Source organism: Silurus aristotelis (assembly GCF_946808225.1).
Source record: "Silurus aristotelis genome assembly, chromosome: 24".
Classification (NCBI taxonomy): domain Eukaryota; kingdom Metazoa; phylum Chordata; class Actinopteri; order Siluriformes; family Siluridae; genus Silurus; species Silurus aristotelis.
Window position 1 is genome coordinate 2,476,538 of NC_139597.1, and position 72,089 is coordinate 2,548,626.

The window sequence follows — 72,089 nt, forward strand, 5'->3', positions numbered from 1 at the left end:
ATATTTTCTTTATAAGTGTAAGTTTGTTCCTAATGAAAAACTCCCTGAGATGGCATAAGGAAGAAACCTTGAGGAACCAGACTCAAGAGAGAAACCAGTCCTCATCTGGGTTGCACCGAATGTCCATTTATTACAGATTCACAATTTTGAGGTGTGCAGTGATAGTGATTAAATGCAAACTGTAGTCCTGAGTCAGTGTAGCAGACTGTTGACATTAACTACAGTCCAAATCCTTCCTCAAAGCTCCTGTAAGAACCGCCGTGACGTCATAACGCCGCGACGTTCCCTGATTACGCGACTTACTGCTGAAATAAAAACAGAAATCAATCAATAAATAAACGAAAACAACCACAAAAACAATAAATTAAATAAAAATGAACCCAAAAAAAACATCTCTTATACGTATTTTTTTTCTGTCCCTTTGAACTGTCACTCCCGTGATGCATTGCAGCACAGCGCCGTACACGTGGGGTCCTGGTCCGACCAGGAGGCTGCGAGCTGTCAGGAATCATGGAGAGCAGAACTGTAAATAGAGGAGAAGAAGAAGAAGAAGAGGAGGAGTATAGAGTGTTTCTGGATCTGCACACTGGTGCTCTGAAAGCGGCTCGAATTCCGCCTTTGTACTGGAAAAGTCTGCATTATAAACTCAAGCACGAGGTGAATAATGAAAAAGAAAAGTTATAAACACCTGATTCTGAATGTGCAGGTTACAGTGTGTGTGTGTGTGTGTGTGTGTGTGTGTGTGTGTGTGTGTGTGTGTGTGTGTGTGTGTGTGTGTGTGTGTGTGTGTTCGTGTTGAAGGTGTTCGATGCCGGAGATGCTTTCGGGATCATGCGCGTGGAACAGGAAGAGATTGTGGAGGATGAAGAAGTACGGAGAACCTCCAACCCTGGTCATGAGGAGTTGTATAAAGTGATTGTGACTCGAGAAAGTGGCCTGCAAGCCTCTGATCCGACCAGGTGAGGGCGCTAAAAGCTTGTGTCTACCACCATGATGTATGTAAAGTTCCATGGCAGGGAATTGATCAAGGCCAAGGTGGTGTCAGACAGCACCATGAGAACTGGAGCTACTGTGGTCACTCTGAAGCTGATCGCATAAAAAAAAAAAAAAAAACACAAGCCTTGGAGTGTTTCCTTCATTCTGGACCACAGTGGGCACCAACCTGGTCCATCAACCAACACCCCAGTTGTGGACCGGAATGAAGAACATACTTCAGGGCTTTTAGTTACTGGAAAGCGATCTGATTCGGAGGTGGGTCTGTATAATTTCCCTACACAGTAATGTGCATATCAGGTTGTTAAGAGATTGTCCTTTTGGTCAGAAGGTCATGAGATCAAATCCCAGCACTCTCCACTCCTTGAGCAATGAGATCATTATAAGTCGTGGTGTAGAACATCGTCTAATAAATGCCATCACTCTTTCTAATCCCGCATCCAGACTGACTTGTGGAGGCAGTAGCTAAGTGGTTATTGGACTTTGGATCCAAAGGTTGTGAGTTCAACCCCCAGACACACCAAGCTGTCACGTTTTTGGCCGCTGAGAAAGGCCCTTAATCCCATAGGTACTCAGCTGTATGGATAAAATAAATGTAAGATAAGAAAATAAATGTAGAAATACTTATGTAACCTAATCAATGAGACCTAAGTAAAAAAAAAAAAAAAAAAAAAGAGGAAGAACCACCCTGAACCCATAATCCCTCAGTTTTGAAGGAAGTACGTAGGTCTCTCGGGGTCTGCAAGTGCGACGCCAAAGTTTTGTAGGGAAGAAGGAGAACCGTAGTTCTCTCTGCATGTGATGGTGTTCCCTGTTCTGCTTGTGCACTCAGAACACTATTATAATATGAATAATTATTATTATTACTACTTTTATCCACACACTTGTCATATACAAATTTCAATCCAAAATGGGTTTGTTTGAAATAATTGTAATGATCATTATTAAAATTTACCTTCATAATTAATGGCATTGACCATAAGACAGGAGGCGGAGCTGGAGGTTGTTGATGGACGAGTTAAAGATGCTGGAGATGGATGTTCTGCTGTGCCCGTATTGGGAGCAGATGAGAGATTTACACTATATTTCCAAAAGTATTGGGACATCTCCTCTTTCCTGCTCTATGTGGTTCTTTTCCAAACTGTTACCACAAATCTGGAGGCACTCAATCGTACAGGACGGCTTTAGATGGCGCTATAATACAATTTAGCATTCAATTGAACTTGGAAACTCAAACTTGCTCCAGCATGGCGATGCCCCTGTGCACAAAGTGAGCACATTGAAGATCTGCTTTACATGCTTTGGAGAGGAAGATCTCCTGCTATAGAGCTCTGATCTCATCCCTACTGAACACCTTTGGGATGAATGTGAACGCTGACTGCACCCCAAATCTCCTTACCTACATCAGTACCTGCCTTTTGTAACACTCTTGTGGCTGATGAACACAAATATCTATTAGCACACAACAAAACCTAGTGGAACATCTTCCAAGAAGAGTGGAGGGAATTAGAAGAGCAAATTGGAAAAAATCACATACCGTACTGATGACCAGGTGACCCAATACTTTTGGCAACATAATGTGTGCGTGTATATATATATATATATATATGTATGTACTGATTGATGACAATAAAGACTTTCTATAGGGATTTATAAATATTGTGACTTAAAAAAAACACAAGTTATTATATAGTGTGCATGTGTGAATAAAATGTCTCTCTGTCTATTATGGTATTTTTTGTAGCACATTTATATTATCCTTAGCACATATCACATTATTTATAATTTTATTGTATTACTTATTGTATCACATTTCACAGTGTTTTTTCTACTTGTATTACTTTTTAATATTTCTACCACTCAGTATAACCAAAGAACAATGCACCCAGTATATCCACTCAAGGTCAGTAGTTTCTTTTCCAGCACCACTTCCAACACAGGGGAGTCCTGGATCGGGCCGGTACAGGGCTGATTATTAAAATAATAGAATAAAGATAAAAGATCTCTGCCACATTAGATCTTAGAAGGAGAAAGTAGCGTACGTTTTAGAGATAATGGTGGCAGATGGCGTACCTGTAGTCAAATAAAAAATTAGGGATGAGGTCATCATCGATAAGAGTTGTTAAGACTATAAGACTAAGAGTTGTTATGAAGACTGTAAAAAGAGTATTAAAAGGCTGTGTTTGTGCTGTAACTTTGGACTCTTTAATGGAATAGTATGACTTTGTTTCTGAAGCCTGAAGCTTTGACATCACAACCCTGGATTCTGTACTTTAGTCTTTGTCTTGTTACTGAATTTGTTTGTTCATGTCTCAGTTGGCCATGACTGTCTGTCTGTCTGTCTGTCTGTCTGTGCTTGTCTGTCTGTCTGTATGTCTCCCTGCATGTCTGTTTGTCTATCTATCTATCTATCTATCTATCTATCTATCTATCTATCTATCTATCTATCTATCTATCTATCTATCTATCTATCTATCTATCTATCTATCTCTTTTATTTGTATTTTTTTTTAACGGAAGTACTACTGCTGCATTGCTGTTTTTCTCATCCATGTCAGTCTCATCACCTGAGGAACAATTCCTGCATCACTTCACCCAATTCCTCATCTCTTTACTTCACAGTCACAGAACAGTCCACCGTTCGAACTTTGGCAGAGAAATACATATTCATATAATACATTTTTAATTAATGTAGTTATTTTTAAATCCACTTAGGACCAGACAGGTGATAAACATGTTTTTTTACTCCTTTTTATATTTTCTTGGCTGCAGTGTGTTTCTGGTGGATCATGCATGGACCTATCGGGTAGAAAGCGCCAGGCAGCAGCTAATCGAGGTTCCTGGACTGTTGATCCGAATGGCCAGTCTGATGGAAATACCTTTCCATGGTGAAGCTCCTGATCCTGTGATCGTGGATCTGGTCCTGGACAACATGTGGAAGTTTAATCAGACCTATCAGCTCTCTCAGGGGGTATGCCATGGACTGGATATGAGGAGGATCTAGAAAATATAACACCTTTTTACTTAAAAAGAACAGAACATATTTCCCAGACATGTTTAAGTCACAAAATCCGATGAGAGCAACAGAATATGAAACGGGTGGACAGATGTTATGTGATTGATCAGCTTAAAGCTATTAATATAAATACACAGTCATGGGGTTCAGTGCCACTTGATAGAGATTAGACAGTTAAATCAGACAGTCAGATGAATGAATATTATTTGGTGATATTGTTGGAGCATCACTAGTGTAAAAGTGACCCATGTCAATTTGATAAAAACAGATTTTTATTGTTGTGGCTCATTCACAAAACAAGCTGGTTGATGTTGTCACTTACCTTATGGCAGCTATAAACAGTCCTTCTCCTACAAGCATCTCATTTTCTTTCAGTCTGAGGGTTAATTAAAACTGGTACCATTTAAATGATTATATGATTTTAATCATCATTTATCCAATCAAAATCGAGTATGCCACGCCATTATATAGACGGCCTGTCAAATCTTTGGACATACCGAGTCCTTTATGGTTTTTAAGACGCATTCAAGTTCCTTTTATTTCTATGTAACAGTGTACAGAATTCCTTTGACCGAACAAATAAATGTACGGAACTTTTATTTTCATTTTCAACAGCTGTACACACTCTCTGCATCTGGACGGTTCGTTTCTCCAATCATTCAGCTGCAATACTTTGCCGTGCCTCTTGTAAAACTGATTTAGGTGCAGTGACAGGGCGGGCGATTCCATGATAGATATCACTCCAGACGACTGTTTGCTCTATAAATAACTCTAATAGAACTCGGACGTACGCTTCGGCTTGTCTTCTTCGTGTGAGAGTGAAGTCTGATCCGATGAGCCGCAGTCCAGACGGATTCACATGGTGTTGAAGTATGGAATGGGAGCCATGTTGGGTTTTTCCAGAATAAGTCTCCAACCTTTCCTGCTCTAAAACAACCCCAAACTGTTAAGCTTCCACCTCCAGGTTTAACTCTGGTCACATCTGATCACATCTTCTGTCACATTCCACTCATTTACTGTAGAACTCTTTTTGGCTTACTTAGTTTTGTAGAACAGACACAAAAGAAACATGCCAGTGTGTTTCAAAATCCATTAAAGACTCCAAATTTCCATCTGGTTCTGTGTATGTATGTATGTATGTATGTATGTGTATATATATGTATATATATATATATATATATATATATATATATATATATATATATATATATATATATATATATATATATATATACACACACACACACACATATATATATATATATATATATATATATATATATATATATATATATATATATAAAATAGTATATTATATATTATAGTGTAATAATCTGATTGTGTGTGTTGCAGTCTGCAGAGGAGAAGGTGCCTGTCTGGTATATAATGGATGAGTTTGGCTCCCGGGTGCAGCACTCTTCCCAGCCGTCCTGCTGCATGGCTCCTCTGTTTTACGCAGCTCAACAGATGGCGTATTCTATACTCTGGCCTCTTCAGGATCTGGAAAACGGAGGTATACACATACACACACATACACACAATCTTTTATTCTCATTTACGGAAGCTACTTTTCTTTCAATGGTGAATAATCTATGGGGGAAAAAAAGCATCTTATTGGTCACTCTTTGTCTTTATGGTCTCAGAGATTGTAATGAATTAATAGACAGACAGAAAGAGAATGTCTGGGAGTCTTTGTAGCGCTACACTAAAGCTGCATCGGATGGAACAATGCTCTTCGTTCTCATGAGAGTAAAAGTTTCAGGTTGTAAATTTTTTTAAAAAAAGGTCACATGATTTTGATCTTCTCAAGATGAGGTGACGAGGGATTACTGTTACGGAGAACCCGATCACCTGGTGAGGGAGTGTCGGCTGTTACCGTGGTTTCCCGCCAACTTGGACGGTGTGAGTGAGGAGACAGTAGAGCCTGCCGACATTTACTACGAGGTGCGTCTCATTGAGTAATCGCAAACAGACTATTTCTTTGGTTCAGACAGACAGCAAATCATCAATTTACTTATGTGCCTTCTGACTTCTAACCTATGGCCTTTTCACAAACACGCCTTTGTAGTGCAAAAAAAACCCCAAAACTTCCTTTTCCTGTTGTGTCTCCAGGAAGTTACAGCTCTACCTCTGCCATGTTAATCTGTATTCTTCGTGAATCTCAGGACACGCCTCGTCTCCGTAGTGCTGTGTATGGAATCGCATGATTGAAGCTACGTATAGATGAAGGAATATCATAATTTATCATTCACTTAGTATTTAATCAGAATGGCAGGGGTTGGACCATGAAAATCAGACAATGGTCTCGAAAGGGCGACCGATTAATCGGTTTTGTCGATCAGCACCAGTGGTTGATTGCTGGAACTATCTGCAAAAATCCACACAGATAGTTTTTCCGGGCTGCGTTATACAATACGGGAGCGGCTTCTAGAGGGGAATCACTGACACCACATGCCGCTGTTTTTTAAAATTTTTTTAAATTCATTTTAAATGTAACTATTTACAGTATTTGGCGTGTTACTTTTTGTTTGAGTTCAAGTCTTTTATTTTTCTCAGTATTTATTTAGTAATATATTTATTTCATTTAGCACATTTTCATGATTTTCTACTTTTTTATTGATTTATTTTTAATAAATATTTTTTAATAAAGTTCAGTACTATTTTACATGGAGTGCTATGTCTGGATTTTTTATTTTTTTCGGGAACACTACTGTTATTAAACTGGATAATGGGCACAATATTAATAATGTTATCTTCATTAGAGATTATCTGATTCATATTTTGCCAGTTCTAATGTCTTTATATTATGACATCTAATTCTTCTGATTTCTTATCTCTTAAGACCATTTTACAGGAGAACAAAGAGAAGCTCCCAGGAGAAACCCAAGCCTACAGCGTGCCTGATGGGAAAGTATTAAAGTAAGTCAGATTTCCACACTTGTGCCAGATACTGCTACAGGACCTTCTTACTAACATAATCTCCAGAAATTATGCAGGGATCGTTCAATGCAAGGAACCACAGATACCTTTTTAAATTCCTCTCATAGTGGTATGAGCTCTTCCTCCATTTTCTTGTGGGCTCCTATGCTGTTTGTTTGTTTTTGTTCGTAAAGAACTCTTTATTTTCTGGGTTTGGCATTAATAAGAGGGAACAACCTGAAAGATGGTCAACACCAGTGGATGTGTGAGGAGGCTTTTGGAGCTTTTGCTGTGGATATGTCAATGTTCCTACACAATAAGCCAGAGGTTGGGGGGTTATAAACAGCCTAGGAATTTGGTCCTGGTGTTCTGTACTAAGTCTTTTATATGTGATTTATTGATTGGCCATTCATGAACGATTCATTCAACTGAATCTCTTTGTCACTCAGAAGAACGAGTAGTCTCAAAGAATGATACTGCTGCTTCTCCATTTGCATCTGTATGCGTCTGGTGGAAAGAAATTCCGTCTAGAATTGTAATGAAAATCTTCACACCATGTATGAAACAGGAAACTTTTACATTTTCTGCCATTTTTGCATAGTTAATGCTACTTCATATGCAGAGTGTTAAAATATTTGAAGAAAAATTTGGTGGCTGTGTAATATTTGGGTATTTTAACGATCTTTGGCCTAGACCTAGAAGTATTTCTTTCTGTTATTATCCACCTGTTTCTCTACAAAATCCTGATTCAGCCACATAAAAAAAACAAAAACAAAACTATTACTTGAAATACTGACTTATTTCAAGCATGTCTGACTTTATTTTTCACAATTCCGACTTTTTTCTGCCAATTCCGACTTTATTTCTCGCAAATTCCGACTTTACTTCTCGCAATTCCGACTAGCGAATCTGCAGCATCACCCCCATCTGTAGTATCAGAAAGCTTTACACATTGAAAATGAAATAGACTACAAACAATATATCAATATGTAAAACAATGGATAATATATTGGATTAAATATTGGATAGAATTAGGACTATTTTAGGCGTGGTTTCACAAACTGATCCGTGCCGTACCGATTCTGCCAAATGCCGCAAATGTAAATGTACCTGGACAGAGCAAACGGAGCCATTGTAGCCTGAGCTCCATTCTGCTCTAACATATGTTACATTTTAACATTATAGCGAGAACAGAAGTGATAGCTCAAGGTACGTCTTAGTTGTTAGAAAAATGTCAGAATTGCGAAAGAAAAATGTCGGAATGGTGAGAAATAAGTTTGGAATTGAGAGCAAAAAGTTTAACAAGTAGTGACACTGCAGCGAGCGAATGTTTCCGTCATAATAGACGTTCCACCCATAAGTTGTGCAGAGCATCATGGGGCGTATGAAACTAAATGTGGAATGGGATACACAGAGCAGTCTTAAGGTCAGGTGTCCACATCCATTTGTTTGTTCTTATAGTGCTGATTGAATGCAATATTGTGTAGTTCGGGTTTTTTTTTTGTTTTTTTTTTTACTACTTACAGTTTGTGTGCGTGTGTGTGTGTGTGTGTGTGTGTTTGTGAAACAGGGTATACACAGAGATGAAGCAAGTTCTGGACCACCTGAGGCATCCACAATTCGATTTCACTGAGAGTGAGGATGAAGCTGACATACTCTGGATGTATTCTCACATCCGTGACTATAAGTATGTGTGTGTGTGTGTGTGTGTGTGTGTGTGTGTGTGTGTGTGTGTGTGTGTGTGTATATGTCTAATATATATATATATATATATATATATATATATATATATATATATATATATATATATATATATATATATATATTGTGTGTGTGTGTGTGTGTGTATATCGTGACAACTAGAAGACAAATGCTTGAAGTTTGACACGTTGGTGTGCTGATAGGAAGCTGAGCGAGGCGCGAGCTCATGTCCTGCTGAACCAGTTCCCCTGTGAGACGGTCTTAACCACTAAGGACTGCCTGGCATCGGTATCACGGAGAGCAAGGCGAGGAGGACACACACCATTGTGGCTTCCCATGACCTTCAATCTTCAGACAGAGCTCCCACAGTTTGTCAAATATTACCTACAGAGGCAGCAGAGGTCAGATATCTGAGTTTATTCAATACCATATTTATTATTCAATACTGTTCAGTTTTTTTGTGTATAGAAAGAAAGGACAAAGTCTGAGGTAAAACTATTCCTTATTTGGTAATAAAACATGAAAAACTAGAGCTGTATTAGCATAAATCCACAAACATTCAGGATCAGAATGACCGACTTACGTTTTAATATATTTATTGTCCATGAGTATGTAAATGATTCTCAGTAGCCCATTCTCTTACTTTCATAGCTGTTCTCTTATTTAGGCTTCTTCCAGCAGTATACGTTTATGTTAGAGTTCTAGCCAATCGGATTTTGGCAGTCACGTGTTGCCGGGGTCAAGAGATCTGCCTCCAGCCATTCAAAATCAACAGTAGGTTTAAATAAAATGAAGCTGTTGCTTTAACCTATCAGATTACGAGTTGGCGACAACGAGGCCATCTAGCAGGCATCCGATAACGTCTGCATTTTCACGCCCTTTGATTGGATGGCCAGAGAGCGCACTAGTCAGAGCTCGCAAACCTGCGTCTTTGGCACAAGCCTATCCACAAATATTTGTGTGGATTTGATAGCTGTTTTTTTTTTTATTGACTTTTCAAGAAAAGCTGGACATCGTGAGGAAAAGTCGGCCAAAACAGTTGTGAAGCTTTTTTGTTTTAAACTGTTGATTTGAACAAAAATGTACAATTTTGCCCTCATTTCAAATCCTCAGGAAAACAGTAATGTAGAGTGAAAATGCACAGAAATCCCAGTTTGTATTGTGTTTTTTGTGATTTTATGGTGTGAATGTCGACACTTCTGCTAGAGGTGATGTATGCGTGTGGTGCTGCTGTGGCTACAGTGAAAGGAGACGTGTTGAATTGTCTTCTTTGGGTTTCTTGCTTTGGTGATGACATTCATTCTCGCTTTATTAGATTCATGTCTTGATTCAGACGGGACACCACTGAAGGTCGCGGTGTGAAATGCATGTCCCTCCACTTGGATCCAGTGTCTTCATTCTTTACTGTATAAGGAAACAGGACCAATACTATAGAAGAGTTAACCCAGAGAGAAAAGTTCCAAGAGACTTTTGTTGTCTGATGAATTCATCTTGAACATCTACTCTCCTGTTTGCCATCTCAAATTCTTCTGTTCGAGACAAAAATCTCCACAGAACTTTCTTCCACCCATTCGCTGTCCAATTCTTGTGTATTTTTGCCTTTTTCCAAGTTTCTTTGCATATAAACAGGTGAAATATGCATGTGTTTTCCATGCATGATTTTGCAAGGCGCTGTAGCACCACATCTTTTAGTAAAATGCATGCAGCTGTTTGAGATGAGATCGTTTTAGCAGAAAACCGGAAGATTTGCTATAAAGTTGAAGTTTGTTCTAAGAAAATCAGAAGAGAAGCTTCTGCCAATTAGATTCCTTTGTACTTCCAGGTTAGGGTTGATAAAATTGTGTCGCTTTTTTTTAATTGTTTTTTTATATCATATTTGAAAAATAGAATGAATTACGACACTTTCTTTTGATTTCATTAAAGAGTATATGGATTTTTCCTTAATTAAATCAGAGCAAAAAAAGAAAGAAAATGGATTATTCACTTTCTACATTAAATGAATATAAGAATTAAAAGCTTACAAGCAGCCCCTTTAAGAAGGTAGTGGATGGAGGTAAGTCATGTGACCGAGGCATCATGACATGTATCAAGAGTGAGTCATAGACAGATGTGAATCCGGTCATTTTCCAAAATAAAACGTTCAGAATCAGATAATAAATAAAACGGAAATAATGTAAGTTATGTATTCTTTCTAGGCGGCCCGGTACCAATTAACATGGGGGCTGAGGACCAATGCGCTAAAGCATGATATTTTCAATTGAACGTCCAATCCTAACATTGTGAAGTAAATAGAAATCTGATTGGTGCTGTTTTCTGAGGAGGAAATGTCCATGTCCACTCTGGAGCCGTTTGTACAAATGAAATATAATATGATTTAAACTAGGACAACATACAAGGTGGTATCAAGAAATTTTAAAATTTGCTCTGTTTACAAGTAAGAATTTTTTTAATGCATATATTTATACTTTATTTATCACCCTCAAAATAGTCCCCTTTAATCCACCTACCGCCTCCGTTCTTTCCCCCAACCATTATTTTTCCTCCAATGAGTTCACCTTATTCTGACCCTAATTATTTTCTTATATCTTCTCCAACTGTCATGGCCTACAGGCTCTTTTATCCCAATAAACATGCCTAAATGTGCCTCCTACGTGGTTGCTTTATTTTACAGGCACTCTTATAGCCTCAGTCGAGCCCTATTCTACTCTGTGTTAGTATCATTTTGCCTGGAGTAAATACGCTAAATATGTTTGATTATGATATAAATAGATTTAATCAAGCGCTTTATATTACATTTATAGTGTATAATAAGTTCACACTAATTATTTAACTCAAAGACACAATCTAAGATGGCAAGAAACTCTAAATGAGGCGAATTTCTAATAGTGTACACAGACATTTTTAGGTTATTTTGCCTACAACAAGTAGTTGTCCCTTTTTTCTGCTTTCAATATCGAATCAAAGAAGGAACGATGCTACCAGAGATGATTGAACACAGTGAGTTAAAATCCCAGCCATACCAAGTTGCCATTCCTGGGCCCCTGAGAAAGGCCCTTTACCCCAAAGCTGCTCAATTTTTTTTAATGAGATAAATGCAAGTCGCTCTGGATAAGGGCATCTGCCAAATGTCATAAAGAATAAAAAATAGTGTAACAAAATATAATCGAAATATTAATCGAATAAAATCAAGTAGAATTGCAGTGAAATATTGTGTTTCATGTTTATGTTCTTGTCCAGTGTGTGAGAAATGTGTTCTCTTATAGAGGAGAAGATAATCACTGGATCTGTAAGCCCTGGAACCTGGCCAGAGGTTTGGATACACACATCACTAACAACCTCGACTACATCGTTCGGCAGAGGGAAAGCACTCCAAAGGTGTTTGTTTTTGTTTTTTAAGAGACACGTGCATGTTCCTTTGGTTTCTGTACAACAAATTAGGTCATGTAACGGCATGAAGATTTACTTTGACCAGATAAATGTATAAATGTCCAGATGCTACACTTAATTTTTATTCCAAAGACTCCTAGCGTGAATAACAGCTCGTTTCTCCAAACATTCAGCTGGACTACTTTCCTGTGCCTCTAGAAACCTGCCAAAGGTCCTCTTCACTCATTGGATATGTCCTCCTTATCCTTATGTCCCCGGCCAAGAAAGACACGCCACCGCCCTCCCTTTACTCTATACCGTACAAGTATTTTATCATGAAGCAAGATCAAAGTATCCAGTGACCTTGAAATTTGGGCGTCACTCATAGACAATCACATATGGACATAAAGCATTTAATGAATGAGACTACGTAAAACAGAACTAAACTACACAAGCATACAGTACAGACCAAAAGTTTGGACACACCTTCTCATTCAAATAGTTTTTTTTTTATTTTCATGACCATGAAAATTGTAGATTCACACTGAAGGCATCAAAACTATGAATGAACACATGTGGAATTATATATGGAATTATATACATAACAAAAAAAGTGTGAAACAACTGAAAAATGTCATATTCTAGGTTCTTCAAAGTAGCCACCTTTTGCTTTGATTACTGCTTTGCACACTCTTGGCATTCTCTTGATGAGCTTCAAGAGGTAGTCACCTGAAATGGTCTTCCAACAGTCTTGAAGGAGTTCCCCGAGAGATGCTTGGCACTTGTTGGCCCTTTTGCCTTCACTCTGCGGTCCAGCTCACCCCTAAACCATCTCGATTGGGTTCAGGTCCGGTGACTGTGGAGGCCAGATCATCTGGTGCAGCACCCCATCACTCTCCTTCTTGGTCAAATAGCCCTTGATGCCTTCAGTGTGACTCTACAATTTTCATAGTCATGAAAATAAAGAAAACTCTTTGAATGAGAAGGTGTGTCCAAACTTTTGGTCTGTACTGTACATAAAGAGAACTGGAAGTTATAAATATGTAGAGGGAGAAAGAGAAGAAAAAGAGAAGAAAGGAAGAAAAGGACAACCTAACTGAGAATCATCAAGGAATTTAAATTCACCTTAATAAAGAAACTTAAACTCAATTATGCATTTAAATAGTTGGTAAAACGGTTACTTGTATTGGCTTTGTTGCTAAACAAGAGTCCAAAAGATTGGACTACCTTATCATTTGAATGTTCTTTTGAAGTCAGCTAGATCTGTTTTGTGTCTTTTTGTGTGGGGGTATGACACTGTGGCATGAAACCCCCCAATATAAGTGTAAACTTTGGGGCCCATTCTGTGATTAATATGCAGATGTTTAAGGTTAAAAGGAATGCCAGGGACATTAAATCCAGCTGATACACAAATGATCCTACCCAGACGCTACATGAGCCGCAGTCCAGACGGAACTTCATGGTATTGAAGTTTGGAATGGGAGCCATGTTGGTTCAGGATTTCTTTCACTTTCTGGAACCTTCTCTGCTCCAAACCATTAAGCTTCCAACTGTTTGACTGTGGCGGTGAGGGAGTCTAATCACATCTTCTCTCCTGTTCTCCTTCTTACACTAAATCTTCTGTATAAAACAAAGAGCTCTTATAGGTGTTAATATTGGATTTGTCAAGATTCTATTATTGTTCCTTTTTAGAGGAGATATTTCATAAAATCTGAGGTAACGATTACTTCGTACGGAAAGCCAACATTCTATTCACAGACAAATGTTGGCTAAAGCTGTGCTCTCCCCAACCCCCGGCACGGGTCCGTGGGTTAATTGGTACCGGGCCGCACAGAAAGAATACATAACTTACAGTATTTCCGTTTTATTTATTATCTGATTGTTAAAATGATGTTTTATTTTGGAGAATGACCGGATTCTCTCCATCACATCTGTCTATGACTCACTCCTGATGCATGTGAAGATTCCTCCCTCGGTCACATGTCTTACCTCCATCCACTACCTTCTTAAAGGGGCTCCGGCCGCTAACACATAATACATTACCGCTAAATTCAAACCCCCAAGCGAGCAAAATGACCAAAAAAACACCACAGTGGATTCACGTTTAATATTATATTTAGAAAATACCAGTTTTTATCGTCGTATAATTTTATTGTGTTGTATTAATCAGTCACACTTTAAAGGCCGGGCCGGGAAAATATTGTCTGACATTAAACCAGTGCGTGGCTCAAAAAAGGTTGGGGACCGCTGAGCTAAAGTGTCTCTTGTATTCATTGCACTCAGACTTTTAGTGGTGCTTTTTCTGCTGTTTTCTTCCTTATGAAGTCTCACAGAGTTTTTTTTTTCCTCACCGAATAAACTTTTAGGGACAGATTTATGATGGTAAAAAAGTATGTAGGTGCTCAAGATCTCAATGTGTATTGTTATAATGTAAATGGTTTATACATCCTTGGTCTGAGAGTGTGAAAAGGGATTGTGTGTGTTTTTGTCAGGTGGTGTGTATGTACCTGGAGGACCCTGTATTGTTTGACAGAGAGGAGGTCGGCATGGTGAAGTTCGACATCCGTTACATGGTGCTGCTGCGCTCCGTGAAGCCTCTGAGACTTTACGCTTACAACGTCTTCTGGCTTCGTTTTGCCAACAGGTCACACACTCTGCCTTTCTCACACACACACACACACACACACACACACACACACACACACACACACACACACACACACACGATCTGGTGTATCCTGTTTAGCCAGCAAAGTGAAAATACAGAAGGGTCGTGCTGATTTACACCATAGGTGCAGTGTGATAATTCACTTAATCCCTCACTCCCACTATCCCTCCTCCTTTTCTCATTCTCCTCTGCAACATCACACATCAGCTTCACCTCCCCCACCACAGCAGTGTGAGGCCTCTGCACAGCCTCACACCAAAACAGTCCTGGAGAGAGACGTGGAGACCTGGAGAGTGTCTCTATGAGACACGACCTCTGATGGACCAGACTCTGTTCACAAATCAACCCTCTGAAGTTCTGTGCTGATCAGCTTTCTCCAGTCTTTAAAGACATCTTCAACACTTTCCTGGAGATATGCCAGATGCCAGGCTGCCTCAAAACCTCCATCTTCATCATCTCGTCTCCCAAAAAATCCAGAATTACAGGATTTCATGAAAACAGAACTATTGCTCTGAAGATTTTAAATAATACTTTGATCTCCATCCTTATTCTAATGTAAAGTTGAAAATTTATTTTCTTGACCCTAAAATATATTTATGATATTTTGGTTTGAATGAAATATATTTTAGATTATAAAAATATATTTTATTGAGCAATACAGCCTACAACATATATTTAAAATAATACCGTATTCATTCATTTAGTCATTTTTTTTATATTTTTATAGCACCAGCACGCCATGACTAATTCCTTGTAAGTGCAACCCATCATACTTAGCATTAAAAATTATTCTCTCTCTCTCTCTCTCTCTCTCTCTCTCTCTCTCTCTCTCTCTCTCTCTCTCCCTCTTCCTCTCCCTCTGCAGGCCGTTCTCTCTGGATCATTTCGACGATTATCAGAAGCACTACACGGTGATGAACTATGCCGAAGGTGTCCAGCTGAAACAGGTGAGAGCGTAGACCATCGGCACGAGGAACCTTCATCCTCAGCGATTATTGAAGCAACCTGCAGATCATTATGTTGTGTGTATTAGCGGGAGAATGTTGCCAGCACCACGTACGCCATCGTAGCATTGCGTTTAGGGTTCCAGTGTCACATGATTTATTCTGTTTCTTATAATTTCATCTCTCATATTGTGGAGATGATTTGTGCTCATTCAGCTATAAGGGTGTTAGTAAAGTCAGGTACTGATGTTAGTTGAGTCCTGGGGTGCAGTCAGTGTTCACATTCATCATGCTGAATAGGGTTGGAGCTCTATAGAATAAGAGCTTCCTCTCCAACCCATGTAAAGCAGATCTTCATGGAGCTGGCTTTGTGCACAGGGTATTGTCATGCTGGAACAGGTTTGGGTCTCCTAGTACTCACATGACGGGGACAAATCAATGCTACTACATCTACAGACGTCCTGTACAATTGTGTGCCTCAGAATTTGTGGTAACAGTTTGGGGAAGAAGCACATATGGGTGGAAAAGCCGGGGGTCCCAATACTTTTGGTCACCTAATGTTGCATGTTTCTCAGTTGCAAACTGCTGATTAGTTAATGGCAGTAATAATAATATTGTGATGCCGCCTATTTTTCTGTCTGTCTGGTTCTTAAAGCTCCACTATGACGAGTTCATTCCCATGTTCGAAAAGCAGTACGCGGATTATCCATGGAAAGAGGTGGAGGTAAGTCTCAGGAAAAATAATAATAATAATCCGGACCCACTTCACCTGTATGTGATGATCATACTGGTCAGGCCTGTGGTTTCACTTCGTCTGCACATTTCTTGAAGTATTAGAACTACTCTCAAGTCCAATCTGACCAGGAACATTCCACTCAGCTACTATGTGCTGGTCGATAAAAATCCAAAACCAAAGACTAATACATCTGTGTGTGTGTGTATGTTTGTGTGTGTGTGTGTGTGTGTGTGTGTGTTTACATACACCAGAGGGATATTTTCAAATCTTTTGCGGAGCTCTTTCAGGCAGCGTCTTCTCGCCCTGCACCATACGGAATCGGCGCCTATCCGTCCTCCAGAGCGATCTACGCCATCGACCTTATGCTGAAATGGGACCAAGCTGAAGGAGGTGTTACACACTGTTACACACCGTTACACTCATTGCACTTTGCTTTGTACACAAAACAAAGTAGCGCTTCTTTCTCGTTAAAATGTTTGCACTGTCTGTACAAGCGTATAATAATGTAATACAATAGAATATAATACATAAATCAGCATTCAGATATCAGATCTATAACACTGACTGCACAGTTCCATTCAATCCGAGTGTATTTCTATAGCGCTTTTTACAATGGACATTACAGAATGTAGGAATTATAATACGAAATATAAAATAAAATGTCCATCTGAATTTAATAATTTTACTAACAATTAAATTAGTCAAAAAAATGTTTAAATCTGTTTTAGTTTGCATGCGTCATCTTATGACCAAATTTAATATTTATATCTGTCTGTGATACAGTTTATATTAATTTTCCCCAAATTTCGAATGAATTCCCATAAATTCCCGGTAAGTGTTCAACTTGGAATATTTCCAAAATTCCCCAGATAAACTTCCCAGAAACTGTCCGGAAATTTTCCCGGGAATTTTCCTCCCCTGCAACTTTAGCTTTGACCCCAGCTTCCTAACAAGCTGGGAGATTTTACAATATATTTGATATTTTGTGCTTTCGCTTATTCACGATAAACGAATTCGTGGTTTTTCATCTTCTCCTTCTCTTCTTCTCAGGAAATCGAATCATGCAGCCTCAGATTCTAGAGGTGAATTTTAATCCGGACTGCGCCCGGGCCTGCCTGTACCACCCCAACTTCTACAACCACATGTTCCAGACACTGTTCCTGGATCAGGCTGATCAGTGTCCCGTCACCCAGATCATGTGACCCAACCGCCCCACCACAGCTTTTAGCACGTGCTCGACTATTAATGCAAATAAAAGTGATGGGATTCTTCACTATGATGTCTATTGAGTATTTACAGCTTCATTATTCGTAAATTCCAAACCAAGTCATGCGCATTTGTGATTATTTAATGCCATAGTTCTGGTTTTAAAAAACACAAATCAATTATCATTATCATTTTGAGAAGTAAAATAGTTTTACTGAATTTGAACTTATTCAGAAATATATCAAGAATAAAATCATATACAGTATACATTTTTTTCGGTCTCTTGTGGAGAGCACCATATCCCAAAAACTTATAGGGAATTGTTTTTATGGAGTTTAATGTTAAAGTAATGAAATTAATTAATAAAAATAGAATAGTTATTAAATGTTACAGTACAGTACTGTATACGTGAAATAGCATTTTTGTGGTGGCGTTCGTTTATTACGGTTTTTCGTTTATCGCGGGCGGTTTTGGAGCGTAACCACCACGGTAAACGGGATTACTGTAATATGAAAAATATATTTTCGCTATTTATACAGTACATCAAGAAAGTTTTCACAGAGCTTCACTTTCTCCACATTTTGTTATGTTGCAGCTTTATTCCAAAATAGATTATTTTTTCTCAAAATTCTACAATCAAATACCCCACAATGACAACATGAAAGAAGTTTGTTTGAAATCTTTGCAAATGTATTAAAAATAGAAATAAATAAATAAAGGGAGCGTCACCACAAAAAACCATCTCCACAGCATGATGCTGCCACCACCATGCTTCCATGTAGGGATGGTATTGGCCAGGTGATGAGCGGTGCCTGGTTTCCTCCAGATTCCATGACGTTTGACAAGCAGGCCAAAGAGTTCAATCTTTGTTTCTCCTGGTTTGGGAGTCCTTCAGATGCCTTTTGTTAAAATCCAGGCAGGCTGTCATGTGCCTTTTACTGAGAAGTGGCTTCCGTCTGGCCACTCTACCATACATGGTCTCCTCTCTCCACAGAGAAATGCTGGAGCTCTTTCAGAGTGGCCATCTGTTCTTGATCACCTTGCCGATCGCTCAGTTTAGACTCCTGGTGTTTCCAAACGATCGTTTAGTTTAGGTCACCTTGCTGATCGTTAGTTCCAAACGTCTTACTTTTACAGATGTTGGAGGCCACTGTGATCATTGAGAATTTGTTAAGTGTGGGACCTTATCTAGATGTGTGTGCCTTTCCAAATCATGTCCAATCAATTGAATTTACCACAGGTGGATTCCAATCAAGTTGCAGAAACATGGATGACAAGTGGAAACAGGATGATTTTTTTGGTTTGTTGGTGATGTATATTTCTTGTTCTCTTAATGTATAACAGATGTACAGTGGGTATGGAAAGTATTCAGACCCCCTTAAATTTTTCACTCTTTGTTATATTGCAGCCATTTGCTAAAATCATTTAGGTTCATTCTTCTTCCTCATGAATGTACACATTTATTAAAAAAGAAAAACTGAAATATCACATGGTCCTAAGTATTCAGACCCTTTGCTCAGTATTTAGTAGAAGCCCCCTTTTGATCTAATACAGCCAGGAGTCTTTTTGGGAAAGATGCAACAAGTCTTTCACACCTGGATTTGGGGATCCTCTGCCATTCCTCCTTGCAGATCCTCTCCAGTTCTTTCAGGTTGGATGGTAAACGTTGGTGGACAGCCATTTTTAGGTCTCTCCAGAGATGCTCAATTGGGTTTAAGTCAGGGCTCTGGCTGGGCCATTCAAGAACAGTCACGGAGTTGTTGTGAAGCCACTCCTTCGTTATTTTAGCTGTATGCTTAGGGTCATTGTCTTGTTGGAAGGTAAACCTTCGGCCCAGTCTGAGGTCCAGAACACTCTGGAGAAGGTTTTTGTCCAGGATATCCCTGTACTTGGCCGCATTCATCTTTCCCTCGATTGCAACCAGTCGTCCTGTCCCTGCAGCTGAAAAACACCCCCACTGCCACCACCATGCTTCACTGTTGGGACTGTATTGGACAGGTGATGAGCAGTGCCTGGTTTTCTCCACACATACCGCTTAGAATTAAGGCCAAAAAGTTCTATTTTGGTCTCATCAGACAAGAGAATCTTATTTCTCACCATCTTGGAGTCCTTCAGGTGTTTTTTAGCAAACTCCATGCGGGCTTTCATGTGTCTTACACTGAGGAGAGGCTTCCGTCGGGCCACTCTGCCATAAAGCCCTGACTGGTGGAGGGCTGCAGTGATGGTTGACTTTCTACAACTTTCTCCCATCTCCTGACTGCATTTCTGGAGCTCAGCCACAGTGATCTTTGGGTTCTTCTTTACCTCTCTCACCAAGGCTCTTCTCCCCCGATAGCTCAGTTTGGCCGGACGGCCAGCTCTAGGAAGGGTTCTGGTCGTCCCAAACATGGAAGGTCTTATGTAGACAGGTGTGTGGCTTTCCTAATCAAGTCCAATCAGTATAATCAAACACAGCTGGACTCAAATGAAGGTGTAGAACCATCTCAAGGATGATCAGAAGAAATGGAAAGCACCCGAGTTAAATATATGAGTGTCACAGCAAAGGGTCTGAATACTTAGGACCATGTGATATTTCAGTTTTTCTTTTTTAATAAATCTGCAACAATGTCAACAATTCTGTGTTTTTCTGTCAGTATGGGGAGCTGTGTGTACATTTATGAGGAAGAAGAATGAACCTAAATGATTTTAGCAAATGACTGCAATATAACAAAGAGTGAAAAATTTAAGGGGGTCTGAATACTTTCCGTACCCACTGTATATGAGCTCATTTCGCAATAATGTTTAACACAAAGCGAAGCCTGTCTTTTTCCAGACTAAATGTATTCCAGATGTACCAGAGCTCACTTTCCCAGACCATTCATCTTAATCAAATGAACGGGTCAGAGGTCAAGAGGACATGCATAGTTTGCCCGTTCTCATTTTCCCAGCCATGGCTCTTAAGTCGAATACAGATACTACATATTTAAGATATTACATATTTAAGATACTATATTGGCAAGTGCAAAAAAAATTTGTGTGTGTGTGTGTGTGTGTGTGTGTGTGTGTGTGTAATAAATATATATACATACACACACATTTTATTAATTATTTATATAATGATACTGAATCAGAAAGAGTTTTATTGCCAAGTGTGTTTGCATTTACAAGGAATTTTGGGTTGGTGACAGAAGCTTCCAGAACACAGAGGCAACAACACCGATAATACAAAAAATAGACATGTGAATAAAATATAAATAAATATGGAATTGCACATATTTGATACTAAATATAAAACACTTAATGGTATTGTACAAAAATAATAAAATTAATAAGTGGTGTTGCATATATTTATAAAAAAAAAAAAAAAAAAAGTAGGACAATATAAATATACAAATAAAGAAATGGTATTGCACAAAATATGGAAAAGAAAAGAGATTTTTATTGGATACTTGAATGAATGAATGAATGAATGAATGAATGAAACAAAACAATAAAGAAAAATATCTCAGCAGATGATTGAGGTTCTGGATTCAATCAGAATCTAGGCCTTGTATTTCTAAGGGCAGGAGCGGAACTTCTCGTCCTTGACTCCTGTTTACTGCCGAATAAGTTAAATCTGTGCATTGCTTGAATTCCTAGTTAGACGGCTATAAACATCTAATTTAAGGAGCAGATCGTTTTTAGTTCACAGCTCTACAGTCTCAAGTTTAAATCTGATCTCAGATTAAAGTCAGTCCACACTACAAAAAATATCCGTCTAAATACAAGAAATAAGAGCATGATTGAAGAAGATCGTGTCTGGAAACAAGTCAAAAGATCTGATATTAAAGTAAATAATATTTACACTTCTTCAAATGTATTGAAATGAAAAAAAACATGAGGCTTTAGAAAAGAACAAAAACAGTTTGCTTTTCTAAATTTGTGTGACGAGATTTTAAAAACAGTGTTAGATTTTTATCATGCCCAAACAAAACTTCATTCTTGGAGAAGTTTTCCATACGATCTACGATGCCCATGGTGCCTTTTCTGATATCAGGGAAGAATCACACAGAGTGGAGCAATGTTCTTCTTCAGTTTATTGCAGGCAACAGACAACTATATATATACACATTGGAAAGAAAGCCTGACCTAAAGCTGTTTCCTGTTTGGATAAGAGGATGTACTAGCCGGAGATGTGTGAGCCCAGATAAAGACTCTCTGTTTACCTTACATACTTACATCCTAAATATTCTATAGACACTGAACAGACAAAGGAATGTGTGTGAACCAGTTTGAGAAACATCTCAACACTAACAATGGCCACTTTAAATCATTTATGATTTAGCATCACACATCAAAACATAGGATGTTCTTCCTGGGAACAGAGTCGACATAAACTGCAGTGAAAAGATTAAAACAAAAACAACAGATTCCATTTCATTCCTGTTTCAATACAGGCTTTAGTAACATGTTCCTTAACGGTTCTGTTTGTTCTCTCTACCACTCCAGCTGACTGTGGGTGAGAGGGAATATTAAAATGCTAATCAATTGCTAAGCTTTTTGCCAAAAGCGAAGCGAAAGGTGTGCCGTTATCACTTTCAATCACACTTGGAATACCAAACCTAGAGATGATCTCTCGTTATTATTTTGACAACTGTTTAAGCATTCTCTGTCACACATGCAAATGCTTCTGGCCACTTACTGAATCTGTCAACTATAACCAACAGGTATCTCAAAGTTCCTACAGGTGGCATATGTGTGAAATCTATCTGTAGGTGTTGGAAAGGTGGCTCAGGAAAAGTAAGTGCAGTACGTCGTGCAGGTTGATGTATGTTAGTTTTAGCACAAGTCAAACATGAATCCTACACTAGCTTGGTTGTAAAAGTTTTTTAATCGGACACGAAACAGGCTGAAACTAATGGGAATCTATATGACTAGACAACCTCTAGATGACACCCAAAAGAAGGAATGTCACAGATGGTAAAATTCAGCGATTCTCATTGGTGCATCGGTTACAAGTTGGCGTTTGTATCATAACGCATGCTTTTTAATATTTTTGCATCTTTAAAAAAAATTATTTCTATGTGCAATATTTGTATTATTTAGAAAGTGACCAGTGATTTTGGCCAATATTTGATATGTAGATAGATTTCTCGTCGCTTAACTGTTTCTCTCAGCACCGCTGTTGCTACGTGAATATGACGTATCACAACACTACGGAGACCAAGGCGTGTCCTGAGAGTCACATAGAATACAGATTAACATGGCAGAGGTAGAGCTGTGACTTCCTGCAGACACAACAGGAAAAGAAACTCTTTTTTCTTTTTTTTGCACTAAAAAGGCCTGTTTGTGAAAGTAATGGAGTTAGAACTCACATTAATCTCAAGTCATGGACTGTAGTGTTTTTTATAATTGCACTTTAATTTGTAAAGGTGTTCTTTTATTTTAAAACAGGTTTCTAGTTTATACCCTTTTGTCCTTTTTGAACTGCACTAGTGTCCCACCACCCCACCTCCTGCTGTTAAAAAATAGTAACTCTCTCAATTTTAATCTGAGTAAATATTAAAGATCTGTAATTTTACATGTGCTTAAGTATATTTTCATTGAAGTAACAGTATTTTAACTTGAGCAGAGGTGGCAAAAGTACACACATCCTTCACTTAAGTAGAAGTACATGTTTTAAAATACTGACTAGACTTTTTTACTCAAATTAAAGTAAAGAAGTTTGGGCTCTGACATGTACTTAAGTAAAAAGTAGCCATTACTACTACCTGTTTTATTGTCACGCTGGTAACTGGATCTCATGTCATATTAATATTAGGGATGTCACTCGTTTAAAATATTTAATCGCGATTAATCGCATGATTGTCGTGAGTTAACTCGACTTAATCACACAGGTAAATGCAAATTAAGTAGAAGTAAGACAGAGTACATGTGTGTGAATGAGAGGGAGGGCAGTGGAGTGATGCGGTTGCAGGGAGAAGAGGTGGAGAAGGTGGAAGAGTTCAGGTACCTGGGGTCAACAGTGCAAAGTAATGGAGAGTGTGTTGGAGAAGTGAAGAAAAGAGTGCAGGCAGGGTGGAGTGGGTGGAGAAGAGTGATAGCAGGAGTGGTTTGTGATAGAAGAGTATCTGTGAGAGTGAAAGGGAAAGTTTATAGGACTGTGGTGAGACCTGAGATGTTGCATGGATTAGAAACAGTGGCATTAAGTTAAAGACAGGAGGTGGAGCTGAAGGTAGCAGAGCTAAAGATGTTGAGGTTTTAGTTGGGAGTGACGACGATGGACAGCATTAGAAATGTGTTTATTAGAGGAACAGCGCATGTAGGACATTTTGGAGACAAGGTGGGGGAGGCGAGAGATGGTTTGGTGCAGAGGAGGGACACGGGGTATATCAGTAGGATAATGCTGAGGATGAAGCCACCAGGAAGGAGGAATAAAGGAAAGTCAAGGAGGAGGTTTATGGATGTGGTGAGGGAAGACATGCAGGTAGTTGGTTTGAAAGAGGCAGATGTAGAGGACAGGGGGTATGGAGCCGGATGATCCGCTGTGGCGCCCCCTAATGGGAGCAGCCAAAAGAAGTAGAAGAAACATTTGTTTTGCTGTTGTGCTGAGGTCTCAAATCAGCACCAAAATCCGCCAAGATGCACACAATTAACTCCTCATAATAACAAGAAAAATTAAAAGTCAATAGTTGCCTCACAGACATTATAATTATATGTATAGAAATATGTATAGCTTTCGTTTCGGCTAATGGATACAGGAATAGACAAATTCAGTTTAAGCACTGTAAGGAATTGTTTTGTCCTCTGTCACGTGGACAGGATTTACCTTCTGTCGCGTGGACAGGATTTGCCCTCCAATTCAGCCTTTCCTTTCGATCTTTGATCTCCTACGTGTGCACGGGGAAGTCTCAATGAAACACACGAGTCAGCCTTTCAGAGAGAAGTTCCAAAGCTTCATTGTGTCACACATGAATATATACCGTAGCGAAGGGGACTGGAAAGTCAGTGTGTGTGCGAACAGAAAAACGGTTGACGATAACAACTCCATATCTGGTCATGTTATTCGTTAGGAGAAGCAACAAAACACAGATTAACGCGTACCAAAAGGCGACAGTTTGGGTGCATAAAAAGAGAAGATAAAGACAAGAACTGACTGTTCTGGGTCAACATAACCTAGGACAAGTTTATTATGACTGCTGATCAAGGATGTTTTACAAGCACCAATCACAAAAATAGACTAAGTGTAGACTACAGGGTTGTGATGCCAAAGTGTCAGGTTTTATTTCAGCAGAAACAAAGTCAGACCGTTCCATGGAAGTGTCCAACGTTAACACAGCCTTTTTATACACATTTCTACAATTCTTCATAAGATTAATTACTTTGTTGTTGGTCAACAATAATAACATCTGTCACTAACATCTTTAAATAACTAGATCATTTTCAAGGCCGATGGCACAATGGTGGCAGCTCCCATCGCCTCTAATTGTTAAAAAATTTAGATTTTCCTAATTGTTGACTGTTTTATTAAAACCTCGTTCTGTTGAACTTCTGTTTCCGGGGAGTTGTTCCGGCCTGACATTCACACAATCACTAGACTCCTACTTCCATTTATCTGTTATTAATTAAATGTGGCAAAAATAATTATGGCCATGGCCTTGGCCCGTCTATAACCTACTAACATGAAGTCATCGCAGGTGTCTCAGTCCAGGCCCTGGCCTTTCCCACCCATCTCAATATTTCAAAAAGTTGTGAAAGCTTGGTGCAGACCTTGGCCCGGCCATGAAGCCACCACATTAAAACATCTGCTAAGGCACCTGCTTGATAAAGTGATGCTTTCATACACCACAGTCACTTGTTTTGGATATACTTACTAATTGCAGCAAGATCAAAAAGTACAAAAAGATAAAGGTTCAGAGATAAAGGTTCGGGTTCGTATAGACAGTAGAAAATACCATACTTTTTATTCATAAATGTATTATGTCTATGAGGCGAGTATTTACTGAAATTTATATTGTTTTATTGATTTGTCTGTGAAGAGAGATGACAGAGACGGCAGAGAGCGCCCTCTGCCTGTTTTCTTAATTTTACAAAAGCACAGCATTTTGCTGTTATTATGAGTGTTTACAAATAAAAGTAGACCCTTTACAGATTCAAATGATGTATTGCTCTCATCTGTATGATCAAAAAAGTATTCTTTTTGTTCGTTAACATTTTTTTAAAATTTAGTTTTAGGTTCTTATGAGGAAAAAAATGCATGATCCTTCTATGAGTCATATTCAATCACTTCTACACATATACACTTCTCCTTTCATCTCTCTCCCTCTCTGCCCTCAATCTTGAATCTACCTTTTTCCAGATGTGTAATCTTTCGTTCAAAAATGGTATCCAAATTTCTCACAGGCCCTTTTGTATGAATGAGAGTGGAAGATCTTGCTGTAGTGACCTGCTTTATTGCTCTGACCTCAACCAACTTTTGAGATGAATTGTGATGAATTGTATGTGAAATAGACATGAAGGCAAACCTGGGGCATATCAGTGGGCACCTTTCCTTATTTACATGTTTTTATCATCCTGTGTGTGTGTGTGTGTGTGTGTGTGTGTGTGTGTGTGTGTGTGTGTGTGTGTGTGTGTGTGTGTGTGTGTGTGCGTGTGTGTGCTGGGGTGCTGAGTGTATGTCTCTCCAGTGACCTTGACTGGAGATAGTGGTGGAGCCCCAAACAGCAGTATTGCACCAGTCAGCCTGAAGAACATCTCAGGGTTTTGATGTCAATTTCTCTTTTGAATTTCCCTTTCATCATGTGCAAGTGTGTTTGTCTATTTTTGATGTCTTACAGCAATGATTGTGGTAAAGCTAAAGCATGCCAGTGTCTTTATAAATGACATCTACATCATAAGGTGAACAATCCGGCCTTGGATTTGATATCTTCACCGGAACTACTCAGCGCCCTTTCATTATTTTTTTGAGCTTCCCCCTCCTCTGCAACATCCTTCATGCTGCAACTGTATCAAAAGCCTTCACCCAGACTGAACTCTCCATGTCGTTTCCCAGTCCTCTTTTTAACACGATCATTTAAAACTGGAAGATCTCAGCGTTGTGTCTTCTTTTCCTATATTTTTCTTCTCACAGAGGACAGGCGGAAATTTCCTCTGAGAACAGGAAGACGAGGTTCCACAAGCATCTCACCACCAACATGAAACTTACTTCTCTTTATATACAGTTCAGGCCTGTTCCTCCCATTAGTCTAGACTAATCACAATTTAGTGCATGTTAAATTCACATTATCTTCATGAGGTCATTATGTTCTGAACGTTCACTTGGTCACGCAATACCCATTCAATTTCTGGTAACCATCGTTTCTGCACATGGGACGGGGAGGTGGTAGCTTAGTATTAAACACCAGTGATGGACAAAAAAGAAGTGAATGAAATTTGTTACTGTACTTTTACACGTATCTGTACTTTACTCAAGTATTTCCAGAGGAGACTTTTACTTGAACTTTACTACATTTCAAAGTCAAATATCCTATTTTTTACTCAACTACATTTAGTGAAATCAGTCGTTTCTTTTAAATTTATGTGGATAAAAACTGATCAAACACGCAGCGAGAAACCAATCGGGATCGAGCACACGCTCTGTTTTACACGTGTTCTGATTGGCGCTCGGTGTATCTACTGATCACCAACATACAATTCAGCGTCAGTTTAACAGCAAGCTGAACATTTACAGAGGAATAAATGATGAAGAAACTCCGGACTACATTTAAATTTTACTTTAATTAATACCATTCTATTAAAAGATCAGTGTGCTGAGAGTCACATTTGAGTCTTTTAAAAAAAAACTGAGGTGATTAAGAAAAGAGTCTTGTGATAAAAATTATAATGGGAACATTACAGTTATAATAAATCACAGTACTTTGGATACTTAAGTTGATCCACGAATCTCACTCTCCCGTGTTCTGTATTGTTTAAAGACTATAATCAAACTCTTGATGTCACCCAAATGAGGATGGGTTCCCCTTTTGAGTCTGGTTCCTCTCAAGGTTTCTTCCTCATAACATCTAGGGAGTTTTTCCTTGCCACAGTCGCCACGGCTGCTCATCAAGGATAAATACACATCGTTCACCTTGACTGTTGATTTCTGTAAAGCTGCTTTGAGACAATGTCTGTTGTGAAAAGCGCTATAGAAATAAACTTGACTTGACTTGACTTGACTTGACTAGAATGTGGCATCTTATCGTCTTGTGCGTATCCCCCAAGTTGCCAATGCTTTGTCTTGTCTCTCCTACCCCTACCTTGGAAAATGCTACTATTCATGATGATAGTGATGGTGCAGCTTCTTGTGTCAGTGTGGGTGGCCATAACTATGGTCCTACTTCTCCTGTTGGTGAAGTTGACAGTGGCAGTGATTGTTCTGGGGCGAGCAGGAGCAGATGCAGCCAGGGCCCCCTCCAGCTGCAAGATGGGGTGAATTTAACTGAAGATGTGTTATTCCCTTTTATAGCCTGCACTTGGGGCGAGTTTCACTGAAGATGTGTTATTCCCTTTTATGGCATGCATTTGGGGTTTTAATAAACTTCCCCTTTATGATTTATTCCAAACGTCTGTGTGTTATTTCCGTCTGTGTTGGATGGGGACCCTTTGCATGTTTATGAGTGTTAGGGGCACTGCGGATTTTTTACTTAGTCATGAATAAGATTTTTTTTTCTTCTACAAAGTACATTTGAAGGCAAAAACCTTTGTACTTTTTAAAGGGACACTGTTACTGAAGTAATATTTCACAGAGTGTATTTTGCTCAAATACATGGTTTGTGAACTTCGTCAACCACTGGTTAACACATTGGACAATGTTGGGCCCCTGAGCAGGGCCCTAAACTCCATAGCTGCTCAATTGGATAAATTAGATAAATGTAGGTAGTTCTGGGTAAAAGCCTCTCTTAGATGGCTTTTTATATATCTTCTGTACCATATATCTTCTCTATATATTCTCATCCGTTATCTCCAGATGGCCACAGGTGCTTCTTGCAATAGTCAAAACCAGTTACTTTGCCTCACTTGGTCTTCATCTGAACATCTGGGTGCCCTTCTTCTGCACTTTTCCTCTATAGCATTAACACTATGGTATGTTTTGCCCTCTGCATATTCCTTAACATTTATGATGATTCACATGTCTTATGGCCTGTTTCTTGTTGGCTGTCGTATGCATACATTATATCTTCTTGTATGTTCTCAGCTGAATCTCCTGCTGTGATCAGGCAGTTTCTGTGTGTCCCATGTGTTGGTTGAACGTTAAACTTGATGACCTTTGGCAGGGCATTTGGATCTCGTTATCCCTTGATCCCTTCTTCTCTGCTTCTCCAGAGCTCCACTCTAAAACATCTTACCTTTCCTATGATGTATATTTCTTGTCTTGATGGAGTGTAGATGTTGCTTGGAATGAATCTTCACAGACACTGTTATTTCCTTGTAAATAAAGTTTATTTAACACAGAAATTCAGCATCTTCACGAGCCTCCTGGATCAGCTCGGAGCCGCCGTATGGATGAATCGACGACTCCCGATCCATGGCTACACACACATTAAATAGTTTGCCCGTTCTCTGGGTCCGCCTCTTAATGTATACCAGATGTATATGATCTCATTTCGCAATAATGTTTAACACAAAGCGAAGCCTGTCTTTGTCCAGACTAAATGTATCCCAGATGTATCGGGCTCCCTTTCCCAGCTCCCTTTCCCAGACCATTCATCATAATTATCTAATGAACGGGTCAGAGGTCGTCTCCCAAGAGGACATGCATCCTGGATCATATTCTATACTTCGGCTCATACTGATTTAAGGATGACAGCCCGTCTCATTTTCCCAGTCATGGCTCTTAAGATAAACACAATGGGCCTTTCATACATTTGGCTTAAAGGGAAACATCTGGCCAGACAGTTCAGTATAGGAGCAGAGAATTATCTTCAGCTCCTTCATGAATTTCATCAGAAGAGAAATAATCTGAATTAAGGCATTCAGATACTACATATTTAAGACATTACATATTTAAGATACTATACCTACATCTGTTAAAATCAAGAACACACACACACACACACACACACACACACACACACACACACACACACACACACACACAGACTAAAATAAAAATGTCTAATATTCCTTATAAACTCATTAGAAAGTTGCTACTGTAGAAGGATAAAGTTAATCAAATACACACACACACACACACACACACACACACACACACACACACACACACACACATATATATATATATATATATATATATATATATATATATATATATATATATATATATATATATATATATATATATATATATATAAATATATATATATACATACATGTATATGTAATTTCTATTAAAATGTTCTTCTGATGTGTGTGCATACAGGAAAGTGCCATGTGTGTTATATATGTATGAAATATTATAGCTTGTTATGTGAGGGTGTCTGTACCTAGACATTTTGGAGCCACCATTGTATGTCCCAAATTACACAAAGATGTTGTGTGAACAATGTATGGATGGAGAAGTGGGATGTATTGAAATGCATTTGTGGTCCAAGCCAATGTCGGGCGGTCAGGACCAGAAAAGCCTTCTTTGCTGGCCCAAACACTATCAGAGTCACTGACCTACATTTACAACCTAAATTCTAATATTTGTTCCATGAACTTGTATTAATTTATTTCCAACAGTCTCTTCTCTTCATAGCGTTTCTCTCGGCTGCACTGCTTCCAGTACGTGTATGTGGATATTAGATTTTTTTGTCCAATCAGATTTTAGCCTCCATGTGCTGTTAATCTAATCTGCCCAGGGCCTTCAAAATCAGTACTGCTGGCCTTTTTACCATAAAGAGTATTATGAATAAGTGTGTTTCTTTACCCAATCAGATTCCATATTCAAACAAATAACAGAAGTAAGGAAGGAAAAGGTTACAACATGATCAGCATGAAAACAAATAACTTAGCAATTGCAGTCAACGAATTGTTAAAGAGTCATCATACCTGTCAATAAAGACACATAAAAACTGTGGGGGAAGTTCTGACAGCAGATGCTTCCCTGAGTGTTTCACCAAATCTCCTTAAATACCCAAACCACCACAAACACTCCTAAATTCAAAGTCATAAAAGGCTTGCGAAACCTTTGCTGGGACTTGAGGCGACCTAAAAACCATTAGCACCTAGGATAATAACCACCACCTGAAAAAAGATCTTATTTAGGACAACTCTCACTTTGGTAGGACAGAATTTTACCCAAACCTGAAATCTTAATTTTTGGTCTGTTCTACTGCTTTGCAACTGAGATCATATCTCAGTACAGAGACCATTACAATAATACCACACATGAAAAGGTTAAATTAATAAATTCTTAAGATATAATGAGTACAGTATGCGAGTATAGTAGCTTAAATTCCAGGAACTTATAAATCAACTTTGCCTTAGAATAAATGGTTTTCTCTCCTCAGATTAAAGAGATCCTCTCCTCAGATTAGAGAGATCCTCTCCTCAGATTAGAGAGATCCTCTCCTCAGATTAGAGAGATCCTCTCCTCAGATTAAAGAGATCCTCTCCTCAGATTAGAGAGATCCTCTCCTCAGATTAAAGAGATCCTCTCCTCAGATTAGAGAGATCCTCTCCTCAGATTAAAGAGATCCTCTCCTCAGATTAAAGAGATCCTCTCCTCAGATTAGAGAGATCCTCTCCTCAGATTAGAGAGCTCCTCTCCTCAGATTAAAGAGATCCTCTCCTCAGATTAGAGAGATCCTCTCCTCAGATTAGAGAGATCCTCTCCTCAGATTAAAGAGATCCTCTCCTCAGATTAAAGAGTTTATTGTTTTGTTGCATGGCAGTTCTGGGGGTCTGGCCTCATGGAGAGATCTGACCATCCTTACAGTGCTTTGGTTTATTTTTTTAATGGGGGGGGGGGTGGTCTTTAGATGGGAAGAGAAATAACTAAATGGCTAAAGTTTAAAGCATTGCAAACATCATGACGTCTCGAAGTGGGCGGGTCTATAAACGGACTAGGAGGAGGTGGTTAAAATTCAAAAGAAGAAAGAATGAGCACGCGCGTGTGTAAGAGTTAGTGTGTGCGTGCATATGTGTGTGTAAGAGTTAGTGTGTGTGCGCATGTGTGGGTGTGTGCGTGTGTGTAAGAGTTAGTGTATGTGCATGTGTGTGGGTGTGTGTAAGAGTTAATGTATGTGCGTGCGTGTGTGGGTGTGTGTAAGAGTTAGTGTATGTGCATGTGTGTGGGTGTGTGTAAGAGTTAATGTATGTGCGTGCGTGTGTGTGTGTGTGTGTGTGTGTGTGTGTGTGCATGGGTGGATCACAGACTGGATTATCACCAAGTGAATGCTGAAGTCGTTGTGGGCATCTGTAAGTAAGCATTTTGTGTGCAAAAAAAAAAAAAAAAATTATAATATATTTTATAATATATTTATAATAATTATGTGTATATATAATTATATGTATATATCTGTGCTAATTGGAAATTAGACTTCAATCTTATCTGCATTTTAATTTTTTTTTTATTGTTTTTTCCCCTCTAATTTATATTGAATTTTTCGATTTTATACTAGTTGTGTGAGATTTTCTCATTTCTTGATAATTTCTTTATTTTTGCTTCAAAATAAATTCCTCTGCTCAAACCTTATATGCAAAGCATGTGTGTAGGCTTGGTGAGGAGGAATCCTTTCTAATGTGTGTGTGTGTGTGTGTGCGTGTGCGCGCACTGAAATCAAGATTCAACTGACTCAAGGAGTCAAAATGTTTGATCAGACATTTCCATTGGACAGCATCGTGTTTAAAATCAAAGCGTGTTTTATATAAAAATGGTCAGATGCGTGTTTGGAATTTGTAGAGGAACGAAAGGAGTCGGATTGACACGAGTCATTCAAACGAGTCATTCGGATCGATTCAGATTCCTTGACATAATTTCCGCTGAGAGCTTCAGCAATATAAGCACAGACATTAGTTAATTTAGGCATAATACTGTAAGGGACCTGAATTACTTAATGGGGATTTGCAATATTCCGTTTAAACAGCCATTATTTTTGTGAGTCGAGTTATTTGACTCAGCTGACCAAAAAGAACCGACTCTTTCGGCTCAAATAACAGCTCAATGCTATTCTGCTGCTTAAATATTAAATGGTTAGATTATTGGTATTATTAGAACTGATCGATTTACAGTTATTATTTTATCATTTAATTTAGTTATAGTGTCTTTAATACACAGTGACCAACTTTGATTACTATTAACTCCAAAATTTGACTTTCCCTGATTAGCATTATCTTGTAAATATCCTTCTTTGGTGCATCATTCAGGGGTTCGTCCTTTTTTTTTTTTTATTTAAGGCACATCTACAATCTTTCCACTTGCTTGTTATGTTTCATTCTTTACTTCTGACCCTGAACAGTGATTTTATTCATCACTCATCTGATCATGTGTAATTAACCTTCTTCTTCTTCTTCTTCTTCTTCTTCTTCTCCTGATTTGTGTTGCACATTATTCTGCACAATTGCTTAAATGAGCAAATATTTTTACTAATAATATTAGTAAAAATCTGCCAGCCAAGTGCTTCTCTGCACAGCATCATCCATTCCAAGGTCTTCAAGTCTTCACTAAAACGACACTATCGTCAATTCCTACTTTCGCATGTGGCTGCTGATTTAATTTTATTTTTTGCTGGAAACTTTGGTGTCTTCTAAACCCCGTTTCTGACCCATCGTGGAGACGTTCCTCGAACTTGTTCCCTTGTTAATAACGTCTATCTGGATTTAAAACTGCTAAGACTTTGGAAGTTCTTTGACTTCTGATGAACCAAATACTAGTACGCGTTGCATTCTTGAAAAAAAGAACAAAATCTAATATAAAAATGCTGAAATCAAACAGAGAGAGTTTTTGACTCTGATTGATTGTCTTTATTAATGTATAATTAAAAAAAGTAAAGAATTTTGAGAATATAGCAAAATGACAGTGAAACAGTGTTGAATCAAGTGGCATGCTAATGTTGAAATACTGTGTATATAAAAGGAAAGTACAGGAGAATGTGAAATTTCTTTCTTTTTTTTTTCCGCCTTACACTAATAAACCTTGAACCAAGAAAACGCCGAAGCGTGACCTTCACTGATGTTGCTGATGTTAGAATCAACATATCTGAAGCAATGTACTTTACTTTCTACTTCTGTCAGGAGTAATAATTGCGTCAGAGGAGTAGATGGTCGTGGTTTGAGGTGGTTTCTGTATTAGAAGGCCATGAACAGGAAATAATTATTTGAGGCTAATAATTGACTGTGGGATAGAGGATTGTGTGTTTGTTGTGTTTTGGTGATCTTGCATAGAACTCTCGACTTTGTTTCTGCTGAATAAAGTTCTTCTTCTTTGACACCAGAACTCTGGACTCTAAACTCTCTTGCGTTTGGGATTTTTAACTTTCTTACTGAATTTGTTTCTTTTGGTAACAAGTTTTCACGACCGAGCAATCAAGAAGTTGTTTGTGCTAGCTCAATGTTTAGAAGGAGAAAGAGCTTTATTGGCAAGTATGTTTGCACTTGAAAATAATTAGTTTGGATTACAGAAACTCCCAGTTGCACTTTTTTTTTTTTTTTTTTTTTTTATTTTAAGGGAAATGGAAAAAAATAAGGAAGGATGGATGGATAGGTAGATAGATCTTTGTCATTACATACAAGTTTATTGGTTAGCCCCAGAACAATCACTGCCACTGTCAACTTCACCAACAGGAGAAGTAGGACCATAGTTACGGCCACCCACACTGACACAAGAAGCTGCACCATCACTATCATTATAAATAGTAGCATTATCCAAGGTAGGGGTAGGAGAGACAAGACAAAGCATTGGCAACTTGGGGGATACGCACAAGACGATAAGATGCCACATTCTAGTCAAGTCAAGTCAAGTTTATTTCTATAGTGCTTTTCACAACAGACATTGTCTCAAAGCAGCTTTACAGAAATCAACAGTGATGGTGAACGGTGTGTATTTATCCCTGATGAGTAGCCGTGGCGACTGTGGTGAAGATAAAACTTCCTTAGATGTTATGAGGAAGAAACCTTGAAAGGAACCAGATTCAAAAGGAGAACCCATCCTCATTTGGGTGACATCAAGAGTGTGATTTTTAGCATCGACCAGAAGTGCAAATAGTAGCAATTGTGCAAATTGACAAGTGCAGATAAATATACATGCAGTACATATACTTGCAAATATACAGTGTAACCTTGACTCTCGCGACCTCGATAGTTTGCGACTTTTAATTTGGAACCGGACTGAGAATAACTCGTAAAAAATCTGACAGTTCGGAGTAACATTTCAAAACAGAGTTTGTACCAATAAATTACATAATATTTAAAAAACTATTTTATTATTATATTCTTCAATTAAAGTAGTAAATAAAACATGTATGACAAGTAATTCGCAATTCATATTGAGTTTACAGTATAGTACATGTACAATTGCCCTTAAAAAAGAACCATCAAAAGGAGAGTCAAAACCTCACCATTTTTTGTTACTCACAAGGAGTCATAGAACGTATGTATAAATACTATATATACATGTGTATATGTATATATAACTGCCACTGCTCGACCCTTAAACAAAGCTCCTATCGCTCAATTACAATTTTATCTTGCTTCGGTTGAGGATGTCTGCCAAACATTCTGGTGGTCTTCTGATAAACACGGCATGGTTCCTGTGAAGACACTATAAACTATTGGCTGTAATCAGTAAGGCTAGTGGGGTCATAATCAAAGTCCCTGCTGGAGCCCAGGATTTGTAGGAGATCCTGGGTGTGATTTAATAGGGTAGACGGACAGGAGTTATCTGTAAGGGTGAGGTTTCTTTAAAGTTAATTTCACAGCCAAATGCACAGCGGGGGCATTGCGATGTCCTGGCAGCTGAAGGATGATAAAGGAGATCTTCTGTTGCGTTTAAACTTTTAACCTGTCCACTATCGTTTGTTTTTGTAATGCATGAGATATTTTGTCTGGTGCAGAGCCAAGTCAGTATACACAAGGCAGCACTTAATCGGTAAGTGGAATCAGTACAACATACTTCGTTTTTGATTGGGGTTTTGTAGAGTAATAAATGTTTCAGAAAGCCAAAAGTTGGAGTTGCTGAGACACAAGTTACACAGATGGCTAAAGATGGTAGATCAAGACGGTGTGTGGACTTGTTAGATATGTATCATGCCCAAACGAAACTTAATTCTTGGAGAGGTTTTCCATGCGATCCACGATCTACTGTGGTGCCTTTTCTGATCAGGGAAGAATCACAGCATGGCGCAAATGTTCTTCAGTTTAATGCGGATAACAGACAAGTAGAACCAGTGTGTGGCTCATCTTAACATTAACAATGGCCACTTTAAATCATTTACGATTTAGGCCAGACCTGGGCAAACTACGGCCCGCGGGCCACATCCGGCCCTTTGCGTGAGGCCAATCATAAATTACAGGGATGCACCGAAAATTCGGCCACCGAAATACCTAAATCACCGAAACAACACGCCAGAAACACAATTGTAATGATGCAAAAAAAAGCGCAGCAGCACACGGTTATCTGGATAAGAGCCATCATGTCTGCGGTGTGCGGATAGTGATTTGCAAAACATGCAATGCTGAAATTTCAAGAGGGGGTGTATCTGCAGAGAGTTTCTCCAAGTCGGGTTTAATTTATCACCCGAAATCCAAACATCCCGATTGCCTTTCTAAATATGAGAAGAACGCGGCGCAGAAAAGTAAAGTCAATCCGAGCATGCGCACTCCGTCTGTAGAGGACGTTTTTGAAAAGGCAGGAAAGTTTTCCAGTGATGGTGCCAAGGCAAAAGGCATAACACAAAAAAATTATGGATTTCAGTGCCTTAGATCAGTGGTCGCCAGTGGCTCGACGGGTTGATCTTTGAAACATTCTCCGTGGATCCCGAAAATAATAATAATTATAATATAATATTATTTATTACACGTTTTTTCTTAATGCTGTAGATTAGAACCTTTCATTCACTTGAATGGGCTTCCAAACGTTCGGCGGTGAATTATTTTCGTTTAACAGACCGCTGCTAATAATAATTAGCTGCCTGTCTGTCAATACTATGAATGGTAACAAATAAATAACAATAATTTATAATAAATAAAACACTTTTGTAATTGATTTATTCTTTGAATTGCAATGCATTGATTTTAGTTAGGTTAGTACTCCTTTAAAGCCATAAATGCAATGGTTCTATAAATTGACAATCTTTTCTTTTGGTGTTTCAGTTTTGACCTTGGTTTCCTCATTTTTGGTTTTTGGTTCCGGCCAAGAATTTTCATTTCAGTGCATCCCTAAAATATTATCGTTCGTTTGGCCCTCTGACACAATTCAGGTTTCTCATGTGGCCCCTTGTAAAAATGTATTGCCCACCCCTGATTTAGGGCCTTTTTAATGCAGATAACAGACGTGTATATATATTGGAAAAAACTGACCTACAAATGTTCCTGTTTGGGTTAGAAGACACAATAAGTGGAGATGTGTGAGCCCAGATAAAGACTTCCTGTATACTTTACAAGCTCTAATCGTAAAGACCATATAGACACAAAATAAACAACATAGGAATGTGTTTAGAGAATCAGTGTGCGGCTTATCTTAACACTAACAGCACTGGTTTTGTGTATTTCCATGTAACTGCCTGGCTTTATTTATGCTGAATAATTTGGCACCACAACTCTGGATCCTGAACTTTAGTTTACTTGTTATTGGACGTGTTGCTATTAATGATAATTAGCCATGACAATCTCCCAGTGTTAGCATAGCAACGGCAAATATATGTGGTCTCATATGCACACATACACCCAGTAGACCATTACTAGAGATCAACCGATTTGACGTGGATTTTACCGATACCAATAGCTAGGTTGGATTGTACCGATAACTAGATAAAAAAAATATATATATATATATATATAACCCTGCATGTAAAATAGTACGAAACTTTATTCAAAAATTTTTTTAAAGGTTCTGAATCATAAAAATGAAATAAATATGAATGTAAAAAATGTTATTGATAAATAGTGTGGAAAATAAGACACGCATTTAAATATACAAAAAGACATTCCAAATAAAATAAATACAGTAACATCCAAAATGAGTAAAAAAAAGACAATTCATATTAACAGCACGTGACATTAGTGATTCGCCTCTAGAGGCCTCTCTCATACCCGGAAAAACTATCGGTATGGAATTTTGCCAATAGTTCCAGCAACTATTGGTTTTTGATTGATCAGCAAACCGATGAATCGGTTGACCTCTAACCAGTACTAACACTAATACACATAAGTAATCCAGTACATAGTTGCAATAATAAAAAGTAGTAATGAAATAATAAATAAATATTGGAAGTAGCAGAATCTTATTTTGTTATAATTGATCAAATAAAGGGAAGCTTGCACATATTAATGAATAGGCCAAATATATAAATCCAAACAGGAGATCTATGAAAAGGTCTGGTTTGGTTCAATGAATTAAAATTTTGTGCCAGCTGAGATAAAGTTTTATTTATATATATATATCAGGAAGAGTGTTGGGGAAACCAAAGGTAAGAAAAACAAAACCTAAGGGGAATTTTAAATGGGGGAAAAAGTAAATGAAATTTGGTAAATGTTTTTTAATTTTAATTAACAGTATACTGGATTTTATAAGGCTTTTTGGCTTGACCAGCGAAGGAGCATTTGTTAATCAGTTGGGTTTCATGTCCCAGACATCCCTTTTAACCTTTGACTTTTGATTATAAATTACAGACTGGGCTTCAAAGTCTACAATTATATTGGGGCTTCATGTCTAAGTGTCCCAAAAGACACTAAATAGGACAGTTCTCTGGTCTCATCACCTTTCTTCAGAAATTCCAATGTCAAGACAGTCACCCAAATGTCTGGGTGCTAATGGATAACCCCCCATACTCCCAATACACAACACACACACACGCGCACACACACACACACACACACACACACACACACACACACACACACACACACACTAGCCCAGCCTAATTAGTTACACTCTAAAGGCTTATGTCCAGGTGTATCAATGTATCTCGCCATAATGCTGTTTATCTATTTCTCTCTTGGTATCAAAATGATTTGCTTTTTCTTTTCTAAACAATTGTGTATGCTATGTGATTTATAAAGTGTACCATACTGTTTTTACTATACTTCGGGTAAAACTTCAGCCATAAACATGCAAATGGGCCTTAAACGGAGACAAGGAAACGTTTTACTGCTCAAAATTGCCTCATGCCTTGTATTGCCTATTCTCTCTCTATATACTTGTATGTTTGTATTGAGTTTAGTCTTATGTTACTTGTAGTCCCATTCATTAAATGCCTCATATTCACAAGTGATTGTCTCAATCAATTGCTCACAATTCGAAGTCACTGAATACTGATTCTGCTACATGCTAAGTTACAGCTAGTCTGGTATAAAGTAGGGAGTTGTTTCTTTCCTGGCCGGGGAGATAACCTTTTTTAGAACTGATAAATGATGATACTGTCTGCTCGGTGGACGGACAGATCAAATAATTGTAACATTTATTCTATTACCGTTAAGACCTAATCGAAATATTCATAATGAATTATAACCTGTTATAATTACCCGTAGATATTTCCCTTTTCGCGAGCTAATTTGCTACACTAATGTAGGATGCGAAAGGGTTTTGCGTAGAAGAATTAGTGAGCAATTTGTTCTGTTACTGGTATAAATTATATGAAGGAAGTGCAGGGGAACGAAACTTGAGCTGCACCAGGAGAAAAGTGCAGGAGAGTGACCTCGACTGGAGATAGTAGTTGAGGAACCAAGCTTTTGTTTTAGCAAGGGGGGGAGGAGTGGGGGATGAGATCAGTGTGTTAGAACAAAGATGTCTGTGTGTTGGGGTTTTTAAAAAAATAGCTATTTTATTCCTATATATAATTGTAGATTCCTATCTATCTTTTCTTTCTTTCTTTCTTTCTTTCTTTCTTTCTTTCTTTCTTTCTTTCTTTCTTTCTTTCTTTCTTTCTTCCTTCCTTTTTCTTTCTTTCTTTCTTTCTTTCTTTCTTTCTTTCTTTCTTTCTTTCTTTCTTTCTTTCTTTCTTTCTTTCTTTCTTTCTTTCTTTCTTTCTTTCTTTCTTTCTTTCTTTCAGCCCAGACAGTAAGACATTTCCATTATGTTGAGATCAGGACTTGTTGTTGGAGGCCAAACAATCAACACCTCTGAACCGTTCACCTTGACTATTGATTTCTGTAAAGCTGCTTTGAGACAATGTCTGTTGTGAAAAGCACTATAGAAATAAACTTGACTTGACCTTGTTCTTCTCTACTCTGAAGATAGGGCTGAATGACATTGTTGACATAGTTGTATGCTTGGGTTCTTTGTCCTGCTGCAGAATACATTTTGGGCCAATCAGACGCCTCCCTGATGGTACTGCATGATTTATAAGTATCTTCCTGTTTTTCTCAGCATTGAGGACACCTATAGTCCTGACCAAATCTCCAACTCAATTTGCAGAAATGCAGCACAAACTTAGAGGAAACCACCACCATGCTTCACTGTTGCCTGCAGATACTCATTAACACACATGCTGCCATTTTTCTGCCTCCAGTTCCCATGTATTAGTGCTTAATCGTTGTTTGGCTGGCAGTTTGTAAATCATACACTCTGTTATAATCTTGAGTTTGTGCAAGTGTAAAAGGTGTGCAGGTCTAAGAATTGAAAAGACGATCACAGCAAATATTAATCTGATTTAGATTTTTTATTCTGTTCGTATACTTTTTATTTTGAAAATTAATAAATGAAGAAATAATGTATTAATTTATATTACATTTTATCGAAACATTCAGCAGCTCTTTCAATGTTTTGTCTTTCGTTCTTTATTTATTTTTCTTATTTTTAACATTGTATATTAACACTGAAAAGTAAATGAAAAAGTGATCAACAATCCAGAATGTTTTATATTTGAGATTGCCCAAATTAGCTATTATTAGATTTGATGTGTTTTAGTTTATGCCCGTTTTACTTTATGCCGATGTACATTTAATACCTTTTAAAATTCAGGTGGCCGACATATTTTAGGGAATGGACATTAGATCAGTTTGGTCTGATAAGTTCAAACTCCTGATTTTGTGGTTCCCGCTGTAAAGCATGGAGGAGGAGGTGTGTCGTAGAAATTTCTCTACTCTCTCTATGTCAAAAAATGATAAGGAGTCAGGATAACATCAAAATCCTTTATTCAGCACCACTTTGAGTGCTTTCTTTAAGGTTTATATATTCTGTCTTGTCCAGCAGCCATTAGTTTAAACAAGTGTTTAGTTCCTTAAGGTGTACTTGAGTTCTCTAAAATTCCTGTTATATCAGGCAGTGTGGTTTCCTGTACTTGCGTGTAGGTGTGAGAATGGAGAGTGAAGGAAAAGCTGTGTAGGATAAATATAATATAGTTCTCGGTAAATTAATCTAAATTTGAGGCGGAAAGAGACGGAGACAATGAGACAAACGTAAGTTTAATGAAAGCTAAGACGAGGCTTGGCTTCACTGTGACTACGGTGGGAGACGAAGAAAGACCGGTATGTTTACTGTGTCTAAAAATGTTAGCAGTATGAAGCCAAATAAAGGTGTCACTGTCTAAGGTGTCACTTAGACATTACACCCCAATCACGGTGTTTTCTTTAATGTTAATAAGAATACAATGTTATGCAGAGGTGTATGTAAAACAATTTTATAGACAAATGATACTATTTACAGTCACGGCAGAGAGTTGGGGAGGTTTACTACTTGGGTGGTTCCATGAAATTCCGGAGCAAAACCGGTCGCTTTAAGGATGGATTGGACTGTCGTTAATGTCAACAGACCGCTACATTGACTCAGGACTACTTTTCGGTTCTGATCACCATCACTGTACCCTGCAACATCGTATATAATCTGCTATAAATTGACATTTGGTGCAACCCAGATGAGGACTGGTTTCCCTCTTAAGTCTGGTTCCTCTCAAGGTTTCTTCCTTATGCCGTCTCGGGGAGTCACCACCGTCTCATTCATCAGGGACAAACTTACACTTATAAAGAACATATTCACTTTTAATCACCACATTATCTGTGTAAATCTGCTTTGAGACAATGTTCATTGTTAAAAGTGCAATACAAATAAAAATGTATTGAGTTGAATTGAATTAATGGTTATTTTGATAATCGATTCATCAGACGATTATCCCCAAACCCCCCTCCCTCGACATTAATTGGATGTTGACAACTATGCTTAAAATAATCAACATAAAATATGATGCATTGTTTTGAAAAAAATAGACATTTTGTGAAGATATAAGCATCTTAAATATATAATTAATTTAATTTTGTATAATAAATGATACATGCATAAAGGTGCCTGTATTATCTTACCGTCATGCTAACCCGTAACTTGAGCACGCCAAATACGTTCGTTGACGACAAATTTCATTAGCGATTGTTATCTTTTTTTTACGATTAGTTGTTGCAGCTCTAGCCTATAATCATGTCCATCCACACTGATGCATGAAGCGACGCTGGCGTTATCATACTCCGGAGAAGTGGTTGAGTAAGGGTGACGGACATCCGTTTGGGTAGAAGCGTCAGACACGTACAAGAAGGTACGATGGCCACATTCGTCCGTCAGGAGCAGGTGTGGAAGACAAAGTTTCCAGGAACAGCGAAAAATCAGCAGCCTAAAGATAATATTTTAGTATTAATATGAGGTAATTTGAGCACTTGCGCAGAATAATGTACTCCTTAAATTACTAACAAGTCACAAAAGCGTGCGATACAAAGTTGAAAAAGAAGTAGGGTACTTACATATGGTCAGATGAGCGATGAATGAGAATACTGCTCAGGGGAAAAAAGCAAAGAATGAAACATAACAAGGAAGTAGAAGGCTGTAGATGTTCCTTCATTTTTTTGGTCTGACTCTCAACCGGCCAAAGTTAATAGTAGCTAGTAGTCTAGACAAACTCCTATGACTTATTGAGGAACGATATTTGAAAAATGATAGTAATTAGTAAAGGCAAAAATTTGGGACTTTCCCAAGCTAATGTTAATCAGGGAAGGCCAAATTTTGGGGAGTTTCCAAAATTGATGGTAAACACAGATGCTCAATGTGTATAAAAGAAGGTGGCTTGTCGTTTGATTACAGACCATCTCTGACATGTCGTGAGTATGCTCTCGGATTGGCTTGGAGTCTTTTTGAAAAGAATTATTCTGACAGCATTAATACTGGAAGACCCAACTAATGTTGGGAATGAATGTTTCGTAAAGAATTTTCTGAAATTGGTGGCTCGTATGGGGAAACAAACCCCTGTCTTTCATGTGATGGGCAAGTCACTCCACACCTCTGGGAACTCCTCAATATAGCTGGAAAACCATTCCAGGTGATTATCTCATGAGGGTGACATGAGCCTGGCAATAGTGTGCAAAACAAAAGGTGGTTAATTTGCGATCTGTGATGCGATTGACGGTGCCTTGTGATATCATCACTGACTGATATCAAGGAAGATATCAGATAACATCTACGTTCTTTGCTATAATTCAGGAAACAGGCTAGTATATATGCAGACAGGGAGAACTAGCTAGAACTCTCTTATTTGGTAATACGTCCAAAACAATGTAAACCAGATGTGTGTTAGCCACATAATTTTACTTGCAGTCATGGTTTATTCTACATTCCCTACTATATAAGAAAAATACTATATAAGAGTTAAGCCGGACATGGTCATCTACTGTGTACTTGCGTTCTATTTAGCCTTACAGACTCCCAACACCTATGTAATACGAGAAGCGGTTATAATATTAACATTATGCTTTTTTTTTGCTTATTTACAAGCTTAATCTGCGCCAGGTACAAATTTGTACTTTATTAAAATGATAACTGTCTCATTATCTATTGCTATTCTTGTGGTCTCTTTGCAATACAGTGCAGGACAGAACTATTAGCAGGACATGCTAATGACATGGGGGAGGGGCTGAGGGCAATTCAGTAGTGTAAAGCACTAATCTTGCACTAAGAACACAAGACTTCACACTTCTATTGTTGTTAATAAAGTTCTTCTTCATCCCTAGGTTTAGGTGCTGTGAGGATTTAAATGTTCTCCTGTTGTTATTTAAATATGGAGACATTTGAGAGGCAGACGCTCCGTCGTTATGCATATAAGGACACTTTTTGACACCTAAACCAGTGGTTATTTTGTTGTATTTATCCGCCACACCTCAAAGGCCGACCGGTTCGTGAAAATATTGTCTGACATTAAACTTGTCCGTGGTGCGAAAAATGTTGGGGACCGCTGATCTAAACCAATCATTTCCTTTTAATTCATACCCTGCATTCATTTTTGGTAAATCGTTCAGCTTGTAAGAAAAGAACGGAACCTCTCTCTCCTCAAGCCACAAAACATATTTGACCTTTTAAATAAATCAATTACAATTTGTTGTTGTATGCTGATGTAAGGTAGTTGCTATGTTGCACCCCTAGGTGGCAGTGTGATTTCTATTGTTTTTGGATGTTCACTATACCTATTTGTCCCTCACAAGTTCTTTTCAAACGAACTGGTGTACTTCAGTAACTAAAAAATAAGGGGAATTTCAAGAAAGGGGAGGAAAAAGGTAGTTTCTGAGGAAAACATTATGTAAAATGCTAACATGGTATATAAATTAGAAAAGGAGGAGTTTTCTGACAATAAGGGGACATTTCTGAGATGTATGTAAATTAAAAATGGGAGGAGCTTAGGAAACGGGAGTATAAATTGAGGGGACTTCAGAGTGAACTGTGGACTTCGGTTGGCATTTGCCATTGCTGTTTGGGGAAGTACCTTCTAAAAGCTCATTGGAACATGCTGATCGACTGCAAAAAAGCTGAAGCTTGCACCTTCTCACCCAGGTCTGGAAAATCTCTTCATTTATTGGAAATTTCAGATTTAATCAAGAATTTTAGATTTATTTGCCAGGCATTAATCAAGTCTAGTCAAGATTATATCTATTGCGCTTTTCACAATGGTCATTGTCTCAAAGCAGCTTTACAGATTATAAGAATGAATGTGAATGATGTGTGTTTATTTCTGATAATGAAGACTGGAGCGACTGTGGCAGAAAAAAACCCCTTAAATGTTATGAGAACTCATCCTCATTTGGGTGACATCAAGAGTGTGATCATAAATCTTTAAACAATACAGAACACTGGAGAGAGAGAGAACTAACATAAGTATTGGAATGTAAGATTATAAGTAATGTTCTTTCTACAGTCTTTTACAGTCATTTGGGTTTAAGGAACCAGGAGCTACTGAGCAACTCGTAAAATAGTTAAACATTTGAGATCATCACAGATCCAACACCAGCTTTTCCGTGCCAGAGCCTTTAAACACTCAAAGGTCCGGTGTCCAAACTCCACATGACGTGGAATCCAATTGGCGCTGGTACGTCTCTAGATGGGTCGGGATTTTGCAGGGTCGGCATCTACTTCTTTAACGGTCTATAATCTTCATGAGGTGGGACGTGACTGGGGCTGGAGCAACCTCAGGATGCCTCGGGATGGGGAGAGAAAGAGAAGCAGTGGAGAGGAATTAGCGTAGCTGCTGCTCATGATATTAACAGCACAAGTTGATAATGTGCATGTGATCAGATGTTCTGGAGCACAAGGTTATGATACGTGAAGTGTGTTATGTGTAAGAACTCGCTAAAAAGATACATCTTTAAACTGGGAGAGTGTGTCTGAGCCCCGAACACTGTCAGGAAGACACTTCCAAAGTTTAGGAGCTAAATGTGAGAATGTTCTACCACCTTTAGTGGACTTTGCTATTCTAGGAAGTACTAGAAGTCCAGAGTTTTGAGATCTCAGGAAACCTGAAGGATTGGAGCGTGTTAGAAGACTGGAGAGATACATGGAGCCAAATCATTTAGTGTTTTGTAAGTAAAAAGCAGTAAGTTGTAGTGGATTAGAAACTTAACAGGAAGCCAGTGTAGGGATGAGAAGATTGGGGTTATATGGTGATATTTTCTCGACCTTGTGAGAACTCTGGCTGCTGCATTCTGGACAAAATGAAGCTTGTTTATTAATGATGCAGGACAACCACCTAGTAATGCATTAGAGTAGTCTATTCTGAAGGTCATGAACGCATGGACGAGCTTCTTTGCATCAGAATGACACTCTGCATCAGACCACATGTTTCTTAGCTTAGAAATATTTCTAAGGTGGAAGAAGCTGTTTTTGTAATATGGGTGATATGATTTTTGCAAGACAAGTTGGAGTCTAAAAAAACTCCCAGGTCTTTTACTGTTGAACTAATAGTTACAAAACATCCGTCTTAATGCAGGTGTTAAAATGTTGGAGCTTCTGTGTACTGGTTTTTGTGCCGATGAGCAAAATCTCTGTCGTATTAGAATTTAATAATAGAAAGTTATTGTTAGTGTTAAAACTGTTTTCACACTATCTCACACACATTCCTTGTCCGGTCAGTGTCTATAGGATATTTACGATGTTAGTCTGTAAGGTAAACAGAGAGTCTTATCTGGGCTCACACATCTCCCCCTAGTATATCCTCTTATCTCAACAGGAAACACTTTAGGTCAGCTTTCTCCCCAATATGTGTGTGCGTGTTCGTGTGTGTGTGGACTGTATCATCCTGTGTGTATAAATACGTGTCTGCCACCTGCAATAAACTGAAGAGGAACATTTTGTCACATTCTGTGTGCTGTGTATTTCTCCTTTCCTGAATTCAGAAAGGCACTACGGAGCATCACAGGTCGTATGGAAAATCTCTCCATGAATTAAGTTTCGTTTTGGGCATGATAAAAATCTAACAGTTATGCATCATCTAATCTTTTAATTCTTAATACACTTAGTTATCTGAGCTAATTGAGCTGTATCGCCTGGTTTTGATTAGATATATAGCCGGGTATCATCAGCATGACAGTGGAAGCTAATCCCATGCCTTCTAATAATATTTTCCAAGGGAAGCATATATATTGTGAAAAGCAGGGGTCCTAGAACTCAACCTTGTGGCACGCCTTAATTTACGTGCAATAACCTGGATAGTTCTCCATTTAAATCTACAAAATGGTAACGATCAGACAGACAGGATTTAAACCAGCTTTAATGCCTGCATATAGCTCGAGCAGCGTTTAGCGCCTGTCTGTAGCTTAACATACTGTATTTATATGCAATTCTTAATACCTCCAATTTAGATTTCCTCCATTTTCTTTCCAGATTTTGGGCTGTTCTCTTGAGGGCATGCGTATGACTATTATACGATGGTGCAGGTGTTTTTTCTCTAATATTTTTTAATTGGATGTGGGCAACGGTGTTTAATGTGCTAGTGAGGATAAGGTCTATGTTGTTAGTAATTTCTTCAAGATCATTAGCATTTAGAGGTTTACTGAGAAATTGAGATAAATCAGGCAGGCTATTTGTGAATCTGTCCTTAGTGGTTGGAACTATAGTTCTACCAGGTCGATAACATGGTGGGACGCAGCTAATCTGCTCTACTATTAGTGTGTACAGTATGAGGTAATGGTCTGTGATGTCATAACTCTGAGGTAAAATATCTATATCAGTGAAGATTGCTCCATGGGATATTATTAAGTAAGTTAAGGATTAAAATGATGAGTCGTTCTAGTGATGTTTTGTTTAACCCCAAAGCGTTAATTCCACAAATGATAGTCCTAGGGCATCATTTACATCATCTACTTGAATATTTAAATCTCCTACTAGCAGCACTTTATCAGAATTTATCAAGAGGTTTGAGAGAAAACAAGCAAACTCTTGAAAAAAAATTAACGTAGGGCCCTGGGGGTCTGTACACGGTGGCCAGAGCGAGAGATAGTAGGGGTGTTCTATATATGTCGGAAAGTACAACATTAAGAACGAGAACTTCAAATGATTTAAATCTGAATCCAAATCTTTGACTAACATTAAGAAAAGCACTATAAATGGTTGCTACACCTCCCCCACGGCCAGTTTGAGGGGGCTCATGCTTATAAGCATATCCTGATGGTGTAGACACGTTTTGACCCATATAGTCATTTGGTTTAGTCCAGGTCTCAGTGAGACATAGTGTTTAGAGATTATCATCTGATCTTATTTACAATGAGTTCTTTGGGTGCAATAAACCACGGTCAATTTTAGAACAAATAACAGAAGTAAATAAAAAGGTTACACAACATGATCAGCATAAAAACAAATATTTTAACAATACCATTTCTTTTGTTAACTGCAAACAGACTTTGTACCTGGCAGTAGAGACACACAGAGACTGTGGGGGAAGATCTGACTACAGATGCTTCCCAGAGTCTTTAGCCAAATCTCCTTAAATACCCAAACCACCATAAACACTCGTAAATTCAAAGTAATAAAAGCTTTGGAACTTCTTTGATGGGACATGAGGTGACCTGAAAAACCATTAAGGGATAAAACCAACGCTTGGTAACCAACCATCTCATTCGAGACAACTGTCACCTCAGAAGGACAGAATTTTTTTCAATCCTGAGATCTTTATTTTTGGTCTGTTCTACTGATATGGGACTGAGATCATTTCTCCAATTGCACTAGTATACAGAAGTATAGTAGCTTGAATTCTGGGAACTTCTAAGTCACCTTTCCATGACCTGGCCATATCCCTAGGAAGGAAAGAGGGGGCTTAAGGAAGGGTGAAAGGGCAGCTGAAAAAATGTCTTTCTCTCCTCAGATTAAAGAGATTTTCTCCTCAGATGAGAACGTTTTTGTTTTGTTACATGGCAGTTCTCAGGGTCTGACCTAATGTAGAGATCTGATCATCCTTACAAGGTTTACAGGAAAATATAAGTTGATAGCAGGACAGAGTCAGAGCTCTGAACCACCCTGCAAATGTGCAAGTCCTCACAAAGGCCCTCTTGAGTTCTGACGCTCCCAAGTTTCCAAAGGTAAATTTGGAAGACTTTATGACTTTAACAAGGCTTTATTATTGAGACTGGTTGGTCTGTGCATAGGACAACCCTCTCACAAGCTTTACGGAAAGCTAACCAATATTGCAGGGTAGCAAGAAAGTTTGTGCTCGGCAAAAACACACCTGGAAGACTTTGATGCTCTGGCTCAAGGTCTGATCTGACCAAAATTGTCATTTTTGGACTGAACCCCAAGCGCTATGTTTGGCGAAAAGTAAATGTAGCACACAGACTTGACTTGACTACCCAAAATCACGCCATACTGTACCTACTGTAAATCCTGGTGGTGGCAGCATTATGATATGGGGTTGTTTCTTTTCAGTGATTCAGTGATTGGTCAAGATTAAAGATCAAATATATGCAAGTATATCCAAATTCTTAAGAAAAACCAATGTCCCTCTATTGCTAAAGATGGGCAGATCATTCACCTTCCAGCTCGACAATGATCCTAAACAAACCGGCAAATGAACAACACAGTGGCATAAGGATAGAAAGATAAATGTCCTTGAGTGGTAAATCCGATCTATGGACTATAGGAGAGCAGTTAATTGCTGCTCAGCACAAAATTTGACTGATTTTGAGCAATTCTGCAGGAAAGAATTGACACATTTCTCAAGCCATGTCTGCACAGCTAGTACAGACATATCTAAAAAGATTAAAGGAGGATATAAAGCGAAAGGTCTCTGTATGAAGTATTAAATCTGCCGACTGATGACTTTTCTAACCCTGTTATTCTAGTTTTTCCAGTTTTTTCAATGCACTGGATAATTTAGTTGTGTGAGGGTTTGTGGTTCAGTCACAGCTGGCAAAATACAATAAAACCGAAGAGGGGTGAATTCCAGGGTTGGAGAGGAATTCCCCTGTTGTTCCAGTGAAGTGTAGGGCCAAATGGCCTGGCTCCCAAAAATGATTGCTTCCCTGGGCATAACCAAAAATACAAGGTTGAATAATAATCATAAAGCATAGTGTTGAGAGAAATTATGTACTTTACTCCAATTTATTTAATGATGGAAGAGTAATTAAGAAGATTAGAGGTGGAAGAATGCACAGGAGGGGGATACTCTGGAGAAACTTCATTGTGGGAGATAAAATGGGGGAGGTTAGAGAATAGTCAGTAGGAGATCAGTAGAACGGATAGGGATGGTGGAGAGAGAGAGAGAGAGAGAAGGAGGAGTTGATGCAGGTATGCGAAGATCATCTGTATCTTCATTCAGTTTGTGTCTCCTGGTGGAAAACAACAGGGAGGTCAGGCGAGGTCTGTGTGTGAAAGTGCCTTGCAGGTAGGGGTTATCTAAGAACCGTTGGGGCAGATAAGTGCTCAATGAATCGTGCCACCTTGGCCGCTAGGGAGTAGAGTTGAAATTGCCGATTGAAAATTGGAAAAAAGCTGTCTTTGAAGAATGCTCCTAGGAGCTGGTCCGGAACGTTTGAGAGAAGAAAGAGAAGTTAGCGAAGGTCAACAATATAATAACAGGATATAAGATTATTGTGTGCAGGTGGCGAAACCAGAGAAGACACACAATAGCATGCCTGTGAATGTTCTCATAAGGCAACGTAATCTACACTAAGGCCAGTATGACACAATCAGGACAATAGTGAAACATGTATGAACATATAATCCATGTAGGAGGATATTAGGTAAACTCAATAAAAGAATGTAAACAGCAAAAAGGCAATAAAAAAGGAGACTAAAAGCAGAAACTTTGCACATTGCAGATGCAGGAGGATAAAAGGGGCTGTAAAGTGATCGTTTAAGCACAAATGATGAGAATAAAAATCAGGGAAAACCTAAGGAAGAGAAGGTTTTATACAAATGCAATTTAATTTTTTATTTCTAACAACCAGGCTGAAAATATTAATTAATAATATTATTATAATTATATTTCTATGTCAACTAAAAATTAATATTAGTTGACATAGTTGAGGGCTAAGAGCTAATTTTCGTGGAAGCTGTCTGACACATTCGCTGACGTACATAAGTGCACTGATGAAGTTTATAAAGAAAAACAATAGTGGCATTCGTAATAAAAGCCTTGTAATTGTATTAAAGGGTAGTAAGTGGGATGGATCTGGCCCCATGGGCAAGTAAAATGTCCAGGTCTGGTCAAAAGAGAGACGGTGCAGGGGAAAGTCCACTCACTGCTGTATCCTGTTAAGGAATGATGGGAGGAAGGAAGCATGGGGTATTTCTTTAAGCAAGAGGGTGGACGAAAATAAGAGGATTTCAATAAGCTAAAAACAGTTAATAACTAAGTCCATGACTTGACTCTAAACTTTCGATTTGACTGCATTTCGCTTTTGCTTTTTGTCTTGTCCGTCTCACTCTTTCGTTCTTTCTTTCTTGCGAGTTTAGCACGTTTGTTCTCCGCCCATCAATCAGCGCAGTAGGTTCTGGAGTGTGAATAATTTTTTCTTATGCTATTTATTTTTTTTTTTTTTACTAAGTAATGGATATGATTTATAATGTAGTTAAGTACAATACTTTAAACAAAACAAACAAATAATAAAAACTTTGAAATTCTAAAATCTAGAAGTGCGCAAAAAAAGTAATTTAATCACAGTAACACGAGTAAAAGTAATTCATTACTTTTCACCTCTGGTAAATTTCCAGGTTATTCCCATTAATTCTAGGTTAATTCCCATATATTCCTGATATATTCCTAGTCTTGAAAATTCTCAGAATTTGACAACCCTAACTGTAAATTGCACAGGATAAGGGGACGTCTGCCAAATACTATAAATGTAAATGTAAGAACCCAGAAAGTGCAAACTCCTTCATCCTGAAGACTTTGTACTGTCTGTTATACGTCACCAAATCATTAAACCTTCTGACTCCATCATTCAGCTGTGCTTTGGTGTGATGTAATTTATTTTATAATGTAATGTATTAATGCAATTTTTGCTTCATTTATTCTTTACAATTAAGACTTTTTTTTTTCCTTTTGGAACAGTCCGAATCTACCTCATCATTGAGCAGCTAGGGGGAGATGAGATCATCCATCACCATGCAGTCCTACAATCAGACACCATCTGGTGGGCTTCAAATGCTCACACCACAACAGACTTCCTGTAGCAGAATGCAAAGCTCTACACCACAGACGCAGTATTACATGCACCAACAGAGGATCTCGCAACATCAAAATCATCATCATCAACAATATCAAGGGTCATGGAGCGGCCAGCCTTCTCAGTTACAGTCGAGCCCGATGCCTCAAGCGAGGAGTAGCGATTTCCAAAATCGGATGCTTTTCACAAATTCAGCTTCGACGAGATCTGCTTTTCCAGCTGCTCAGCATGGGAATGGAAATACTGTACCTCAACAGAATTATAATATGCCAAAATTTAATGCCAATAGTTTCGCTCCTCTTTTCCCTTCTCTTTATAACAATGCGAGTTCTGCGTCCGGGGAGAAGAACCTGACGCATCAGGCAGCTCTACCTCAGCACCAGTCTTTGAATGGACATCATAAAAGAATGCAGACTGACAATCAGACATTGCAAGAAGTCCCCAGAGGTCAGATAAGAGAAGGAAATGGAAATGGTGGTTTATATAGCTTTCCTAATCACCTCTCTGCTAAAACACAAAGACTCACTACTCCGAATTACAGTTCTCCGACTGGTACGAGCCACTCAAACTATAATGGGACACAGGTTCAATATTCATCCCAAATCCAGAACAATCCTGCCTATTACAGTCATTTTAACCTCAACGGGAAAAATCACGGAAGCTTACGGTCTAACCTGCCACATCCCCCATCATATACAAGCCAGCATGCTATAATTAAAACCCCACCGAATCAAATGATGAACCAAATTACAGCATTAAGTTTACATCAGGGCAGCGTCCAGACCCAACAAAGCAATACGTTACCAGTTTCAGGACATCAAAGCAAGACAAGCCACTTCGCTGTACCTGCTAATCAAGGCATCACCCACACAAAGCCACAATGCTTACAATTCAATAAAGGAAATACTGCGCTTCCTATGTCCTCTCAAGTAACAATGTCTTCCAGCATCCCTACCAGCAACTCCTACTTCCAGGCCAGCTTAATGGATTTGCTTACAGAGAAGGAAAACCCTCAAGTGCCCCCTCAAAGACACGACCCTAGTCCCGTGTCCTGCCTCGAGGCCAGGTTTGCTACACAGAGCCAAACACTAAGTCACATTACTACTAATCAGTTGAACCTGGACAATCAAAGCTCTGAAGGATTGTGGCAAGAATCCAACTCTGAAACAACGCTGCAGAGAAACAACGGACCCAAAAGCAGCGAGCACACCAAGAATGTAGCTAAACATCAAGAGTTGTTTGCGGCGTGGCAGAAAGTGGTTCTACAATCCCATAAAGCAGTCGCTGTAGTTCCACCTATTTCTCAGCAGGTCCCCAGTCCAGACATGAATATCGAGAGCATTCCTTTTAAAACCGATCAAGTCTCGGGCAAGAATGTGGAGTCAAATGCTCCCAGTCTGCCCAAACATAAAAACGAATCAACAGTTGATACTATAATACCTGAAATTCAAAGCACTGGCGTTGCACAGTCAAACATAAGCTCTCAGAACTTGGTTTGCTCCACTGCTTCAACATCAAAAAGTCCAGAGAATCACAGCGAAGGCAACGGTGCCAAATCGGATGGCGATTTATTCCATTTGTCTGAAGTTCGAGTGGGTACTTTTACGCATAATTCCTTTCTTTGCTTGCTCAAGCATTTTGAAAACACAAAGGGAACCCTGAAAAAACCAGTAGCAGATCTTGAAAAGTGTCTTTTGGACCTGTATTGGGGTGGTGGAAAAAAAAACGTACTAAAACGTGCGCAAACATTTCTGGCAGAGTATATAAATCTGTTATCAGCACTGTCCACAAAGGAAATTGAGACAGCGGTTTTTCAATATCTTCAGCACAAAGACTTAATGAGGCTGGCACCTCGTTACCACATTCTGAAAGATGACACAATCCTGCCAACTGACGAGTTCAGGTCCTCGTGGTTGAACCTTGATGGTCAGCCAGCCGATATAGAAAATATGCTTGCTGAACCAGTAATGGACTTTAATCTTCCTAGTTATGCTGTACAAGAAGGTTTCAACACCCTGAACCTTAATTCTGAACCTTCTACAACAACTGATTGCCAAAATGACGATGAAGAGATTTCAAACGTGATGGTATGTGAAACTGAATCAACCGATAAAATCACAAATAAGCAAGGAGATGAGAGCCTCGAGGACCATCAAGTGCAAAGTAGGAGTCTTGAACAATCTTTCCAGTCAGATGAAATCGCAGACCCCCTGAACGAGAGCATCAGAGAAGCAGAATGTGAGCAAGTCTGCAGAGATGCCGGTGAGAAAACCGGTTCTTCCTTTGAAATGGTTGAGCAGGGAGATCTTTCTATTGATTTCGATTTCAGCAAGGACTCCCAAACCTTTCAACATTTGCTTCAGTCATCTGATGCTGATGATACCAGTTTAAAGGGTTGCAACTTGAAAAAAGAGTCTACTCATTTGTGTCAAGTTGAAATACCAGAGGTTTCTGACAACCCAGACAATAGTGCCAACGCATTCTCTAGTCCAGTCAATCAAATCAAATTCACTTGCCCTCATGTAACTGCAAATGACTTGGACAGTGAACCGTTTTGCTCCAGGTGCTGGGAAGAGACGCCTTTATTAGATCTAGACCTGGAAGAAGCTCTGTTCAGCCCAGAGCCCAAAACTACAGAGGTTAGATCATTTGAATGTATTGTCTCAGAACCAGGTGATGCAACAGAGAGCTGTAGCTCACTTGGTGATGAATCAGCAGTGAAATGCACTGAAAGTGTTCACTTAACAATGCTAATTGAAGAACAAGTCTGCGAGACGAACAGTTCGGTGGCACCAGAGTTACCAGAGGCTCCATCTCCTGCACAAAACATCAAAACCCCAGTAGTTCCAGAGCAGCCCCAACCCCAATCAGGTGATATTTCTCCACTGTGCAACAAGTCAAAACCAACCAAAACTGCAGGAGATGCTTTTTGCACCACTGATATTGAGGCTGTTAAAACTAGCTCCCCAAAGCCTCATCCAAATGGACAGAATAGTGAAGATGAACCAACAGAAAAAGGAGAACTAAGAAAGTCTTCCATCAAGTGGAAAGCTCAAATAAATGCTCCTTCTTCACCATCTGACAAACAAAACCCAAATGGGAATGAATGGAAATATTCAAGTACATCAACCTGTGAAGCTAACATAAGGAAACCAGACTGTTCTCCAGATGCTTCAGAGCCGATCAAGGCTAATATGACCAAATCATCAAGTGGAAAAGTTTCTCCACCCAAATATCCACATAAAATTGTAAAGGTTTTCAAAACCGTATCAGTTCCTACCTTAGATGACCTTTTCACTCCTGATATTGTGGTCAAAAAAGCTAGTGCCCCAAAACCACACTCAGATGACCTCAGCGTTTCTTCTACTAAAGATGACCAGGGCTGCAAAGATAAAAGGGATAAAAGAGGAGAAAACAAGTCTCCAATCACATTGAAAAAACAAGGTTCTGGCCAAACTAATGAAGACACATGCAAGAAACAAACACCTGTTAAGTTTCAAGTGCTATACAGTACACCTCGCAAGAACGCCGGCCCAAACCAGGACAAGACCGGACAAAACAAGACAACGAAAAAACTTGCACTGTATGGATTACACAACAGCAACCGGAAAAGAAGAGAGGTTCACCACCACCAATGCTTCAACAGGGTGACGTTGTCCACGGCTCCTGCTTACATCACACTTTCAAATAGCCCCGAGAGTACCAAGAGCTACACGGACACACCTTCAGCTAAGCAAAAGGTCTACGACCAGTGGAGCAGCACGTTTTTTCCGGACACAAAAAAGAAACGTAAGAAACAGCAGAAATCTGAAAAAGTCGAACTGAAATCCAGGATACAAGCACTGAAAAAAAATCTTGTAGAAAAGCAATTCATAGATATGCTCGAGGATTTCGATGCGGGACCAAAGGCCAAGAAGATCAAGTTCAAGCGTGCTATTTTTGAAGAATTATTCTAATCGTGGGAACGCAAACTCCAACCGTTCTTATGTAACGCTAGAAAATATACTTGTACTGTACATTTACTGGTCTCAAAAACCCACTTAAAATGATATTTGTGGTAAAGTGTAAACTCTAGCTGGCTATTCCACCCAATTTTTATGCCGAATTTGCACTTTTCATTCCTGTCAGTTCCTGTTCTTGATTTTAATTGCCACATTTGTGGTTAAGACAATCGATTTTAAAAGATTTTTATATTTTTGCTCTGTGAGCTTGAACCTTGACTAGTGAGAACGTTTTAACTTTTTACAGTGCCTTTTTATATGTTGTTGCTATTTGACTGTTGTTGCCTGCATTATTCTACGTTCTTTTATAATAAAGTTTGTATAAACATATTGATGTGGTTATCACAAATATCACCGAGAATGGTTTACATTTACACACACACACACACACACACACAGGTCAATGGTAACAAAAGGTTCTGAATGTTTGATTTAATGTGAACAGTTCACATGTAGTTGAGTCAAAGTAAAGATACACACTCAAAAATTTGACTCCCTTTAAACTTTCACTTGATTAAAGGTACAAAGGTTTTTGCCTTCAAATGTACCAAAAGTATCCAAAGTACTATGATTTATTATAATTATAATGTTCCTATGATCATTTTTTATCACAAGACTCTTTACTTAATCAACTCAGTTTATGTGAAAAGACTCGAATTTGACTCTCACCACACTGATCTATTAATAAAATTATATTAAACGACTCAAACACTGATTTCTATTAAAATTATAATAAACACAAAACCTTTTCAACTACTTCAAACAAAAAAAATGGTGTAAATGAGGTCACTTGAGTTGTGAGTTCGAGTCTGTCGTTTCTTCATCATTTATTCCTCTCTAAATGTTCTGCTTGATAAACACTTGCTGATGTTGAACTGTTCAGTAGATGATGGGTGATCAGTTGATACACCAAGCACTAATTAAAACAAGTTTAAAACCGAGCGAGCGCTCAACCCTGATTGGTGACTTGCATAATGGAACTGTTTTTATCCTCATAAATAAAAAGGAACGACTGATTTCGCAAAATATAGTTGAGTAAAAAGTCAAATATTTGATTTTGAAATGCAGTGAGGATTAAAGTAAAAGTGTAAAATAAAATGGAAATTTTTTAGCAAAGTACAGATACGCGAAAAAGCTAATAAAGTCCAGTAATGAATTACGTTTACTTCTTTATTGTTTACTGACAGTTTAGACAGTTTAAAGAATGTGATGCTTAAAGGGGGCGTGGCTATAGGACATTTTCAATTCAGTTTACTAGTAGAGAACCTTTAACAATGGATATTGTCTCAAATCAGCTTCACAGAGATAGAGGATATGAAAAATAACTGTAGTGCCTATACATTTGTTCCTCATACAGTGGTGTGAAAAAGTGTTTGCCCCCTTCTTGATTTCTTATTTTTTTGCATGTTTGTCACACTTTAAAGTTTCAGATCATCAAACTAATTTAAATATTAGTAAAAGATGAACACAACATGTAATTTTAAACAAGAATTTTCTTTGTTTCACTTTGAAATGATCGCAAACTTTGGAAACTTTGTCGTTTTCTTTGGCTTGAATCCTATAAAAGCCCCCCCTCAGAAGGTATGTGTAGAATCCCGGGTTAAAGGTGAGATTGAGATGTTTGGACTTGTGCAGAGGAGGGACATGGGGTATATCAGTAGGAGAATGCTGAGGATGGAGCCACCAGGAAGGAGGAAAAAAGGAAGAAGAAGGAGGAGGTTCATGAATATGGTGAGGGAAGACATGCAGGTAGTTGGTGTGAAAGAGGCAGATGTAGAGGACAGGGGAGGTATGGAAACGGATGATCCGCTTTGGCGCCCCCTAATGGGAGAAGCCAGAAGAAGAAGACTCCAAGTAAAAAAAAAAATTGATGGTCTGATACTAACACATAGAGTAGGATACACTCACCATCACTGCACCTTAACATTGTTTATCTGTAATAAATGGACATTCGGTGCCACCCAGATGAGGATGAGGTTCCTTCTTGAGTCTGGTTCCTCTGAAGGTTTCTTCCTTATGCCATCTCAGGGCCGCAGTTTCCTTGCAACAGTCGCCACCGGCTCACTCATCAGGGAACTTACAATTATAAAGAACATCTTATTCATTCTTTATCATTTATTGTTAAAAGTGCTACACAAATAAAAATGAATTGAATTGACGCTGTGGATGTGCCGATGAAAATAAAGCAACCACGTATGAGGGAGATTCAGTAGATTTATTGGGGTAGAAGAACTCGTTGGCCGTAGAAACATGAGGAATGCATGGGAGAGCAATCAAGGTCAGACTCAGGGGAAGGTATGGGAGGATAGGAAAAAAAACAGCAGTAGGAGGCCAGCAGGAAGGATAAGGAGAAGATATGGAGTGCGGAGAGAGAGGAGGAGGAGGAGTTGATGCAGGTGTGTGAAGGTCATCAGAATATTCATTGTCAGTTTGTGTCTCCTGGTGAAGAAGGTCAGGTGAGGTCTGTGTGCCAATATCACGTGTTGAGTGACCACCTTCTATGAGCTCATTGGAACGTGACTGCAATAAATAAGTTTTCCTTGTTCTCGTCCGAGACTGAAGATCCTTGATTGGTTTGTGAGGCCAATTATTATTTATTAAATTATAATTAAGTGTGTTACATAGGAAATTAACTAAAAGGGAGAATCCACCCGTGATGAGTCCGCTCAGAGACGGGTTCTGAGTTCCGGCAAGATTTAACTGCCACTGGAGGCTTAGCATGAGGATCCTTGCTGATAAAACAGAGCCGCATGACCTCAGGGTGAACTTGTAAGCACCTGGATGGAAGTTTGGAACAAAATGTATGTAACAGCTAACGTATTGACTGGGAGCTGGCCAATGTTGGGCCCTCGAGCAAACATACACACAGCTCATCATATTAAGAAGAAAAACCCTTACTTTCGATCATGAAGACTTTTCCCTTCATGGAAACCATACATGCCTGGTTCACTGGAGGCTCCTTCCATACATGTTAGTGATAAGATTAAAGAAGAGATTCTCCCCTCAAATATTGTTCTCGAAAATCCCTATGTCAAGTTCCAGTACATATGACTTAGTTAAGCACAGGAAATCATCTTCTACTCTACTGGATCCAACACGATTTTTAAAAGATCTGTTTGAAACCATGGGTATCACCCGAGTATACTAGCTATTGTAAATAGTTCCTTATCTAAAGGGTTGTGTTCCATCTTGTTTTAAACATGCAGGGTTTCTCCGTTTATATAAAGAACCTTGAAGGTTACAGAGTTATAATTTCCGTTCCATTTCTAAACTACCATTTTTTGTCTAAAGTGTTAGAGAAGGTATTTTTGACTCAGAAGTCTTCCTGATAAATTCTGGTTTTAGAGCTGGTCATAGTACAGAAACCACTCTGGTGAATGTTTTAAACAATTTATTCTTAGCGGTTGATTCTGATAGGGCTGCTGTTTTAATTATGTTAGATCTCAGTGCCGGTTGGAGTGTGGTTTGGAGGTTGGTTTTAGTGGATCAGCTTTAAAATGGTTTTACACATATCTTAGGGATACAACATCCCTGTTATTTTGGCAAATGTTTCATTCTCGGTGGTTACCTTAAAATACGGTCTTCCTCAGGGCTCTGTTTTGAGCCCTATGTTGTTTTCCTTATTTATGTGCTCTTTGGAATCTCTCCTGTTTAAGGTTGGAAATGAGCAGTCTTTGCAGTCCCTGTTGCGGTGTTAAGATGAGAAAGTTTGGCTGTCATATATATTCTTCAGCTTGATTAAAAAAGTATGAGACCATCATATTTGGTCTCATACTTTTCATATTTCAAATTTGGTCTCAGACACAAAAAGAAGGGAACACATCACTCCGATCCTGTCCTCTCTCTCTCTCTACTGACTATATAGTCAAGTATAGAATTTATTTTAAAATGCTATTATTGGTTTTTAAAACTAAACACAATTTGTCTCCAAATTATATCTGCAATCTTGTAAACATCGGGTAGGTCATTAAGATCAATAACTCATGCGCTGCTGGCTGTTCCTTAGTCTAGAAAGAAGTTAAAAGGTGCTAGATTTTTTTCGGTAGTAGGTTCTAATCTGTGGAACTGACCTTTTAAGATCTCAGTTAAAGACACATCTTTTTAGTCTGGCTTTTTAAGCAGGTAAATTGTGATTTTTTAACACTTACATCTGGTGAAATGTTTTGCGTATTTAGATTTTTCTCAAATTTTGTAAATCACTTTGGGCAACAAAGTTACATTTAATGTCTTTTATATAAATAAAGGATCATTAAATAAATAAATCTGAATGAATAAACATAATCCTGAAGACTGAAAATTCACTTTGCTTTATTGTTCCAGCAACTCGAATGATTTGTTTAAAAACACTACACTGTTGACTTTTAGAACTCATTAGTGGTGGGATTTGAGTTGGCAAGACTTATTTTACACTCTTGTGTGAACATTGCATGTACAGAAATAACAAAACCCGACCTGTGTGTTCTAGTATTCGGCACTGAAGACCTGAAAAGAATTAATTTTATTATTATTATTAATTATTATTTACAAATATTGTGTGTGTCAAATGATCAAGTAATATGATGAGCACATGCTGATCTACATCCATATCTTCTATACAGTGTCCAAAAAGTATTTTTCATTCAGAACGCCGTTAACATAAGAAGGATGTACTGAAGTGGTTCTCATGGCTGGATCAGGAAGCAGCCATCAGATTTACGGATTTACCAGAGAGATGTATCTAAGTGAATAAGGTTTCGACTTTGAATGAGAAGGTCATGAGGTTAAATCCCAGTCACACCAAGCTGTCACGCCTTAACCCCATAGTGGCACAGTTGTATGATGGGATAAATGTGAATGAGAGACCTTTGATTAACGCTTTATTTGTGTAAAACCGCGTTATGAGACGTTATGAGATGTTATGAGATGTTTATTGCTAAAAGCGGTATACAAATCAAATGAATTGAAATGACATGTACTAAAACAACAAAACCTTGCTAGTCCACTAGATGGCACCAAATAACCATTATTTGCCGCTTGCTCTCTGTCTGCTGGCTGTCAGTCTGTCTGGCGGGACACTTGTCTGTGGCCCATGCTGTATTTATAATGTCCCATAATTATATGGGTCACTTTTTCTTTGTTTTTCTGCATCTACAAATGTTGTATTGTGCACTGTTTAATTTGCTGCGTTTTTCCTCAGGTGTTGCGTAAGAAGTTTCCATCGCATTGGTCAGATGATTTTGATTTAGAAGTTGATTTTTTTTTTTTATTCCAGGAGCTCTATCTAAAAGGCTAATTAACATAGAATTGAATTGAAAAGTGTCCCTATAAGTGTCCCTGATGAGTGGCGTCCAGTGGTATGAGATGGGATGAGGAAGACAACCTCGATCTCATCTGGGAAACACATAAATTCTATTCGTTACAGATGTTTCATTGTGGAGGTTATGAACTGTTTACTGATGGAGGATATCTGCTTATGACGATTGCAGGCCGGAGCCTCTGTAGCCACTGTTTATATCCATTTCAGTGCAAATCTATCTTCATGGTTCTACAGTGACCTCGTAGAGCTTCAAGCTCGTTACCTCAGTTTTTTCATTTGATGATTGATGAGAATTCCATCCAGCAGCAGAGCATCAGGCAGGTCTGAAAAGAAGAATAAGATAGGATCAGAGGTAAATAAGGAGGAGGGTCTCCACAGCAAATCATCTGTCTCCATATCACTCTGTCCTCTCTTAAACCAACCACCTGCAATGTCTTCCCTCACCACATCCAAAAACCTCCTCCTTGGCCTTCCACTTTTCCTCCATCCTCAGCCTTCTTCTATCCATATACCCCAATTCCTCCCTTTGCACGTGACCGAACCATCTCAATCTAACCTCCAGCTGATAACATATTAGAGAAAACGAGAAGATGTCGAACATGACTCGACACCTTTGGACCAGTTCAACAACTGCTGCATTGCGCTGTTTTGTAAGATGATGGAGCAAATATCCTGAAGGCCGAGAGAGTAAATGGGAAGTGATATGAAGGATGTGATCTGTATGAAAGTTTTTGCATTGGGGTGTGGTGTGGTGTGGTGTGGTGAGGTGTGGTGTAACAGGAAGTGAGGTGTGTGTACTCTACATAGCAGATCTGCTGACTCAGGGTGAAAAGAGAGAAGTAAAAGGGGGCGGAGTGTTTGAGTGCACAGAGCAACTGCAGTAGTTTGCAGCTGGAATACTCATGAGCATGGTTCACTACTGCACACACACACACACACACACACACACACACACACACACACACACACACACACACACACACACACACAGGTTTGCAAGCTTCTCAGACATGCTGCTGCTTCATTTGCAGGGCGTATCTTCTCAGAATGAATGCCTAAAGACACTGGTCGTTCTTTCTTTATCCACCAGATGTCGCTAAAGTCTTTCCTTTCCGTCATAGAGCCATCTCAGCGAAATACAAGGTCTTGACCTGGACCGAGGATGCAAAAGCAGATTGAGATTAGGATCCACATTGTTTGAGCAACCTCTGAATTTTTATTTGCATTGCACTTTTGACCAAGTTGAACTCTGAAATCTGGATGTACATGGAATGATCATGGTCATGAAGGCGACGAGGAAAAACTGGCATGATGAAGAAACTAAAATGTCATACTTTTTTTTCAAGGGATGCAGATTATGAGATAAGACATGAGCAGTCATTATGATCGCAGCAGCAGGTTTTTAGGACCAATCCTGGTCCTGATGTGATCAATCTGATCTCTGAGACGCACAGAGTGAAATCCATGACTCGAATATTCAAAGCAACGTGCTGCTGAAGTACGGGGAAGTACAGAATACCCACAATGCACTCCTCCCTAGTAGGTGACATTTCGTGTAATATTTAGTACGACGTGCCTACGAAAAGAAAAAGAAGGCCGGTGGCTCGTGCACTCACACCTAAGAGTGCACAAGGGAATTTTTTTTTTGGTGCAATGCGAATCATCAGTAGCATCAGTTCAGTCCCACGCGCTCTCCGCCTCCTTCTCTCTCTCTCTCTCTCTCTCTCTCTCTCTCTCTCTCTCTCTCTCTCTCATATCACTTTCTCATCTCTCTTATTCTGTCCCATCACCATAACAACCGCTGGCACACACACACACACACACACACACACCGCACGAACATTCCCTTGCTCAGTGCACAGAGATGCGCGTTGTAACTCGATAAACAGAGCACGAGCTCTTTTTTTGTTGTTGGTGTTTTTTTTTTGGTTTTTTTTGCACGAGCAAATTGGAATTGCGTCAAAGCGTGTGTAAGACGCTGCAGGTGCACCGAGGACAGCACGAGCACGAGCACTGGAACGCGGGGACGAGCGCGAGGGGAAAACGCAGGCGGGCGCACGCTTGCCTTCTCGTTTCTCGCGCGCACGCGCGCCCGTTTACACACACACACACACACACACACACGCGCGCGCGCGCGCTTACACTCGCAAGGGGGTCGGGTAGCGGCGCAAACCCGAGACTGCCGAAGAGCGACGCAGAGCTCGCGCTTCACGTTTTCATTCATTCATTACATTGATTGATTAATTATTTCAATTTACACACACACATATATATATATTGATCTATCCTCCCCATGCATGCGCGTGCCCGACAGGCGAGGGACGTGTGAAACGCAGCGTGGGAACGCGCGGGTTTTCTCCGGGGATCTCTCTCTCTCTCTCTCTCTCTCTCTCTCTCTCTCTCTCTCTCTCTCTCTCTCTCTCTCTCCGAGTCCCAGACAAAGCTGCTGCTGCTCGAACGGGCTCGTCTTCCTGCGCTCTTTCTCCGGTTTCCGCCATGGCTCAGGAGAACGGAGAGACCGCCACGGACTCGTGGAAAAAACAAGTGGACGATATTAAGCAAATCTTCGAATTCAAGGAGGTCCTCGGCACGTGAGTGGCTTTCTGTCTTATTATTATTTAAGGACGGGCAAGAGCGCGCGATGGAACATCTGTACTGTAGATAACACGCGCGCGCGCACAGACAGATGTTTGCAAAACGACATGCACATCACCGCTCCTGCTACCTGCAAAGCACAACTTGTGTTCTGCATCTTAACATGACACACTCGAGGTTCCTGTAGAGAAGAAAACCCTGATTATTCCCTATGATGTACTTGTTACTATGATGTGATATCATTATCAAAACCCAATACTGTCGCCATATGTATCAAAAATATTGTATCGTATAACACTTAACGATATTTAACGATATGCATCACCGAGTTTATTCAGAACTTTAATTCATGATCATAAAACCATTAAGAACTCTGTAGAACACGACAAAAAAAAAAAAAAACAACCAACCCTGAGACATCATGTGTTTCATGTCTCTAACATCTGATGCTTTTTATCCATTTATTGTTACTTTTAATATTATAGATTGTTATACAGACCAGAACATACACTCTCCAACCTTTTATGCATCATGGACTGGTTTCATGCACAGTAACTTTTCTACAAACTGAGAAAATATTACTAGTCAATTAATTGATATAAATTAGTAATTAAACACTTTGTGGCCCAGTGGTTGGGGACCTTTGTTTTTTTTTGTTTTTTTGCTTATAACAGCTGCTTGTTCTTTCACCCCCTTCTTTCTTTCTTATCGAAATTAATAAGGCGGTGTATAAAAAAAAAAAAAAGACCACTGACACTGGAGACTCCTTCCTCTAGTGTTTACATTATTGATTTTTTTTACATTATACATCTTATATGTTGCCACGTATATTAGATATAATAAATCATGCCTTAATACAATAAGTAAAACTGTCCATCTACCCCAAAAAAACACATCCTACATCAACCCAGTTCATTCTTCGTAAAAAAAGACCACGTGCACGATGATAGAATTTATTCTCGCCCGGGGTTTGGGCCCTCAGTTATCGCCTCGTTATGAACTCCAGCAGCAGTTTTGCATTAACATAAGAGTCTTTGTCTCAGTATTGATCTGGGAGTGTGTGTGTGTGTGTGTGTGTGTGTGTGTGTGTGTGTGTGTGTGTGTGTGTGTGTGTGTGTGTGTGTGTTTTTCATCTCGGCAAATCGATCGTTTCTTGTCACAGGGGCTGTGGTATTTTTGGACCCTAATCTCTTCTTGCACTTGATGCATGTTTTTTTTTTGTTTTGTTTTAAAAAAAAAAAGAATTATAACCATCCTGTTCTTTCCTTTCCTCCTTCACTAACAGCAGCTGCATGATTTATTAAATCATATACATAAACCATATTACATAATACAGGTTTCCGGCTTGATGCCCTTGAGGTTCTGACACACACACACACACACACACACACACACACACACACACACACACACACACAGGGGACTGTGTTTTCTGAATGCACGTGTCCGTGTCCCCAGACCTCAGTTTATGCTTGCACATAGAAATCTCATTTATAAACTATTAGTGAGCTGATGAGACGGATCTGCACTTGGTGCTAGGACACTGCAGTCATAGCAACCTGCAAGCCAGGAGTCATGGCAACTTGGAAGGTCCCTTTGAAGCGGTGATCTGGTAGACTTCTGTCTCTCCCTATTAAACTTAAAAATGTCTGAAATGTCTTTATAATAGATGGCTGTCGGATTGTACAACTCGGCATTCTGGGTCAAAATGATTAATTGAAGCTTTTTTTTTTTTTTGGATATGGATTCCAGGTGATCTGAGGTTACTCTGGGAATCATCTTTATCACCCCACACCGCTTCCCTTTTCCCTTGGAAAATTACTGAGACTTTAGTAGTCTGATTTTAAGGTTGACCCATTCATCATTTTTTGCTGATTCATCTGCACTAATAGATGATTAAATCCATATACTATAAATAAATATATATATAATAAATAATATAAATCCTGTCATTACACGAGCGGCCTCTAGAGGCGCATCACTGACGCCGTGTGCTGTTTGTTTTTACACGTGAGACAGCTCGCTGCACAGAGAGAACTATATTACATTAATTATTTAAATATTATGTTTATTAATAATTAACATAGTCATATTTATTTCATTTAGCACATTCTCATGCTTTTTTTATTTTATAATTTGGCTATTGGCAAATACGATCCAACCTAGCTATCGTTACGCTAAAATAGTCTGATAAACTTCTCTTTCAGGATACAATTCCGTCATCTTTTCCACCTCTGTATAAAATCAGTGCTTAAATATATAATAGCACGTATAACGACAAGTCCAGGTGTGGAAAAATCTTTTTTTTAAAAATGATATTAAATGCAAAGACGTTTTTTTTTTTTTTTTTTGAGAGCGTGCTGCTAATGCAGCCATCATTGTCTTTTTTTCTGTCTCACTTTGCACAATACAATCTGGCTGTAATATTAATTTTTTTTGTTAGATGAATAAATTAGTTTGCACAGATAGTTGTTATGAAAACTGAGCAAACTACAGAACCGTGCTGCTCAAAGCCGTCACTATCCTCCAATGAAAGCATGTGGATTCAAAATAAAGACACTGCCAGGCCAGATATTTTACATGAGCCATGGGAGAAGAGAAAAATGCAATGCTGTTCATAGCTACGAAGTTCAGAGAGGTTAAGCGAGAGTAAGAAATATGGTCATACTCACTCTTTTTGTTTTTGGTAATATATATTTTATATATGTACTAATATAGTCCACTTTATAGACAAAAGTTTGTGGACACCTGACCGTAAGATTGATGTTTTTTTTTAACATCCCATTCCACATTTAGTGCTTATTTACTCTTATAATAAGCTCCAATCTTCTGGGAAGGTGTTCCACTGGATTTTATGGAGATTTTTATGCTCATTCAGTTACATGGGTGTTAATAAAGTCAGGTACTGATGTGTAGAAGAGGTGAGGAGGCCTGGGGTGCAGTCAGTGTTCACATTCATCCAAAATGTGTTCAATAGGCAGAGTTGAGGTCAGAGATCTATAGCAGAACATCTTGCACACCAACCCATTCAAAGCATATCTTCAAGGAGCTGGCTTTGTGCACAGGGGCATCGTCATACTGGAACAGGATTCGGTTTCTTAGTACATGTGAAGGAAAACAAATCAGACTTTACTTAACATATAAATAAATAAATGATCGAATAATACCCTTTATATCAAAATCCACATCCTGGTTTCTGGAAAAACAGTTTGTAGTCTGGAGATTTTAATCATGCATTTAAAACGTTATTACAGACGCCACCCAGAGACACTAATCCCTTCTTTATTCTCACACCACTTCTCTAAATATAAACCATGTCTTTGGCTCCACTGAATAACTGAACTAAAAGCCAGACAGATATCCTTCTCACCCCTTCCAGTTCCTTTACATTTTAGTTTTTTTTTTGGTCTTTCGCTTTTGACCGTGGACCTATTTTCTCTCAAGGTTCTGCCATTCATCTACTTCCCCACTCGGAGCCATTAAGTACCAATTACGCACATCATTTTGGACTTGTATTCAGCATGAGTTGATTGCCGATGCTATCAGGAATCCCAGACGGACTCCGTTTAAGGGATAATGACAGAAAAATGTCCTGTGTGATTCTTTTGTTTTTTTTTATGACTTATTGAAGTACCCCTTTTGAAACCATTAACCATACTCTTTATAGAAATGTGTTTATTATGCCTTAGACTACAATCTCTTTACCTTCTTGAAAAAAAAATTCGAAATCGCTAAATCCTCATAAACATATAATTTGGAAACACTTCCTGTCTCTAATAGCTAATTATCGCTAGCTCTCTGTTGTTGTTTGTTGTTTAAGTAACTGCTGGTATTTGTCCGAAGTCGGATTTAAATGTCTCAAATTGTATTTTAATTTGATCTGTGAATTATTAAAAGCATTAACTATATCATAATCAAATCCTTTCTTTTTTACGAACAGTAGCCAACTAGCTAGGTTAGCAAGGTATTTCTGTGGCTTTTCGTTTCTGGGTACCTCAACCTTCTTAAAATGACACATCATTTAAAAAAAAGTATTTTTTGTAATATAAAATGGCAGGATTTTTTGATACACAATGAATATTCAATCTGAAAACACACTATGTTGTTGTGCTATTCCTAATAACCTAATAGCACTAACATGTACACCAGACTAGCTTGCTAGCTATGTACTAGTCAGCTAGCTTGTATTTTTTTGTTATTTGGAGTTTACTATTTGAATCCTGAAAAACATCAATTTAGCTACAGTTAGCAAAAGTTAGCTTGCTAGTTCGGTTTTTGAGCTAGTTGGGTGGAATGTTTCAGCATTCTGTGGCACTGTTCTCTCACAAAATCCTCCAAAATAATTTAGATTTATAAATCTCTTTTGTTGTCCCCATTAGCATCACTACGGGTAATATAGCTGGCAGGTAAACTGTGTATGATCATACTTTTTATGAACGTATAGTTTGGAGACACTCTATGACCTTTATGCTGCTTAACTAGCTGCCTGCTAGCTGCTTGTATTTATCACAATTAGGATTTTAGTGTCTAATTATTTACTAAATTTATAGTATTTAATATTTGGATTTTCATATTCCTTCTTCTGTGACTTGCATAAAACTCACAATATATAAAATGTAAAAAAAAAAATTTCTTCACAGATGTTAGCTAGTTCCTTATCATTCTGTATTCACGGATGTGGTCTGTCCATAGCTGTAGAGATTTTGTGGCATTGTTTTATTTATTTTCTGACAGAAATATCCTGAATGTATCTGTTTAAAAAAAAAAAAAAAACATGAACAAAAACGTGTTATCAGACATGGCTGCGTTTGAGGCGATGTAGAAAAACATCTAAAAGACACGGGGCTTTTCGGGCTTCGCTGTTTCTCCTGTGATTTATCTATTGAGCTTTGTGAATTTTGTCTTTGGCTCGTATATGTTGTATTTATTCCCCGCTTTTTGCTGCATTTTATACAGAGAATGTTTTTTCTTTACTCCCAGTATTAGTCATTAGTCAGTTCCCACCACTGTAAGCCATCTTCCCTGTTGGTGGTGTGGGTTATTGCTGCATCTCTCCAGCATGCCTCCCACACACTGCCACAAAGCAGCTCGACACGCCGCTCGGAGACATTTGTGCTCCTCTCGGTTCTGTTTCGGTGAACTATCATACACAGCGAAATGGCCTTAGCTGCCTTTATTTTCATTAGTTTGGCAGGTTGGACTGAACTAGCTGAAATTGGATGTGTTTTGGGAAAACTGATGGCTTTTATAAATGGATGTATCATCAATAATAAAGAATTACTATTAAAAAAAATGGTAAATGTGAAAATCTTGTGAACTGCAGTAAAATGAACATAATATATCTAGTGGAAACATTTGAAGGACCTTAAAACATTTTTGGTAACTGGTAGATCACATGTTGGTGTCTACTGGACACCAGTAGGAACCATTAATTTGATTTAATGGAAACCATTTGGTGTTTGTTTTAATAGTTGTTTTAACAGATGATAGTTGAAACGTTTGTGTTTACTGTTACTGACCTAGCTAGTTCAATAGGATTTATTTATTTGTATATTCTACTGTATATGTATATATTCTTTATATTTAATCCTTTATACTCTCTCAGATGCTTAGAGATGACAAAATAAACTTGTCCTTTTATCGATTGCATCAATGCTAAGAGATTGAGAAATATGAAAGCATGAGCAAATGTTTCAGGTTTCTTTGGTGCATTGTACCGTAAAAAAAAAGTGCTAAACAATATTTCTCATTTGCTAATGCATTTTTGGCTTGGAATATTGTTTAGTACAGGAAGCGCTTCTAGCGTTTTCTTTCCGAGTGTACAAATTTTCTAATTTGAAAAGGTGATGAGGGCAGAGTCGCTGCAGAGAACGATTCAGTTTAGGTGGTATATTGGGTACAAAATGAACTCGGACCATCCTGCCACATATTGTTTTTCACTGGTGTGTGCGTATGTGTGCTCCTGTACCCAGTGAACAGTGTAAATTATTCAGCCGCGAGCCAAAAGATCACATGATCCTTCAACAAGTGCAGCTGAAAAAAAACACCCAGAGACGTTGAGCAGTTTAGAGTGTTTTACAGAAACGTGCAACCACACTGCACACACACACACACACACACACACACACACACACACACACACACACACACACACACACACTCGTTCATGCATATAGGCTTTTATTAGGAGAGAAAGGATGCCATGAGAGATTTGTATGAGAAAGCAAGAGAAGAGAGAGAGAGAGAGAGAGAGAGAGAGAGAGAGAGAGAGAGAGAGAGAGAGAGAGAGAGAGAGAGAAAGACAGGAGAGCCGGCATTTAGGGCCATGAAGCTCTTAATTGCCTGCTCCACTTTCACTTGCGCTCCTGGCCTTGTCCTCATTTTCACCATCTCTCCCCCCCTCTACCTATCACTCTCTTTCTCTTTCTCGCTCTCTTTCACCTTGTCTCTTTCTAAAATGCACTTAAATGGCATGTCGGAGAGAAAAAAATGTTTTTGTTTTGCACTCGTTATATAATGGCACACTTCAGTGCAGATTTGAGGGACAGGGTTTGTTTAGAAAAGCTTTTAGATTGAATATATTATTTTTTTCTTACTCAAAATAAAGGCAGTTTCTGAACGTTTTATCATGGCTGTTATTATATTTAAGTGTTCTGTGTGTGTGTGTGTGTGTGTGTGTGTGTGTGTGTGTGTGTGTGTGTGTGTGTGTGTGTGTGTGTGTGCGTGCTCTGATTTCTAACATATCGTCTCGAGTATGCGCCGTGCACACTCAGCACCTCTGGGTGTAATCTTTAGCTCGGGCTTCATGGAACGAGCCAGGTTTTTTACGGTTTAACTAAAGGGGGAAACCCTGTGCTGTCACAATCTCACACATTTACACCCTGAGTCTTGTATCTATGGGAAGGAATGGAAAAGGTCAGAGTTTAAAAAGCTTGTGAAACTCGTGGGCTGACAAAAGCTGTAAAGAAAAAAACAACGCATTATTAAGAGCGTCTGATGATTTAACAAGATCATATTGTGATCTAATGACATGATGCGAGTTACACTGTATAGGCAAAAGTGGTGACCCTGAGCATAAGATTGGTATGTGTATTTTTGTGAACATCAAATTCTACATGTGGTCCCAATTTGCTCCTTTATTAACCTCCAGTCTTCTGGGAAGACTTGATTTTGGAGTGAGATTTCAGGGCTAAGGTTGTTAGTAAAGTCAGAAATAGATGTAGGTGAGGTGCAGCCAGTGTTTTAGTTCATCATGTTTAATAGGGTTGAGATCAGAGCTTTATAGCAGGAGATCTTCCACACCAAACCATGTAAAGCAGATCTTCACGGCGTTAGCTTTGTGCACAGGGGTATTGTTATGCTGGAACAGGTTTGCAGTTAATCACCAATCACTGCACAGCTTCACAACGATGTACTATAATGAATGGACATTCGGGGATGAGGATTAGGTTTTCTTTTGAGTCTGGTTCCTCTCAAGGTTTCTTCCTCATGCCATCTCAGGAAGTTTTTTCCCTGCCACATTCGCCACTGGTTCACTCATTAGGGATAAATGTATAGGCACTAAACTTTTACAGTCTTTAATTACTGCTTTATCTGTGTAAAGCTGCTTTAATACAATGTCCATTGTTAAAAGGGGTAAAAAAAAAAAGGGACGTCCTATACAATTGTGTGCCCCCATCAGTTTCGGGGGAATTGCACATGTCCGGAAAAGCTAGTCGTCCCAATACTTTTTTTAATACAGTGCGTAATTCCCAAAGAAGTTTTGGAAACTGATTGTCCTAATAAATTTTTTGCATCCCAACCCAACCCTTCATGTATACACACACATCCTGGATTAGGACTGAAGTGTAGAGAGGTTTACGGACCACTGGCGTATTTCAAACGTGCATAATTTCTGACACTCAGGTCATCTGAAATTGTGAAGAATCCTGATGTAGTATCACGCCATGCACGGTTTTATTCACACCATCCCTCTCGCAGCACAAACACCTTTAAAAAGGATAGAAAATAATTAGGAAGTGTGTCGACGTGGGACATCTGTCGCCAGAGTAACGGGTCTGAGAGGTGTCTGAGGAAGCTTCCTATCACGTTTTGTTAAAGTGGCCAAATTAAACCTGGTGTTGTAGAGTCTCCTGGTTTTGAGGATGCAAAACGCCATATGCACTTACACTATATTGACAAAAGTATTGGGACGCCTGACCATTACATTAGCAAGGACACGAGTTGTTCTACACATTAACATAGAGTTGATCTCCTCTTTGTAGCTATATCTGCTTCCGCTTTTCTGAGAAAGCTTTCCACAACATTTTGGAGTGTTTTTGTTGGAATGTTTGCCCATTCATTAGGTCAGAGCTCAGTGTAACCCAGTCAAGTTCTTTCACACCAAACTCATCCAACAATGTCTTTATGGACCTTGCTTCATACACAGGGACACAGTCATTCTGGAATTAAAAAAGAGCCTCCCCTAGAATGTTCCCACAGTGTTGGAAGCATTGCATAGTCCAAAATGAAAACCAGTTCCTCTACCAACGCAGACAGGGAGGTAATGTTCTCCTGACATGCACCAAACTCAGATTCGCCTATCATATTGCCAATCAGAGAAGTGTGATTAGTCACCCCGCAGAACACGTTTTCACTTGGGGTGTAACGGAACACA

At 38.8% G+C, this 72,089-nt stretch overlaps 3 protein-coding genes across 6 annotated transcripts in view; all 3 read left to right on the forward strand.

Moving 5' to 3' along the window:
• Positions 1 to 510: 510 nt before the first annotated feature.
• On the forward strand, positions 511 to 17,615 carry ttll12 (tubulin tyrosine ligase-like family, member 12; the record flags this gene model as incomplete). Its single annotated transcript, XM_083527994.1, has 14 exons — positions 511 to 657; positions 802 to 959; positions 3,765 to 3,963; positions 5,362 to 5,521; positions 5,819 to 5,952; positions 6,851 to 6,927; positions 8,498 to 8,614; positions 8,832 to 9,029; positions 11,892 to 12,003; positions 14,487 to 14,638; positions 15,528 to 15,609; positions 16,262 to 16,330; positions 16,594 to 16,732; positions 17,393 to 17,615. 14 exons carry the CDS (start codon positions 511 to 513, stop codon positions 17,542 to 17,544), a joined length of 1,896 nt encoding a protein of 631 aa, XP_083384120.1. The 3' UTR covers positions 17,545 to 17,615.
• Positions 17,616 to 31,585: 13,970 nt separating this feature from the next.
• LOC310718862 (uncharacterized protein) lies at positions 31,586 to 55,872 on the forward strand. Of its 4 annotated transcripts, none has more exons than XM_083527930.1 (3): positions 31,586 to 31,774; positions 31,829 to 31,906; positions 51,427 to 55,872. In XM_083527930.1, the coding sequence occupies exon 3, from the start codon at positions 51,463 to 51,465 to the stop codon at positions 55,495 to 55,497; it is 4,035 nt and encodes a 1,344-aa protein (XP_083384056.1). In that variant the 5' UTR covers positions 31,586 to 31,774; positions 31,829 to 31,906; positions 51,427 to 51,462; the 3' UTR covers positions 55,498 to 55,872. The 4 variants fall into 4 exon arrangements, with proteins under 4 accessions (XP_083384056.1, XP_083384057.1, XP_083384058.1 ...); XM_083527931.1 differs by having other exon boundaries at positions 31,586 to 31,773; positions 31,838 to 31,906; XM_083527932.1 differs by lacking the exons at positions 31,586 to 31,774; positions 31,829 to 31,906 and adding an exon at positions 35,513 to 35,573.
• A 6,779-nt stretch (positions 55,873 to 62,651) lies between these two features.
• camk1da (calcium/calmodulin-dependent protein kinase 1Da) overlaps positions 62,652 to 72,089 on the forward strand; it is a 58,865-nt gene continuing 49,427 nt past the window's right edge. The window contains exon 1 of the mRNA XM_083528012.1: positions 62,652 to 63,429. Within this exon, the coding sequence (XP_083384138.1) occupies positions 63,335 to 63,429 (95 nt within the window). The 5' untranslated portion in view covers positions 62,652 to 63,334. The remainder of the gene's footprint in view (positions 63,430 to 72,089) is intronic.

Excerpts from the sequence above, each read along its gene's own strand:
- LOC310718862 (XM_083527930.1), top strand. The coding sequence starts at position 51,463 with ATGAGATCATCCATCACCATGCAGTCCTACAATCAGACACCATCTGGT.